Source organism: Equus przewalskii, chromosome 32 (assembly GCF_037783145.1).
Source record: "Equus przewalskii isolate Varuska chromosome 32, EquPr2, whole genome shotgun sequence".
NCBI classification, from domain to species: Eukaryota; Metazoa; Chordata; class Mammalia; order Perissodactyla; family Equidae; genus Equus; species Equus przewalskii.
Genome location: NC_091862.1, coordinates 20590934 through 20660127, shown reverse-complemented (window position 1 = coordinate 20660127; position 69194 = coordinate 20590934). Strand labels below are relative to the sequence as shown.

The 69194-nt window shown below is 38.5% G+C and overlaps 1 protein-coding gene across 2 annotated transcripts; it reads right to left on the bottom strand.

Annotated features, from left to right (window-relative positions):
- Positions 1–35670: 35670 nt before the first annotated feature.
- FBXO30 (F-box protein 30) lies at positions 35671–63917 on the bottom strand. Of its 2 annotated transcripts, none has more exons than XM_070602723.1 (3): positions 63754–63917; positions 53839–55894; positions 35671–39062 (listed from the first exon to the last, which is right to left on the bottom strand). In XM_070602723.1, the coding sequence occupies exons 2-3, from the start codon at positions 55876–55878 to the stop codon at positions 38985–38987; spliced, it is 2118 nt and encodes a 705-aa protein (XP_070458824.1). In that variant the 5' UTR covers positions 55879–55894; positions 63754–63917; the 3' UTR covers positions 35671–38984. The 2 variants fall into 2 exon arrangements, with proteins under 2 accessions (XP_070458824.1, XP_070458823.1); XM_070602722.1 differs by lacking the exon at positions 35671–39062 and adding an exon at positions 42345–49672.
- Between the last annotated feature and the right edge of the window lie 5277 nt (positions 63918–69194).

Here is a 69194-nt window from a genome sequence, read left to right as displayed (position 1 = left end):
CATGCTCACCGCACAACCTAGATAAGTAGACGCCTCTGTCTGGAATTTTGTGGGAGAAAAGAGAAAAATGGCTCTTACAGATGTTGCTTTGAAGTGACACAAGGCAATTCAATTCATATTTCATTGGCCAAAGCAAGCCACATGGCCAAGACTGCCATTCAGTGATCCAGGAAAATGTCAAGTCTCTCAGAAAAGGGCAGCAAATATTTGTGAATGGTAATACAGTAATCCCCACCAGGGAAACAAAAACAGTAGGAGGCAGTTTCAGATTCGCTAAGAAGCATGATGAAAGGTATTTATCTTTCTCAAGGTGGGAGTGAGGAAAGGACCTGGACACATGTTTAAGTGACCAGAGGAAGGCCACCAGAGGGTGGCAAGATAAATCTTTCTTTTTTTAAGCATAAAATTTACTAAGCACCCTTAGACTTACTGTAGATAAATAGAAAGACAGATGGATAAATGGGTTAGTAGAAAACATAGCTAGATAGATAGACAGATGGAAGATAGATAGATAGATAGGTATATAGATAAATGTAGAAATACATATTAATTTAAGGGTAAAGTATAAAACTCACTCTACATATTATGTTAGATTCAACTTTTTCATTTCATTTTTAACCAAAAATTCACAGACATTATGTTCTTAGGTTTGTATTTTAAAAAACAGAAGTTTTTATATAAAAGTTTTGTTTCCAGGGCCTGGCCTGGTGGCACAGCGGTTAAGTGTGCACGTTCCGCTTTGGTGGCTCGGGGTTCGCCAGTTCAGATCCCAGGTGTGGACATGGCCCCGCTTGGCACGCCATGCTGTGGTAGGCGTCCCACATATAAAGTAGAGGAAGATGGGCACGGATGTTAGCTCAGGGCCAGTCTTCCTCAGCAAAAAGAGAAGGATTGGCAGCAGTTAGCTCAGGGCTAATCTTCCTCAAAAAAATAATAATAATAACTTAAAAAAAATTTTGTTTCCATTATCCTCTTGAGTTGAACATATAAATGTAGACAATTTCCTATCCTTTTGGAACTGCTTTTTCCATTTCTCTAGAATCTACTTGGCTGCACATTCACAGTAAGATTTTTATAATGCTATTTCTTTTCCAGTGGTCATCTTTCCACTTTGGATCTATTTTTTTTCTTATATCCTGAGTGATTTCCTTTAGTTACTTGATTTGACATGGGTACAGACTGTAAATTTTCAGAAATATAAATTAATTTCTCTGAATCTTTTGCCCAATTTGATCCTTTTGAAACTCTGGCTGGTTTCACACCTTTGGGAGAACATAGAATTAGATATTTTTGTAAGTATGTTTGTGAAGTATGCACAAAAATAACGGTGGGAATCATAATAATTAAGTTTCCTTCAGTGTAGCTTCTGAAGGCCCTGCGGGTCACTCCAGAGATAGGAAGGTGAGGTGATAGGAAGTCATTTGGCTCTTGTCCAAAGATTGCAGGAAACAGGGAGGATTTCTATTCTTCCATTCCTTTGGAAAAAGCACAGAACTATTTCAATGTGTTTAACCATAATGAGGCACAAATGTGAAACAAGATAATCAGGAAACCAGTCCTAATTTTTCTTTAAAGTAATAAATCTTTCCAAACATGAAAAGGTTTAGGGCTAATAAGTGAATTCAGCAAATTTGCAGGATGTGAGATCAATATACAAAATCAATTGTGTTTCTATACAGTGAAAGTAAATTAACCAAGGAAGTGCAAGACTTGTACATTGAAAACTATAAAACAGTGTTGAAAGAAATGAAAGATTACATAAATGGAAAGACATCCAATGGTCAAGGATTGGAAGATTTACTCTTAAGATGTAATACTCCCCAAAGTGATTGACAGATTTAATGCAATCCCTATCAAGCCTTCAACTGCCTATTTTGCAGAAACGAGCAAGCTGATCCTAAAATTCATATGGAAATTCAAGGGGCCTAGGATAGCCAAAATAATCTTAAAAAAGAAGACTTCCCAATTTCAAAACTTAATAAAAAGCTACAATAATTAAGACAGGCATAAGGATAGATGTCTAGACCAATGGAACAGAATTGAAAGTCCAGAAATCAACCCATATATCTATGATCACTTGATTTTTGACAAGGGTGCCAGATCATTCACTGGAGAAATGGTGCTTCAAGCAGTGCACTCAACAAGTGGTACTGGAACAACTGGATATTCACATGTGAAAGAATGAAGTTGGACGCCTACCTCACACCGTATGCAAAAACTGACTCAAAACAGATCAGAGATCTAAATGTAAGAGCTAAAACTATAAAACTCTTAGAAGGAAAATAGCTATAAATCTGCATGATCTTGGATTAGGCAATAGTTTCTTAGATATGACACCAAAAGCACAAGGAACAAAATTAAAAACAGGTAAATTGGACTTCATCAAAATTAAAAAGGGCACCATCAAGAAAGTGGAAAGGCAACTCATAGAATGGGAGAAAATATTTGCCAGTCACATATCTGATAAAGATCTAGTATCCAGAATATATAAAGGACTCTTAAAACTCAACAATAAAAAGACAAATAACTAATTAAGATATGGGCAAATGATTTGAATAGACATTTTTCCAAAAAGATATACAAATGGCCAATTAGCACATGAAAAGGTGTTGATCATCATTAGTCATTAGAAATATGTATATCAAAACCACATTTAGATACCATTTCATAGTCTCTAGAATGACTGATTTTTTTTGCTTGGAAAGATTTGCCCTGAGCTAACATCGGTTGCCAATCTTCCTCTCTCTTTTTTTCCTCCCCTCCCCAAAGCCCCAGTACGTACTGGTATATTTTAGATTTAAGTCCCTCTAGTTCTTCTATGTGAGCCACTGTCATAGCATGGCTGCTGACAGGGAAGCGGTGTGGTTCTGTGCCCAGGAACCAAACCCGGGCCACTGAAGCAGAGAGTGCCAAACTTTAACCACTAGGCCATCAGGGCTGGCTCATAGAATGGCTATGATTTTTAAAAAATGGACAATAGCAAGTGTTGGTGAGGATGTAGATAAATTGCTGGTGGGAATATAAAATAATGCCGCTGCTGTGGAAAGAGTTTGGAAGTTTCTCAAAAAGTTAAACATAGAATTACCATATGATCCAGCAATTCCACTGCTGTGTATATACCAAAAGAATTGAAAACAAATATTCCCACCTAAATCTGTATGTAAATGTTTATCATAGCCCAAAATTGAAACAACCCAAATGTCTGTCAATAATAAACGGATAAATAAAACATGGTATATGCATTGCAATGCAATGAAATATTATTTAGTCATAAAAAGAAATAAAGTATGCTACATGCTAAAACATGGATGAACCTTGAAAACATCATGATAAGCAACAGAAACCAGACACAACAGCCACATACTGTACGATTCGATTTGCATGACATTTCCAGAATAGGCAAATCCATAGAGACAGGAAGGTGAATAGGAGTTGCCAGAAGACAGAGGAAGAAGGAAATTGAGACTGACCATGAATATGCATGGGATTTCTTATTGGAGTGATGGAAATATTCTCAAATTAGATTTTTGTGATGGTTGCACAACATAATGAATATATTAAAAACCACTGAATTGTACACTTTAAAATTATGAATTTTATGTTGTTAGTTATATCTCAATAAAAAATAAAATAGTACATCTTTGTATGTATTTTTGATTATTCCCATCTGTCATTGACATAGCTATTTTATATAAAAGTTTCTACAAGTCGAAGCCTGCATCTGTTTAACTCACCGATTCTCAGTGTAGAGGGAAGAGACACAATTAGGTTAACTCAGCTAATGAGAGCTCCGTGAGAAACAGAGACAGCTACAGAGCCAGGGCTCGTGAAGAACTAAAACACTGTTTAAAATGTAATAGTTGCTCTATTAGATCTGAAAGTGGTTCTGGTGTCTCAAAAACAACCCTAATGATTGTCCTCTGGGAAGCTGTCAACCTTCGATCTCCACTCTGGTGTTGTGACATTAGTGAAACACCTATTCTTTCTTTCTGCTTGTACTGTTCTTGCTATGCTTAACTTTTTCTGGAATGTCTCTAATTCAGATTCCTGCATAACAAGCCTGTGATTGGCTCAGCTGTCGGAATCCAGCGAAATTATGCTTGGTCAACAGAGCTCTCGTTCCACGCTTCCTTATACAACATTAGCTATTCCACAGATAACCATCTATGGCCTGGGCAGGGGTGCAGGGTCATGTGATATAAAGTAAGGAGAACTTTATACAGTGCTTCTCCCCAAAGTGCATGATCTGAAGTTTTTCATGAGGAAGTATCAGACAAACCTAAATTGAGAGACCTCCAATTAACTAACCTATGCTTTTCAAAAACGTCAATACCACGAGAGACAAAAAAAAGGCTGAGGAACTCTTTCAGCTTAACAGAGACACAAAAGAGATAGATCACTAAATGAAATTCATGATCCTAGATTGGACCCTGGACCTGGGGAAAAAAAACGCCATGCAGGACATTATTGGGACTACTGGCCAAAATGGAAGGGGACTGTAGATAGATAACAGTATTGTACCAATGTTAATTTTCCTAATTTTGATGATTGCACAATGGTCATGTAAGAGAATGCCCTTTTTCTTTTTAGGAAATGCTCACTGAGATATTTGGGGTGAGGTATGATGTCTGCACTTATTCCCAAGTAGTTTTTTCAAAGATAACAAAATATATGTGTACATTATATATGTCATATATAATATGTATTTGTGATACTAATATAACATGTAAATCATATTTATATGATTTATCTCATATTCATATAGAATATATGAATATATATGTATATATTAGACATACTATGTGCATGTGTATATATGTATTTAATATCAGAACTATATCTTTAATATATATACATGAAAGAAAAAGAAAGATATTAAGAGGAAGAAAAGAATTGTACAGCCAATGTGCAAAGTGTTGATGGCTACGGACCTAGGTAAAGGGTGTACATAAGTTCTTTAAGTGATTCTTGCAACTTCTCTCTAAGTTTAAAATTATTTCAAATTTTAAAAAAATAAGAAACTAAAAAATAACACATGATGAGTTAAGTATAAGGAAGCTCAAAAAAAGGGGAGCATGGATATGACTAAATTGTGGTCCAATCTGTGTGTAATTGGAGTCCCAAAGGGAGAAGAGAGAAAGAATGGAATAGAAATAGTACATAAACATGGTCAAAACTTTTCCAAATTTTATGAAAGACAGAGACATGAGGGGCTCAACCAACACCATGCAGCATAAACACAAAGAAGCCCATGCTGAGTTGTACAGAGCCTGAGATGGCCTATTCTAAATCTGGAGCGTCCAGCAGAATACCACAAGTAGACATGCTTTTGACAACATCAATTGTATTAGTTTCCTAGGGCTTCCGTAATAAGGTACCGCAAACTGCATGACTTAAAACAATGGAAATTTTTCCTCTCTCAGTTCTGGAGGCTGCAAGTCCAAGATCAATTTTCAGCAGGGCCATGCTCCCTCTGAAGGCCCTGGGGAAGAATGCTTTCTTGCCTCTTTCTGCTTCCGGTGGCTCCTGGCAATCTTTGGCGTTCCTTGGCCTGTAGCTACATCACTCGGATCTCTGCCTCCATCCCTGCACATGGCCTTCCTCTCTTTACGTGTCTCTGTGTCTCCTATCCTTTTCTTAAAAGGACAACAGTCTTCACCTTGGGAGCCCACCCTAGGCCTGTATGACCTTATTTTAACTTGACTAATTTCATCTCCAAAGATCTATTTCCAAATAACATCACATTCTGAAGTCCTGGGTAAACATGAATTTCAAGGGACACCATGCAACCACTACACTAATAAAAATGCCAAACACAATTAATATTCATATTTATGTAAATATTTTATAATCACATGGCCGCTACACCATAGTCACATATCATTAATCCTTCTTTTACTTCTCTTACTCATTGTTCTTGAAAATTAGCAACCCAAATCAAATAGCATGCGTCATCAAAAATTTAATTTGACATTACTTGTCTAATACTTATATAACTTTAGATCATAAAATAAATATTTCAATGTATACCAGATTGTTCTATACATAGGTGTTCTAAGATTTATGTCTTAATTCTCTTCTGTTACTTAAGTCCTCTTATAAACTGAAAATAAAACTTTTCCCTGCCAGATGTTTTCTCCATTTGATACATATCGATTTTAGTAAGTTGGAAAACTACTAAAATTAACACATTTCATGAAATCTAAGATGCTATTCGTCATAAAATGAGCCATTGTTTTGTGTACCACTAATAAAGAAAAACACTGCCAATTAAACTATGGCATGATGATTTCCTGTCACTTAGACTTACTTTATACTTTTTGAACCACTTCTTTTAGACTTATTTTAACTTTTTTTTGTTACTACATGTCATGTATCCTTGAAATAAAAAGGAAAAATATGAGAACGGAATTGGTAAAGGAATTCTTACAAGTTTACGTTCAGAATTTAACCTAACTGAATCAATTTTTGGATTGATTACTCACAGTCATCAAAACCCTGTTTCCACACAATGTCGTCCTCTGGGCTGCCAAGAGCGCGGGCAATGCAGCATTTCTTAAATGTTCACTGCTGTTTCTGAAATGTCTTCACAGGCCACTGACATCCAGGCTACAAGCTTTGATGCTGGTACTTTCCTTTTTGACTAAACTTACAGTTGCCTTGTTTTCTCTCAGTTGAATCACATGCCACTTCCTGTTTAAAAGCAGCAGACGGTTTCTGAAAATTTGAAGTTTGATACCTTAGTGAGTTGTTCACATCAGCCTGTCATTCTTTTGGATATTGTGTAATTATTCTAAGAGCTATTACTTTTTCTCCTGCCTTTATTTGCCTCACTCGGCATGTGATAAACGAGCCTTTTCCCCATACCTTAGTAACAAAACAACTCTGCTTCGTCTACATGTGGCAGTCTTTCTCAGGTCCCACAAAGCTCTTGGATATTGCTTTGCAAGACAGTACAGAACTGTGGTCTTTTCACCAATAAATATTTGCTTCCATAGTATAAAGTTACACTTTGTCAGTTCCTTGCCTTTCTTGCACACAGGAAGTTATCAGATTCAAGACTGGATCACGCTGTAATCTTTTTGAAAATGTTTTGGAGGACAAACTTAACACGTGTAGTAACGACCAAGCACGCGATTCAAATGAAGTGGCAATAATTTGAAGAGCTATGTCAAGTCGTGAAGTGATGGATCGAAGGCAGGGTCAGCAAATGTTTTCTGTAAAGGGCCAGAGAGTAAATATTTTAGGCTTTGTGAGCTACATTGTTTCTGTCGCAAGAACTCAACTCAGCCTTTGTAGCACAAATGCAGCCATGGACAATATGCAAGAGAATGAGCATGGTTGTGCTCTGAGAACACTTTACTACAAAGATAGGTGCAGGTTGTAGTTGACTGACCCTTGATCAAAGGGATGGGCACATGACCTAAGTCGGTCCAATAAGATTTGTTCCCCAACTGAAGAAGGGAAGTTCTTTGAACATCAGACTCTACTGAGAGCTACCTGCAGCCAAGGTGCCTGCCTCATGGGGATAGTTGGACTGAAAGAACGGAGCTGACACACTAAGACAAGCAAAGACAAGAGACAGAATCACGTCAGTATTCAAAGCTGTGAATTTATTTTTTCTTGAGGTCAACACTTCCCCTGCCTTTCTGTGCTTTGGTCACATGTACCTACATAGTCCCTTTTGGGGCATAAGCGGATGCTACCTGTGTTTCTGTTGCTTATGACCCTTGGCTATGGAATCTTGTTCAAGTTACTGAAACTTTCCGTGTCTCACTTTCTTCACTTGTAAAATGGGAACCAAAATGAACCCACTTCACTGGGTTGATGTGGAGATTAAATGAGATACCATATGGGAAACTGCTTAGAACAGTGCCTGGCAGATAATAAACACTATGCAAATATTATCTTCTTCACTGTCATCATCACCATTGTTAAGAATTTGGCTGCTTTCAAAAATATAAGATATATCTAGAAAGTTACATTTTCATTAACAGAGAGAACAGTTGGTTCACACAGGCAAACCTTCCTGGCAAATAGAGCTCATTAATTTTTCCCTTCATTATGAGAGTTCTGACGGTAATAGAAGGAAAGACCTGTCAATAATATGGATTGTAAGATAGCTATTTTCAGAATTCAAGAACAAATGTGCTAAATTAGACAGAGGCATGGCCATCAGAAGAAGCAGAGAAGGCTGTTTACAACACGAGGGCTTAAAAGTCAGATTCCTTTATTTCTTAGCTGAGTTGCCTAGAGTGCCTAGCTGGCATATGTTCATCAGTAAATTGGATATTCAAGATACGTTCCGTTAATCTTTAAAATATAACCAATGCTTCAATAGTTTGAGATGACAAGGTAAAAACTACTTGTGCAAACCCAGACTATTATTAGAGCTGGCTAAATAGTTCATACTATCTATTAAAGAACATTGAAAACACTCATTTTGTGGTAATCATGTCCTTACTCCTCCTTATAGTTTTATGTCCTACATGTACATCCATAATTCAGGTGGCAGAGGTTACTGGTGCCCTACCCATATCACTTTGTCCTTCCCACTTTAGTGCACACAAGCCGTCAGTGGCTAACTTCTTTACCTGAGAGGTTTCACTTCCTGTCAGAGCCCACTTTGCCGCACACAGTAGGCCAGAAGTGCTGGGGAAAATACCCCAGGAGCATCCTCAAACAGTTGCTGATGAGAATTGGTATCAATACACTCTCGCTCCATCATCCCTCCAGTGGGACAGCTTTGGGGAGGTGTTTTACACCGGCCCCCTGAATGTGTCTAGCGGGATTAAGGTCTGGTTATCCGGAGTGATATCTTGCTTCTTTATCTTCCTTATTCCCCTACCAGTGACTTGCCTTCACCTCCTAAATAAACTACATGTACTCAAGTCCTTATTTCATAGCCATTTTCTGGGGGAACCCTAACTAAACTGATTGATATCATAAGTTGTTCTAGGAAGCTGATCTTTAGCTTGGGATTCTGAAATTGGACAGCTCCCTGGGCAAGAGGCAACAAGAACCCCACTGCCGGTGGTACAGCATCAAATTTACAGAGTCTCACCTGTGGCAGTTTGGGTTCCCACACCAATGTAATAGCTCTATCAGTTGAAAGATATAGGGATAATAGTAATTATAAAATTATAAAGATAGAGGTATATATTAGCTTCCTAAGGCTTCCATTTTAGTACCACAAATTGGGTGGCTTAAATCAAGAGAAATTTATTCTCTTATAGTTCTGGAAGCTAGAAGGCCAAAATCAAAGTGTCAGTAGGTCCTTGCTCTGTCTGAAGGTTCTAGGGGAGGATCCTTCCTTGCCTCTTCCTAGCTTCTAGTGGTTGCCAGAAATCCCTAACTTGCATCCTTGGTTTGCGTCACTCCAATCTCTGCCTCCATTGTCACATGGGCTTCTTCCACTTTTATCTATCTGTGTCTCTAAATCTCCCTCTCCTTTCTCTCATAAAGATACTAGTCATTGAATTTAGGGACCACCTTAATCCAGTGTGACCTCATCTTTACTTGATTACATCTGCAAAGACTCTAATTCCAAATAAGGTCACATTCACGGATACTAGGGGTCAGCACTTGAACATATCATTATAGGACACAATTCAACCCATTAAACACAATTCAACCCATTACAGAGTGTGAAAGTCAGAAGATTTCTATAACTTGAAACAGACCTTCATTGCCTACAGCCAGAAGACACACTCTGCTGAAAATCAGACACAAGGTCCAATTCTGAAAATACTTGAATTTTAAAGAATGCTGAATTCACAGCCCCAGCAATTATCCTCTGCTAAATATAGAGTCCTGAGAAAGAAGGAGTGGGACCTGGACACCTGGGATGTGAACATCTGGTTTTCTGTGCTTGAAAATCTAGAACCTCTAGATTACCCTGAATTCTCCAGGCTGCATAAATGGCCCACTCTCTCATGCTAGAGCACAGCAATCTCTCCTTGCTTGGAGGTCATGCTGAGACCTCATTTGAGGAAGATCAACATATGGATACCAAAGCCAGAATGGCACCTAAGAGCTCCATTCTCACAGGGAACTGTGGTGATGCCTAATTGGTCACAGTGTGAAAACAGATAAGACTGATAGGCATCCAATGAGGCTATTGTTTGACCTGTATCACTTACAAGATCAAGATCAGGTCAGCAGAAGACAGTCATCAATCACCACAACAGAAAATCATGATTCCTTACCCAATCCTTCCACCAAAGGGATATATAACTATTTACTAAAATAATACATGGGAGAAAGGAGCATATCCATATCTTCAAAATCTGTCCCCATGGCTTGTAGAGTGATTACTAGGGGTATGCCTCAACACAGTCTGATTGGAGATGAACTAGTCTTCTATGAGAGGAAAACTATTTACCAGATGTGCTGCAGGGCTGGCTAATATGTACAAGCAGGAACTGAGAGGATATGCCTGAAAATAGGGGGTGAATATAAGCTGGATAAGGTATTAGCTTATTAACATGAAGGCATTTTCCTGTGACTCAAGATGTAACATCTCAGCAAGGACTCCTGAAGTCAGTCCTAATACATTGTTAGAATGGCTCCTTCAAATTTGGGGAAAAAGATGGCCTACGGTGAATGATGTGAGATGTTGAAATTGGCTTGGCAGAGTATTGAGAAAGGGATAAAGACTTAATGGGGTGAGCATGCTAGAACGTATTTAGAATATATGGTCAAAGAAGCCACCAGCTGACCAGGGGATGCTCTTTTTACTAAAGCAATAAGGAATGCACCACTCAGAGAGGCACAAGCATTTTTGAGAATTTCTGTGGCTGCTCTTCTTTGACACTGTGATGGAACTGAACTTCCCATTGTCATGGGAAAAGGAAGATTCTGGAAGAGAAGATGCCAGGTGGCTGGTCATTGGCATCAGAAGGAAAATGGATATATAATCAATTGAAGAGAAGGTATGTTCCCTCAAGGAAGAACTTTTCAATGCCACAGCAAGTACTTACATAATGATTTCTAAATTCTTCCACCAAAAGGACATACATGAGTGATTTTCCACTGCAGAAAGGAGAATATCTCTATCTTTTAAGGACTCCTAGACACAGGATCTGACTTGAAACAATCAGGAACCCAAAATATCATGGACAGACCGTCAGAAGAGGGGCATTCAGAGGTCAGTTGACCATTAGAGTCCTGGTCCGTGTGCATTTCACAAGGGATCCAATGGGTCTATCAAATGATCATTTCCTTAGTCCTTGAGTATATGATCAGAATGGATGTGCTTAGCAGCTAGTAGAACTGGTAAAACTTAAATTGGCTCCTTGACTTGTAGAGTGTGATAGTTAATTTTATGTGTCAACTTGACTGAGTACATGGAGCCCAGATTAAACATTATTTCTGGGTGTGTCCGTGAGGGTGTTTCCAGAGGAGATTAGCCTTTGAATGAGTGGACTCAGTAAAGTAGATGGTCCTCCCCAGTGTGGATGGCGTCATCCAATCCGTTGAGGGCCTGAATAGAACAAAAGGTAGAGGGAGGAGGACTGCTCTCCTTCCTGCTGATTGTTTGAGCTGGGGCATCCTGCCCTCGGTGCTCCTGGGTCTCCAGCTTGCAGATGGTAGATTGTGGGACTTAACCTCCATAACTGTGTGAGCCAACTCCTTATAAAAAATCTCTTCCTCTCTCTATATATATATCCTTTTGGTTCTGTTTCTCTGCAGAACCCTAACTAATACACAAAGCAAACTCATAATGGTACAAAAGTTGGATGTCCTTTAATGCCTTCACTTCAGGCAAGACAGACTCTTAACTTGGATGGAATGGCAGAGATTAGTGTCTCCCTCGAAAGTTTAAAGGATGTGAGGACACATCTCTATCTTATCTTCATCTAATTCACAAATCTAGCCTTTGTAAAAACCGTACGGATCATGATGGATGATGCAGGCTACATCACGGTCTTCCCAGGACGATGTTAAGTCTCCTGATCTTGAGCACAACATAGCTCAAGGGAACCTCAGTCATCCGGACATTTCTCAGAACATCACACCAAGCCACTATACTTGATGGCATAATAATTGAAACTGAGGATCCAGAAGTTGCAATACTCCAGCTGCCTTGGTAAGGCAAATGCACACAAGAGGGTTGGAAACAATCCCTTCAAAGATTCAGGGGCCAGGGCAGCCTGGTGACATAATAGCTGGGTTTGTGCACTCTGCTTCAGAGGCCCATGGTTCACAGGTTTGGATCCCAGGCACGGACGGAGCACTACTCCTCCAACCATGCTGTGGCAGCATCCCGTGTAAAATGGAGGAAGATCGGCACAGATGTTAGCTCAGCGACAATCTTCCTCAAGCGAAAAGAGGAAGATTGGCAGCAGGTGTTAACTCAGGGCCAATCATCCTCAAAAAAAAAAAAAAAAAGATTCAGGAGCCTGCAACACCAATAGAGAGTTTAAAGTTTCAGTGGTCTAGGGTATGCCAGCATATCCTCTTGAGTAAAGGATTGTACCTTGCAATTCCTATAAAGAAGAAAGAGGCACGGACATTAGTAAGCATCGTTGGAATTTGCAGAACATGTACCACACTTGGAAATATTGCCTCAACCCTTTCATTGGGTAACTTGGAAGCTTATCAGTTGCAGTTGAGCCCAGAACAAAAAAGGGCTCAGTAGCAGTTCCAATCCGTGGTACAAGTGACAATGTCTTTGGGAACATATGTCCCAGCTGATCCTATTAAGCTAGAGATATTCAAGGAGATAGCAGAGCTGGGTGAAGTCTCTGCAAACCCTGAAGCAGCTTTCCAAAAAAAATTAACAGGACATGGTGTATAATAAACATCTCAACTTCTTTGCCCTTAAATACATTAATTCTGGTGCATGTTTTCCACTGGCTTCCTTGAGTTTACCTAATGGAATTAAGCTCGTCATCCACGGTGATAACTGGCTTGGAAATGCACACTATCTCGTCTGCTTCCACTCCTTGTCTATTTCCTCACTTCTACTGCTATTTTTCTTTCCTTCCCAAATAAACTATTTGATTGAACCATATTTGCCATTTTTGTAGGTCAGAAATGATTGAGTATCGGTAGTTTCATATGTTTCAACTTGAACTTGAATCCCTCCTTTAGGATCATCTTCTTCTAGGGCACTCATACTAAGCAATTGTTTCACCTATTTTTTGAATTTTGTATAAATGAAACCACACAGCATCTATTCTTTTGTAACAAGTCTTTTGCTCAACATTATGTTTTTAAAATACGTTCATATTGTGGCATGAAACTATAGTTTGATTATTTTTGTTTATGAACAACATGTTTCACTGTTTGAGTATCCCATACTTTATACATTTTACTGTTAATGGATAGATGAGTTATTTTCAGTATGGTCCTATTGCAAACAGTGAAGGTATTAACAGCCTAGTACGTACATCCTGATGTACACTTCCACAAGTTTCTCTAGGGTATACAACTAGAGGGAGAATTGCTAAACCATAGAGTATGTTCTTATTCTATTTGTTCTTTAAAGAATGTTCAAAATAGAAAACAATAATCTTTACTGGGGGTGAAATTCAGTATGTCCCACATCTTTCTAACCTCTACTTTCTACACAACATTTCTCTGATGTGAGAATTTTAATTCTATGCTCTCCTGGGTGGGAAAAAAGGCACAGGCTTTTGATTCCTCTTAGAGCAACTCCTATATTTTCTGCTTGAAGTGTAATCTTCTGATTTTTTCTCTTCTTCAATGAATAAATAAATCCAACTTAGTCATTTCTTCATAGAGGCTATTTTCCATGCCTCTAATTATTTCCATTACTCTTTTGTGGACTGCCTCCAAATTTTTCAAATCTAGGGTAACCACGTAATTTATTGTCCAAAGCAGGTCAATTCTGAGAATGAAAAGAGGTGTTAAAATAATTAACAGCGTTAATTGATTCACGACAGATGTAAACTAGACCCACCCCAGGCAAACCAAAATGTACCTCATATCACACTTTAGGTGTGTGTTCTCAAAGCAAATAAGGAACGCTTCTGGAGGACTGGCTCATATGAAGGATTAAAGAGGGCTAGTTGGCTACATGACACATTCCTATTTAAATCTGAGTCTCAGAGTCTTTATTATGAATTTATTACGCATAAGTAACAGCACATAACGATATTCCTAAACAGGAATGGCAAAACATTGGTCTCTTGGTGGCAATGAGGTAACGTTAGCTAGGTTTCAACTACATCCTTTAGGGAAATTGTGACTGCGCGTTTGATCTTGAAGTTAGCCATAGACACAAATCTCAGTGGTAATTTAGCATTCGAAGGAGGTTTTTCAAAAGTATTAGCTGGTCGCTAAGTAACGATGGGAAAGAAGTGAACTGGGGAAAATTTTACCCCTTCCCTGGTATTTACTGGCTTCAGAAAACAGTTCTCTTTTACATAAGACCTGTTTGACAATTACTACTTGGAAAATTGAAAGTGTGACATTTTTCTACAAGCAGAAATATGCAAAACAAACTATTTTAGGCACAAAGACATTTCACAGGGTTGGAACTTGTTTATATGGAACAGTCTATAATTCATCTCATTGTTTAGATAAGAGAAATATCTGAATAAAAAAGCAAAATGTTTGGGAGGAAGTCTAATTGCCTCAGAAATACTTGGATTTTCTCAGATAGTTTGGTAATAACAATGGAAGTGATCATGTAATGGGGGCTACCTTGGGGCAGTCACTGAGCTTCAAACTTCGGTGACATTGTCTAATAAAATCCTCTTCAGGATTTCCTTAACTAGAAATTCGGATCCCATTTTGCTGGTTAAGATACTGAAGTTCAAGTGGTAGTGCAAATTCTTCCTCTGTCACAAGTTAATAAGTGGCTGAGCCAATATTTGAACCCAAGGCTTTTGGACTCCAAAGGCCTTATGCTTTTTATAAAATATTCAGAGGGTTTGATTTTATTTGCTGCCTCCCAAAAGATGCTACCTCAGTTTTTTTAAAAAAGATGCTACAGTTCAAATGACATTAAACTAATCAAAACAGAGGCCGGCCCAGTGGCATAGCAGTTAAGTTCATGCGCTCTGCTTCTGTGTCCTGGGGTTCGCCAGTTTGGATCCCAGACATGGACTTACGCACTGCTCATCAAGCCATGCTGTGGTAGGCGTCCCACATAAAAAGTAGAGGAAGATGGTCACGGATGTTAGCTCAGGGCCAGTCTTCCTCAGCAAAAACAGGAGGATTGGCAGCAGATGTTAGCTCAGAGCTAATCTTCCTCAAAAAAACAAAAAAAACTCAAACCAAAACAAAACAAATAATTGAAACAGCAAATATAGAACTGAGACTTAAGGATATTAGGTTATCAAAACAATTCAAAATGATGTAAGTAGAGATTTCAAGGCCCACTTTAAAAAACAGAAGTTATGCCTTCCTCAAAAATATATTTCTAAACTAAAAAAATTTTGAATTATTAATATTTAAACACTAAAGAGATTGACTTAATCTAAGAAGTAGAAAAAATAAATAAATATTATTTTAAAATAAACATTGAGTTCCACATTCTTGGGAAGTCAACTTAAACAATGTCAATTTATGAGAACATATGTATTAATTAGTACAATAATAGATAATTGAGTAGGAGGAATTTAACCCCCAAATCCACAGAGGTCAGGCATTTTTTCTGGTTGCCTCTCAAGTCTGTCCAATTTTTGTTATGACAAAAGTTTACTTTGGTGGATACATTTTTAGCTCAGCTTGTATGAGTTTGATATTACTCTGAAGCAGAAAACTTGAAATCACTGGAATAATGCTCCTGTGTAACCTAACATTTTCAAGACGCATTGAAAATAGAAGTTTTAAAAATTATTCATTTCAATTGTTCTTCTTCTCCTTGCCCATCATGTACAGGCATTTTTTTCTCTTCCATTTTATCCTTTCCTTCTAATTTCCATAAGTTAATCATCAGTCTTCTCTAATCTTTTTACCCTCTGGCCTACCTTCTTTTATTTATGTTAGCTTTTAACTCCTAGCAAATTCTTTTGAAATGCCTGAACCACATTAGCTTTCTTCTTCCACACTAGATTAAAAGTGATCCTTTATTAGAAAAAAAGGTCATACTTTAAAGATCTATATTTGTTATGAGCTTTAGCCTTACTGAAAATAAACACAAAATTAATTATATGGTATAAGGAAAAAAGTTTTCAATAGTCAAATTACATATAAGTTCCCAAATGTAATACAAGACACATCTTCAGTGGAAAATATTAAAAACGACAAGATAATTTTCCAATTCATTGTCCAGATATGATTCTTTTATTGTTAGCTAAGCTAAAGATAACATACAAAAAAAACTCTGAACAATATTATTATCTTAGTGTCTCAAAATTAAGAATAACAGATTTCTGAGAAACTTCTATGATTTTAAAAAGAGGTAAGTAGTATTTTTCTTGATTTCCGAAAATTTTAAAGTAATAAAGTAAATTTAATTGCATAGTCCTGCAAAAGGAATATCATTTCAATCCCTGATCGGTGAAGATTTGATTGTGAATGACTTACAGATTCCGTTAAATTATAATATCGTTAAGGTTCGGGACTGACAACTCCTAAAGAGACTTAGTGAGTCTTTTTTAACAAAATGGCAAAAACTTGCTCTGTTTAGTATGTGTGTGTGCTGATTAATAATATTAGAAGAAAAATAAACTATTAGAAGAGTAATGAGGTAGATAATAATGATCTTCAACGTAGTGTGGCTCTGTGTGTGTGTGTGTGTGTGTGTGTATTTAAGAGCACTAATGAACCTGGGGATGGAGGAGAGAGATCACGCTAATTGTGGGAATGAGCAGAGGTGAGGATCCCCAAATCACAAGGATGTGAACAGTGGCTTCTAGGAGATCACCTCAGGGAAAAAAGTGACAGGAAGATATTTAACATTTGAAATAAAAAGATAGATGACGTACTGACTTACAATTATTTAAGTCTGGGTTAAAAGTATTCACCAAGCACCAAGTAGGTACACAGCCAACATATCAAAGCACCAATATTCATCAGGAATGCCGAGGATTTAATCATGGTTAACACCTATGATTAGTCCAAACTACTTCTATTTCTTGGGTATTTGCAGAAAAAGTTTAAAGGACTCCTCTAGATCAGGGGTCAGCAAATGGATCGATGGGCCACCCACCTGCTTTTGTCGATGGAGTTGATCTGAACACAGGCAGATCCACTTATTTGTGCATTGTCTCTGGCTGCTTTCACACTACACTGGTGGAGTTGAGCAGATGCAACAGAAATCAAACGGCCTCCAGGCCTAAAATGGTTACCACCTTACCCTTTCAGAAAAGCTTCGCTCACCACTGCTGTAGATCAGGATTTCTCAGCCTCAGCACTATTGACATTTTGGGCCACATAATTCTTTACTTTGTGGGGCTTTCCTGTGCATTGGAGGATGTTTAGCAGCACCTGTGGGCTCTACTCACTAGATGCCAGTAACACTTCTGCAGCTGTGCCAACCAAAATGTCTCCAGATGTCATCAAATGTCTCCTGGTGGATAATATCACCCCTGATTGAGAACCACTGCTCTAGACAAGTATCACTTTTCTAAACTCCCTACAAATTTCTGACACACATTGCTATTTCATATTGATCTACATAGCAACATAGGAAGAAGTCAACTTAAAGAAATTTTTATTGAAAATATAGAAATAATCCAAAAAGAACTTCTCCAAGCTCTCACCTCTACCTCTACCCAAGAAACACGCCTGGACTCACACGCTCTGCCTTCCCTCTCTCATAGTACGTCAGTCCTGTCTAAGGCTAACTCTCCTTTCTCTGCTTGATCTCACCCACTCTCGTCTACTCAAGCTTCATGGCAGCGATTGTCCCCTCTCCCCACTGTGTCACCAATTTTTCTTTCTTTTCTGGATCAGACACATTAGTAACATTTATGTTACTATTTCTCTCATCTTAAACTAACTAAACCTCTCTCTTATTTCTTTCTATTTACCCTTCACATTTCTTTGATATCACTTACAGCATATCTTCCTGAAAGAGATGAATCTTCAGATTCAACAATTATGATGAATCCCAAACAAGACGAATAAGAAATTCAGATTTAGCATAATGAAAACAAAGAGCACCAATGACGAAGAGTTTACCTTCAGAGCAGGCAGAGAGAATACGAAGGTAATTTGCAAAGGAAAGATAACTAGACTGACAGCTGATTTCTCATAGCAAAAATGGAAGCCAGAAGATGGTTGAATATCTTTGAAGTACTTTGGGGACTACTGCCTCCTCACGAGGCCTCCTACTGACGAATTCTCACCTTCTGTGCTGTGGACTCAGTTGCATCATCTTTAAAATGGCGACAATGACTGTAGCACAGTCCTTCCCTGCTTACCTTACAGCACAATGAATAGACATTAATTCTCAGCATTCAACATCATAAGGCTAATTTTGTTCCGGATTGATCTTGACTTCCTAACCACATAACCACTTTTTGCATTATTATAAATATATTTGACATCAAATAAATGTGGTCATGTTACCAATCTTTTAATCTTTAACACTTTGATAGTTTAGTATCAAAGCAAAAAGCCAGTGAATAAACAAAAATGTTGTAATTAGTAAAATATTGTCAGACCAATGATATATTTGAACTAGTCAACGTACAAACCTATAATTTGCAAACAAATTGATTTTTTACTTAAACATGTAAGTGTAAAAGCTTTGGAAATATTAGTATTAAACCAGTGGCTATTTATAATCAGTATCTGGGGCAATTCTAGATGAGCAGACAGGCCAATGACACTCAGCTGAATATGTTTTAGAAAATAAAATTATTTAGCAGCTGTCAGTTGTCAGGAGCTAGCAATGTGATTGTAACATAAACTTATTACATTTGTGCTAGATAAGTTTTAAAATATTTTGATGCTCAGTCTCTACTGGTATCTCTAGATAAATAGAAAGATATTTTTAAAGGTACTTATTTTTGTGTTACATTTGTGGCAAAATGGAAATTTTTCTCTCCTCACTTCTTAATTTTTTCACTTAATGGTGCTCACAAACACACGCATAACACACACACACACACACACACACACACACACACACTCCTTTCCTATTGATCCCTTCGGGCTCTGGTCCATCCCAAGCTAGAACAGTCAAAGAGGAGACCTTAGGCTTTGGCAGAGCAGAGAAAGTATTCAGAGACCCATCAAGCTTATGTTATAAAAAGAATCAGTCTATTAGAAAGAAAAAGGTTTGTCTGTCTCATAAATGTTTCTCTTTGAGAACTAAAGGAACCCAAGCACCCCCACCCGGGGAGCAGCTACATGGGAGCAGAGGCAGTCTGGCCTCAGCATCTATGCAGCTAACAAGTGATCAATACTCTTGTAGATATAAAAGAGTACTTTTGAAAGGAAAGATGAGGAAAGCTTTGTCCATGCTAAACTGTGGTACTTGCAGGCCATCCAGGACATGTTAACTGGAAGACAATTGGGTCAATCACTAGAGTTTAGAGGAGGTTTAGATTTGTAAGTCACCAAATCTGGTGTGTCTGAAGGAGAAAAGCAAACGTGAGTATCCAGTTAAATGGTCAGATTGACTGAAGAAGAGGGCCAAGGATGAAGCTCTGGTATGCCCGGATGCTAAAGAAGAGCCCTAAGACTGAGAAGGAGCATTTATTCATTCACTTGGCAAATATTTGTGTGTCTGCTCTATGTTATGCACTGAATTTGGTAATGGGAAGACAAATAAGATGTGGTCCATGCCCTTGAGAAGTTCAGTTAAGAGCAGCCAAAATAAATTAAAGGAAAAGCAGGAGGAATTAGTATAGGGAAGACACGGGAAGCAAGTATTTCAAGTGTCACAAAGATTTGAGTAAGAGAAGGACAAAAATGGTGTTAATGGAACTGGCAATTCCAAAGGTCTGCTAAGAATGCTTTCTTTGCCATTGTTGCAGGGGAAATCAAATTGCTCAAGGTGGCTGCTGAAGGAGACAGGAACTAATACAGATGAGAGTAAATTACTCTTTGAAGAGGCTGGACGTGAAGAGCCAAGGAATACGATGGGATGGAAGGAAGCGGGGAGAGCAGTGAAGCACATATGGAGGTTTTGGTTTATTTTAAGATGGAGAAGATAATCATATTTACATGCTGAGAGAAAGTTAGTATGGAAACAGAATTTGACTGTACTGAGCAATAAATGCTGATTGATGGAGGATATTTCCCTGAAGGGGTAGGAGAGAAAGATGGTATCCAGAGCTTGGTACAAGGGATTAATTTTGCAATCAAGTAGAAATAAGTATTTTAAGGAGAAAAAAGGAAGAGGACTAAAGATGAGTACACACGCAGAAAAAGTTGGAATAAATATGGGTTAGGAAAATGCTGGGTTGCCTTACTGAGTCTTCAGTTTTCTGTGATGTTAGAAGCGAGTTTCCCTGCTGAGAATAAAGGGATGAAGATGCTGTAGACACTTAGGGAACACAGAGGGGTGGAGTAACTCTCCATCCCATTTAATGTTTTGTCCAGAAAATATGTTTTTGGCATTCAATCTTATCAGTGCCCTGACAGCACTCAAGGAAAACATTGAGCTAAAGGTTGCTGCATGGCCTTTGACACCAGGAATCCCTGGGGCCCACAGTATACATCCTTAAGGTGGCACCCGCAACTCCCAGAACGCGTTGATTAAAGGTGAAGGCAGAGCTGAGTAACAGCTGCGAGTGGCAATTTGAATGCAATGCTACAATAAGAAGGTACAACTGTTAGGAAGTTATTTCAGGAGGTAAAAATTTCAGTAACCTAAGCTGCACTGTCCTTAAGTTCTCGGCTCTCTTGTCTCTTATAACTAATTTGCTATTAGTGCCAAAGATCCAAAGTTTAACAATAATGCCCTGTTCAAAGTTCATCCTATACAAACATCATTTCCGCTCACTGGCTTTCCAGAAATGTTTGGTTGAGTGGCAAAGAAGGAATGGTAAAGCCAACATGAAAGGGATGGTAAATGACCCCCGTCCATTTCCGTGCCACATTCGTTAGTGGGTGACTATCACTGTTGAACCATTTACCATTGCAGGTTTATGAATTATTGAAAGTGCTTATGAGCTGCAATGTTGTAATCAGTTTTATTTTATTTTTAATTTTACATATAGATAAATTTTTAATGCAGAAGAAAGCAAAGATAAATGAGGAAATTACGAGTGGTAGATCTACTCTGCAGCACGCAAATGAGATCAATGCTCTGAACTTTTCTGTTTGTACCAACACACAGTATTAATGATCGAATTGAGAAGCAGACAAAAGAAAGCACAGGTGAAAATTTTGAAACCCTATTTAGGCTAATGATATTGAAAACTGTAAAGTTTACATATTGGATATTTTAAATTGATATATAAATTTTGCCATAAAACTCACCCTTTTAAAGTATAAAACTCACTGGTTTTTAGTATATTTGCAAAACATTTTCATCATCCCAAAAAGGAACCCCCATACATATAAGTAGTAACTCTCATAGCCCTCTACCTCAGCTGTTAGCAACCACTCATCGTCTTCTTTCTCTATAGATTTGCTTATTCTGGACACTTCATACAAATGGAATAATACACCACGGGGCCTTTTGTGTGTGGCTTCTTTCACACAGCACAATGTTTTCAAGGTTCATCCAAGTCACAGCATGTATCAGTACTTCTTTCCTTCTTATTGCCAAATAAGATTCCATCGTATGGCTATACCACATTTGTTTATCCTTTCGTCATTGACAGACATTTGTGCTGTTTCCAGTTTTTGGCAAATGTGAATTTAAGCTCCTATGAACATTTATGTACAAGTTTTTGCGTAACCATGTGTTTGCAATTCTCTCAGGTATACGTTTAGGAGTGACATTGCTGCATCATACAGTAATTCTATTTTTAACTGTTTAAAATTAAAAACTTTGAAAAATTAAAACAAATTTCCAAACTATTTCTGAAGTGGCTGCAGCATTTTACATTCTCATCAACAAGGTATGAGGGTTGCAATTTCACCACATCCTTGCTAACACTGATTTTTCTACTTTTTAATCATAGCTGTCCTAGTGGGTGTGAAGTGCTATCTCTTTGTGGTTTTGATTTGCATTCCTCTAATGACTAATGACGTTGAACATCTTTTCATGTGATAATTGGCCATTTGCATGCCATCTTTGGAGAAACGTCTATTCCAATTATTTGCTCAAATTTTCTTTGGGTTATTTGTCTTTTTATTGTTGAGTTTTGAGTTCTTTACATATTCTTTCCACTGCACATATCAGATATATCACTTGCAAATATTTTCTCCCATTCTGTAGGTTGTCTTTTTCCTCTCTTGCTAGTATACTTAGACATGCAAAGCTTTTAATTTTAATAGGGTCCAATTTATCTGTTTTTAATACTTTTGTTTGTGCTTTTGTCATATGTAAGAAAGCATTGTCTAATCCAAGATCACAAATATTTATGCCTATGTTATTTTTTCTTCTAAAAGTTTTATAGTTTAGCTCTTACATTTAGCTCTTACATCTATTTTGAGTGAATTTTTGTATATAATGTGAGGAAGGGATCTAACTCCCATCCTTTCTCTGTGGATATCCAATTGTCCCAACACCATTTGTCGAAAAGAATATCCTACCCCGACCCTTACTCTCTATTGAATTATCTCGTCTCCCTTGTTGAAAATCCATAAATGTAAGGATTGGTTTCTGGACTCTCAATTCTATTCCATTGGTCTATATGTCTAACCTTATGCCAGTACCATATTGTCATGATTACGGTAGCTTTGTACTAAGTTTTCAAAATTGGGAAGAATGAGTCCTCTAACTTTGTTCTTCTCTTTCAAGATCAATTTGGCTATTCTGGGCCTCTTGCATTCCCATATGAATTTTAGGATTAGCTTGTCCATTTCTGCAAAAAAGACATTTTGGAGATTTGATAGGACTTACATTGAATCTGTAGATCAATTTGGGGAGTATTGCCATCTTAATAATAGTAAGTCTTCATAGGATGTCTTTCTTATTTATTTAGATCTTCAATTTCTTTTAACAATGTTTTGCAGCTTTCAGCATGCAAGTCTTGAACTTCTTCAGTTAAATTTATTCCTACGTATTTTATTACTTTGATGCTACTGTAAATGAAGTTGATTTCTTAATTTTATTTTCAGATTGTTCATTGATGGCATATAGAAATGCAATTGATTTTTTTATCTTGATCTTGTATCCTGCAAAGTTGATGAACTCATTCATTAGTTCTAACAGTTCTGCAGTAGAGGCCTTATACGATACCATGTCATCAGCAGATAGAGAGAGTTTTACTTCTTCCTTTCAAATTGGGATGCTTTTTAAAAATTTCTTTTTGCCTAATTGCCCTAGTTAGAACCTCTAGTACAACGTTGAATAAAAATGGTGAGAAAGATCATCCTTGTCTTGTTCCTGAACCTAGGGGGAAAGCTTTCAGTCTTTACTATTGTTTGATGGTAGATGTGGATTTTTTGTATACACTCTCTATCAGGTTGAGAAATTTCCCTTCTATTCTTAGCTTGATGAGTGGTTTTATCACGCAAGAGTGTTGGATTTTGTCAAATGCTTTCTCTGTGACTATTGAGTTAATGTGATTTCTGTCCTTATTCTATTAATATACTGTATTACAAAAAATGATTTTCTTATGCTAAACCAACCTTGCATTCTTGAGATAAAATTCATATGGTTATGGTGTATAATTTTTTTAGATGTTGCTGGAATTGCTTAGCTAATACTTTCATAAGGATTTTTGCCTCTATATTCACAAGGCATATTGGTCTGTAGTTTTCTTTTCTTATGATGTCTTCATCTGTTTTTTGTGTTAGGGTAATGTGGTATTCATAGTGTTCTCCCTTCTATTTTTTGCAAGAGTTTGTGAAAGATTAGTGTCAATTCTTCTCCATACATTTAGAAGAATTTACCATAAAGCCATCTAGGACTGAGCTTTTCTTTGTGGGAAGTTTTAAAATAACTAATTCAATCTCTTTACTCACTATTGGTGTACTTCATTATCTTACTTCTTCTTGAGTCAGTTTTGTTAAGTTTTGTATTTTTAGGAATTTGTCCATTTCATTTGGGTTATCTAATTCATTGGCATAAAATTGTTCACAGTGTTCCCAATATAATTGCTTTTATTTCTGCAAGATAGGTAGCAATTTCCTCTCTTTCATTCCTTGTTTTGGTAATTTGAGTATTCTCTCTTATTTGCTTGCTCATTCTAGCTAAAGATTTGTCGGTTTTGTTGATCTTTTCAAAGAACTAATTTTTGGTTTGGTTGATATTTTCTTTTTCCTCCATTTCATATATTTCCCTCTAGTCTCTATTAGTTCCTCCTTTCTGTTTGCTTTGAGTTTAGTTTTCTCTTTTTTTCAAGTTGTGTAACATAGAAGATTAGGTTATTGATTTGAGATTTTGTTCTTTTTTAATGTAGGCATTTACAGCTATAAATCTCCTTGTAGCACTGCTTTAGCTGTATCCTATGTTTTGTGTTTTCATTTTCATTCATCTCGAAGCGTTTCTAATTTCTCTTGTGATTTCTTCTTTGATCCATTGATTATTTACTAGTGTGATGCTCGATTTCCACATATTTGTGATTTCCTCAAATTTCCTTCTATTATTGATTTCTGATTTCATTCCCCATTGTCAAAGAACATATTGTGTATGATTTCAATCCTTTGAAATGTATTGCTTTATGTGTAAAACATGATCTATGTTGGAGAATGCTCTATGTGCACTCAAGAAGAATAGGTATTCTGCTATTGTTAGATGGAACGTTCTATAGGTGTCTTAGGTCTAGTTGATTACTAGTGTTAATCAAATCTTCTATATCCTTGATGATTTTCTGGATACTTGTTCTATCCATTATTGAAAGTGGATTATAGAAGCTTTTAATGATTATTGTTGAATTGTCTATTTCTCCTTTTAGTTCTGACAGTTTTTGCTGCATGTATTTTGTGTTTCTCCTGTTAGATGCATATATGTTTATAACTGTTATATTTTCTTGATGGATTACCATTTTTATCATTAAAAGTATTCTTCTTTGTATCTAGTAACAATTTTTGATTAAAGTCCCTTTTGTCTGATAGTATAGCCACACAGCTCTCTTTTGGGTACTGTTTGCATGGTATTTTTTTGCATCTTTTTACCTTTTTTTTTGAGGAAGATTAGCCCTGAACTAACATCTGTTACCAATCTTCCTCTTTTTTTCTTTGCTTGAGGAAGATTAGCCCTGAGCTAGCATCTGTGCTAATCTTCCTCCACTTCCTCCACAGCATGACTACAAGTGGTGTAGGTCCACACCTGGGATTCGAACCCATGAACCTGGGCTGCCAAAGCAGAACATGATGAACTTAACCACTACACAATGCGGCCAGCCTCACATCTTTTTGCTTTTAATCTATGTGTGTCTTTGAATATAAAGGTGTCTCTTGTAAAGAGCATATCATTGTATCAATGTTTTCTTTTGTCAATTTCTTCTTTTTGATTGAAGTCTTTATGTCTGCTATTTATCCATTTTTTTCTAAATGTCTTTTATGTTCCTCTATTCCTCCATTACTGCCTTCATTTATGTTAAATACTCTCTACTATATTGTTTTTATTCCATTTTTGTCTCTTTTATTATTTTTTTAGTGACTTCTTTAATGGTTACTCTCCGGATTACAGTTAACATTGGGTTGAATAGTGTCCCCTCCAAATTCATGTCTACCCAGAAACTCAGAATGTCACCTTATTTGGAAATGAGATCTTTGCAGATATAATCAGATAAGATTATGTCATAGTAGATTAAGGTGGCCTCAAATTCCATGATTGGTATCTTTATAAGAAGAGGAAAGGACACACAGACATAGATACTAGGAAGAAGACCATGTATGTGATGACAGAGGTAGAGATTAAAGTGATGCAGCTACCAGTCAAGGAATTCCAAGGAATCTTGGAAGCCACCAGAAATTATGGAGAAGCAAGTAAAGATTCTTCCCTAGAGCCTTTAGAGGGAGCATGGTCCTCCTGACACGTTGATTCCAGACGTCTTGATGGCAGAACTGTGAAAGAATAAATTTTTAAGCCAATTCAGCTTGTGGTAATTTGATATGAAAGCCCTAGGAAACTAGTACACGTCTTATTGATAACAATCTAGTTCAAATTAATAGCAACTTACTATCAAGGGTATCCAAAAACTGCTCCTATATAGCTCCTTTCCTTCTGCCTCCATCGTGCTGTTATTATTATATAAATTACATCTGTATGCATTGTATGCCCATGGACACAGATTTATAATTATTGCTTTATACAGTTGTCACTTAGGAGGAAAAGAGCTCCAAACAAGAATTACATTTATACTGTCTTTTATACTTACCTATATAATTACCTTTACTGGTGATCTTTATTTCCTCATGTTGATTTGATTTACTGACTAGGTTCTCTCATTCCAGTCTGAAGGACTTCCTTTGAGATTTCTCCCCATGATTGCAGGTTGTTGGTTTTTAAGATTTCCCTGGAGCTTGGAAGAGGGAGATGAGTTTGTTTGGGGTAAATTAAGATGCCACAAAGATAGTTGTTTTTACTAAGACGCAAAAATTTTTCTTGAATAGACGTTCCCTGGATTGTTGCAAGTCTTTGATTAATTTCCTTAGTTCTGAAAAAGTGGATCTTGATGGTTTTTGCCAGTGTTCTTATTGCTTTTATGGAGGAGAGGATATTTGAAGTCCTTACTCTGACATTCTCAATAATTTCACCCCCATATTCTTGAAATTTTAAATAATGAAACAAGTGTATTTGTGCTTATTACTCTAATAGTACATATTACTTGGGGGCTGTAGCTAATTTGTGGATGACAAGGTCCCTTGCTTTTCTTCTCTCTTATTGATGCTCTTCAATTTTCCCATTTCATTGCTCATGTGCTCCTCTGCTAGAGAGAGGAAAAAGAAAAGCAAATGATATAAAACTCAAATTGACCTTTCACTTTTCCTGAGTTGCTGTGGTAAAAAGTTCATGAAGAATGAGCTACGTCTGATGACTAACTGAGAGCTTTGAATTATCTGGAAGTATAATTTTTCATGTTATTTTTATCTTCTGTCATAATATGTTTTTAAAAAGTATTAAAGGTATGGTAAGTACAATATCTGCTAAGATGTAATCTAGTCAAAAATGGTTAACTCGATTTAACTTTTAGGTTACAGGTAATACGAGGGTACAAGAAAAAGCTAATTCAGGAAATGGTTCTAACGGAAATCTGGCCTAGACTTTTCAATATAAGTCAGTGTCATAAGAAAGGATTAGATACTGGACTGGACAAACCATCTGTAAAGAACATTTTGCAGAATAATTGGAAAAAGTTGAATATGGCCTGGGCAATAGGTGGGATAAAAATTTACTGAAATGGAAAATAGAAATCATTGACTGAAAAAGTAACTCATAAAACAATACTTATAGTATGGTATCATTTTGGTAAACTACATATGTTTAGAAAAAAATCTAGAAATATAAAAACTAAAGTATTAAGCGGGATTACCATTGGGTGATAGAAATTTGATGCTAATATTTTTCATTTTATCTCTACTTTCAACTTTCCTATATTTAACATGTACTGTCTTTTTAAAACATTTTCAAGCTCCTGCTTCTTAGAACAGCATTCTTATCTCATGTTCCCGCTTAACAATACATCTTAGATGATGTTCACTTCCAAACCTTCCCACAAGGACATCCAGGTTACGCATGGTGGATCTTCTCTACAGCACGTCAGCGAGACTGACTCTTATAAATTCCATTATCCTTTTTGGTAGTATAATCTATATGAATTTTAAAACAATATTTCTAATAATATCAGACATCTTAGTTACTAACTAAAGCATTCACTTAATTTGTAAGCAATTCTGGCATCCTTCGCCCACCTCATAAAATGCTTTGTTTAAGGCGTGCCTCCCGTGCTTCTATCCCATTTGACCAAGGACTCACATAGTGTCCTTTCCTGGCTGAAAGCCACAGACACAGCCCTAGAAACAGCCATTCTCAACAGAGGCCTCACTAAATCTTAACTTGCCTGTTGCCCATTATCTGGGGAGCTGCTAATGAACTGAACTAGCTCTTAGCTTCCTATTTAAAAAATGAGGATAAAAGTTCTACTTATTCATTCCAAAAAAAACCCTGAAGACATCCTTGACTCCTCTTTTTTGATTATACTTCATCTTCGCTGCCAACACCCTGGCCCTAACCATTCTCTTCTTCTGCCTGGATTACTGCAATGGGCTGCAAAGAGGTCTCCTTGCTTCTAGCCCTCGTTCCACTATCAGTCATACTCAACACGGTAGCCAGACAATGCCTTTAGCATGCAAGTCACAGCACGGAGCAAGTCATACTCAAAGCCATGTAATGACTCCCCGTTTCATTAAAAGGAAAAGGCAAAGTCTTACAAAAGCCTTCAAGGCCCCACATGATCTGGCTCCCATTACCTCTCTCGTCGTCTCTCCTATTTTCCCCATTACTCACTTTTCTCCAGCCACACTGGCTTTCTTGCTATTCCTTAAAAATATTCAGCACACTGTCATCTGGGGCATCTGTACTTGCTGCTACCCCGTCGGGAGACCTCTTCCCCTACACTGGCCACTTTACTAACTTCTTCAAGTCTTTGCTCAAATGTTATCTTCTTAAGGAGGCTTATTCTGATGACTTTTAAAAATTGCAAGCTGCCTCTCATCCCCTCCTTCCTGATTTTCTTTTCTGCTAGTTTTTCTTTATTTCCCATAGCATTTCATTTCCATAGTTATATCTTTTACCAGAGATAAAGAAGAACATTTCATAAAGATACAGGGTCAACTCACCAGAAAGACATACTAATAAAGGGTATACACATAATACAAGCTTCAAAATACCTGAAGAAAAACTCACTGAAGCGAAAACAGAAATAAATCCACAATCACAGCCGGAGATTCAAACACTCCCCTCCCAACCATTGATAAAGCAAGGGCAAAAGAAATCAGTAAGGATACATAGCATCTAAATGGCATTCAGTAAATGCTATAGCCGCAACTGCAGGATACTCATTCTGTGCAGGTGCATGTGGATTTTTCATCAAGTTTGGCTACATGCTGGGCCATAAAATACAAGGCAGGATAAATTTCAAAAGTTTGAAATCATACAGAGTATATTATCTGGACACCATGGAATTAGAAATCAGTAATGATTACTATCTATAAAATTCCTCCAATTTGGAAATTTGATAACATACTTCTAATAAATAAAATAGGGAATCAGAGGAGGAATCAGAAAATTTTTTGAACTGAATGATAACAAAATATATCAAAATTTGTGGGATGCAACTGATGCAATGATTAGAGGGAAATTTATGTCTTTAAATACCAATATTATAAAAGAAGACAGGCTTAAAGTCAATGATGTAAGTTTCTACAATAAGATTCTGGTAAGCAAAGAGCAAATTAAACACAAGGTAGAAACAAAAGAAATAATAAAGAGAGGAGATAAAAATTAACAGGGAGAAAATTAACAGTGTCACAAGTTGGTTCTTTGAAAAAATTAATAAATTCATAAACCCTTATCAAACATAGTAAAGTAAAACAAAAAAGAATATATGAATTACTAATATTAGCAATGAAAGATGGGTCATAACTACAGATCCTGTAAACATCAAAAGCATAATAAGGGGGGCCGGGCCGGTGGTGTGGTGGTTAAGTTTGTATGCTCCTCTTCAGTGGCCCGGGGTTCATGGGTTTGGATCCTGGGAGCAGACCCACACATTGCTCATCAGGCCATGCTGTGGTGATGTCCCACATATAAAACATAGAGGAAGATTGGCACAGATATTAGATTAGGGACAATCTTCCTCAAGCAAAAAGAGAAAGATCGGCAACAGATGTTAGCTCAGGAACAATCTTCCTCAAGCAAAACGAGGAAGATTGGTACCAGATGTTAGCTCAGGGCCAATCTTCCTCACAGACACAAAAAAAGTATAATAAGGGAATATTGTTAGCAATATAAAAATAAATATAAAATCAATAAATTTGAAATCTTGGATGAAATGGATAAATTTATTGAAATATACAAAATACCAAAACTGATTCAAAACAAAGGATATCTAAACACCTTAATCTATCTACTAAAGAAATTGATTTCCTAATCAAAACCTTCTCATAGAGAAAACTCTAGGCCCAAGTGGTTTCTCTGGTAAATTATATCAAACACATTAAAATTAAATAATACCAATTCACAAAAACTTTTAGAAAATATGTGAGAAAAAAACACTTCCCATTTCTTTTTATGAGGTCAGCATAACCCTAGTACCAAAACCTGACAAAAACACAGTAAGAAAGGAAAATTATAGACCATTATCTTTCATAAACTTTGCAAAAGTCCTCCACAGTTATTAGTCAATTGAATCATGTAATATACAAAAATGTTAGTGCAGAATGATGAAGTGTGGTTTACCTCAGAAATGCAAGGCTACTTTAGGAAATCAATCAGTGTAATTCACTGCAATAACAGAAAAGTAGAAAAATCACACAATCATCTTACCAGACACAGAAAAAGCATTTGAAAAAATTTAACAGCCACTTATGATAAAAACAAAATCTCTCAGTAAATTAGGAATAGGAGTGAACTTCCTCAATTTGATCAAGAGTATGTAAAACCTACTGCTAACACCAAATTTAGTGATGAAATGTAGAATACTTTCCCCTTAAGATCAGGAAGAAGGTGTTTTTACTCCATATTGGACTAGAGGACTTATTCAATACAAAAAGGCCAGGAAAAGACAGACATAAAGTTTGGGAAGAAGGTAATAAAACTGTGAAGCTGAGCGCTGTGACTCACCCATCACCCAAAGGCTCCACGCGACATCCCTGTCCACCACGACCCTTCAAGCACCCTCAGATCTGCTGGTTCGTATGGCCCAACGGGTGCGGCATCTTACACGGCAGCTTGGACGATTGTAGGCCTTCTCCTGCTCTCAACTAAAACTGGTATTGTTTAGGTCACACAGTAAATACATTGGAATAGCATGCCCAAACGAGATTTATTTTGCTAAATCCAAAAAGACCCACCATGCATTATACATCTTTCTCAGTATTCAGAGGGCCTAGATACAGCTATTTGTCCCTCACCTTGGATGCAATATCCCGACATGTCCCACATCACTGGACTCCTAGGAATTTTATCAAAGTTACAGACCCCCAATTTTTGTGGACTTTCCTTTCTACACATTGGCAAGCAAGTGTCTCACCAGTGTGTCTAGCTAAGTCTCTCATTCTTGCTCACCAGTTCCAATCAGCATGTAATGGATCAAAGTATGTTCTCCCAAAATTCATATATTGAAGTTCTAACTTCCAGTGCCTCACAATATGACCTTATTTGGAAACAGAGTTCTTGCTGATATAATTAGTTAAGATGAGGTCATACTAGAGTAGGGTGGACTCAATCCAATATGACTGGTGTCCTTATAACATCATGTGAAGATGAAGGCAGAGGTCAGGGTGATGCAGCAGAAGCCAAGGAGTGCCAAAGATTGCCAGTAAACCACCAGAAACTAGGAGAAAGGCATGGAACAGATTCTTCCTCCCAACCGTCAGAAGGAACTAACCCTGCCAACACCTTCAGCACAGACTTGTAGCCTCTAGGATTGTCAGACAATAAATTTCTGCTGCTTAAGCCACCCAGTTTGTGGTCCTTTGTCACGCAGTTATAGCAAACTAATACATAGCAATAATATCATAAACGTAATGGACAAGTCTGGTGATTTGTGGAGTGGAAAGCCAATCAAGGCCTCTGCAGACTGGAGTAAAACATAAATGTAGAGAGTTGATATAGCCCCAAGGAAGGGCAGTGAAAGTGTATTTCTGTCATTTCCAAATGCAAACAAATTTATGCTGCTTCTGGTCAGAATTGTAGGTGTAGAGGAAAAAGCATTTTTCAGCTACACACGAAGTACTAGTGTTTAGGTTGATTTAGTCCAGCAGTGAAAACACACTTGAAACAGCATCTCCAATCGAATTCACCCCCTGATTTAGTTTAAAATAACCCACTGACATTCCTCAGGATCCCTCTGTCTTCAACACAGGCCAAATTAAGTGAAGTGAATGGGAATATAGAAGGAATCACCATCCCTTTGAAGTCCTTGATGGTGGCAGTAATTGCTGCAATCCCTCCAGGAATATGGTATTCTTTTGATTTAATACTTTCCTAGATAGAGGCAGCTCTAGGCTTCCATTTGGCCTTACCTACCATAACAGCCCTCATACCATCGGTCAAGTAATGGAAGTAGAAATTCTGCCAATTGTTGAAATACGTCTATTCCGATTATGCATTCCAGAACCAGGGGAACAACCAGAGGGTAAGTTCTGTCAAGGACCCACTGGGCCCCCTGTGAGATGGACCTGAGACAAATCTTCATTTATTCATCACCTCCTCATCTCCTTTAGCTCCCACACTGAATGGTGGGCCAGGGTGATATTTTGTACCTTCAGGTGTTAGTGGAAAAAGAAAAATGGCTGTTGCTTAACTTCTGTCCTCCAGATTGCTTGTAAAAGTACCTCTTGTGGCCCGTCCTAACCGGAAACATTCAGGGAAAAGAATTCCGGGAAATATAGTTCAGACTAGCCAAGTCGACACATTACAAAACTGCCACAAGCAGTATCTTAAAAAACCTCTCACTATGATGGTAGATTTGCAAATTCCCACTTGTAATTCTGTCAATGCTTGTTTTGTATATGTCAAAGCTATATTATTAGGTGAATTCAATTGTAAAATTGTGGAATTGTTATAACTTCCATGTAAATTGGATCTGCAATAATTTTTGTTTTAAAATCTATTTTGTCCAATATTAGTATTGTTAAATCAATTTCCTTCTAATTAGCATTTGTACAATGTATCTTCTCCCATCCCTTTATTTTCAATCTTTCTGTTTTCTATTTATTTATTTATTTATTTTTTGGTGAGGAAGACTGGCCCTGAGCTAACATCTGTGCTCATCTTTCCCTATTTTGTATGTGGGACACTGCCATACCATGGCTTGATGAGCAGTGTGTAGGTCCACACCTGGGATCCGAACCAGTGAGCCCTGGGCTACTGAAATGGAGCGCACAAACTTAACCACTATATCACCTGGCTGGCTCCTCTGTTGTATTTTTTAAACCAATTTTATTCAGGTTAAAACTTCAAAAAATAGCATGCACCTATCTTAAATACACGTTTCAATGAACTTTGAAAAATGTGTATTCCTCATGTAACTGCCATCACAGCAGAGATACAGAACATTCCGGTCACTCCCAAGATTTCACAGTCAACCCACAGCCACTCGCCCTTAGTCCTGGAAAACCACTGACCGCTTACTGTCACTATAGCTCTTTTGCTATTCTAAGATTTCATAAAAATGAAACAATGCAGCGTGTAGCATTTTGTGCCTGGCTCTTTCGCTCAGGCTGTTTCAGAGACATTGTTTTGTGTTTGCTCCATTTTATTGCCAAGCAGCATTTCACTGTCTGACTATATCACAGTTTGTTCATCCATTTGCTTATTAATAGACATTTGAGGTTTTTTTCAGTTTTATTAAGAATAAAGCTGCTATGAACATTTGTATAGTCTTTTTATGGACAAGTTTTCATTTCTCCTGGGCAAATACCTAGGATTAGAATTTCTGGGTTATATGGTACGTATACAATTATTTTGAGAGGAAGATTATGAAAATCGTAGACATTCATTAGAATTTGACTGACGTAATAACATTTATGTGTAAATATCCAGTCAGCAGTTTGAGAAAAATACCAAGTTACAGATTGTTTCTAGAGCTACAGACTGATATGTCTTCCTACTGAATAGGATCAATACTGGAAAACAGTACAAAGTAATAAGCTTGGATATTGACGGACGTTCATAAATGGGAGGGGGTCAGGAAAAGGAAATCAGAATAGGAATTCCAGGAAAATATGGAGTCATGGAAGTCAGGTAAATTAGGAAAAGAGCATAACCAAAGTTTCACAGATCAAGGGGAATGGGGCTTTATCTGCACAATTAGTGATATTTTCACCATTCTTATAAATTACTGTCTTTCATCCTGATGAAATTATCATATCTTGATATGGTGAATTACATTTACAGATTTCCAAAGGTTAAACTAACCTTGCATTCCTGGGATAATCCCACTGTTTTAAAACAGTATGTGTTGGATATGCTATTGTAAAATCAGTGTGGCCACAGAAGTATCAAGATTGAGACTTGGACAGAAAAAGTTTATATACTCACAGGTCCCAGAAAGGGGGTCAACATACGTGATGCAGGGTCATACGGGAACACACTAGGATGGTCAGCAGGCAGAAGACAGAAGCAAGGGGAGAGCTTAAGCCATGGCCTCTACTGGGGTTTCTTCGAGAAAGGCAAGGCAGAGCAGGGTAAACAGTTTAGGACTGGCAGTTTGAATAACCCCAGCAGGCTCTAAGCTATGCAGTTGGTCCCCAGCTGCCTAGTCCCTGGCCCTGGAATGATTAAGGCAGAAGAATATCGCCTCCTGGGGTGTACGGGCCAGAATGAGGAGGTGCGACTCTGGACGGGTTAGCTTGCATATCAGAGACATGTTCCCAGGCGGGCCCTCTGCTATCTCTAAGAATTGGCTAGCCCCTGGAGGAACAATCTCTTCTCTGACAGAAAGGTTGTTTGAAGATGTCAAAACATCATAATACATAGAAAATTTTAAAAATATATACAAAACATCCTCTTAGTCATGATGTAATCCAGTTTTAATATATCGTTGGATTCGATTTGCTAAAATTGTGCTAAGAACGTTGCATCTGTTTCACGATGGCTATTGGTCTGTAGTTCTCTCCTCTTGTATTGGTCTTGTAGCTCTCCCTTTCTTGATTTGGTCTCAGAGTAATGTTGCCTCATACAGTGAGTTGGGAATTGTTTCCTAATTTTCCAACTTTTTGGGAAGACTTTATGTAGAATTGGCATCATTTCTTCCTTAAAAGTTTGGTAGATTTTCCCAGTGAAGTCATCTAAGCCTAAAGTTTTCTATGTGGTGAGCCAATTTTTTGTTTGTTTGTTTACCACAAATTCAATTTCTTTCAAAGATATAGGGATTTTCAGTGTATCTGTTTCTTTCTGAGTGAGCTTTGGTAGTTTGTGTTTCAAATGCTTTTATGATTTAATCTAAACTCTCAATTTTGTTAACCTAAAGTTGTTTATATTATTCCCTTATTTTCTTTTTAACATCTAGGATCTGTAGACAGGTTCCCTCTCTCATTTCTGATACTGGTAATTTGTGCTCTCTCTTTCCTGATCAGTCTGACTAAATGTTTGCCAATTTTATTGACCTTCTCAAAGAACCAGATTTTTGTCTCACTGATTTTCTTTTTAAAATTTCATTGTTTTCTGATCTTTATCACTTCATTCTTCTGCTTAGTTTGTGTTTATTTTTCTCTTTTACTCATTTCTTAAAGTAGAAGCTTAGGCCATTGATTTCAAACCTTTATTTTTTTTCTACTATAGAAATTTAATGCTATAAATTTACCTATAAGCAGTTTTATCTTTATCCCATATATTTTGACACGTGTTTTCAATTTTATTCATTTCAAAACACTTTCAAATTTTTCTTTTGATTTCTTCTTTGACCATGGATTATTTATAAGTATGTTATTAAGTTTCCAACATTTTTGTGTTTTCCAGAGTTCTTTCTGTTATTAATTTCTTATTCTGGAGAGAATATATTTTGTATGATATGAATACTTTTAAATTCATTAAGACTTGTTTTTATGGCACAGAATATAGTCTATCTTGGTTAACGTTTTCTGTGCACTTAAAAAATGTGTATTATTCTGTTGGGTGTAAATAACAATTAGATCCAGTTAGTTGACAGTGTTGTTCAAGCCCTCTGTCCTTACAGATTTCCTGTCTCACTGTTTTATCAATCATTGAGAGAGGGGTGCTGAATCTCTTGTAATAATTGTGGATTTCTACATTTCTCCCCTCAGTTCTGTTTTGTTTCACATATTTTGAAACTCTATCATTAGCCTCATAAATTTTGGTAAATTGATCCTGTTACCACTCCTTATTGCTGGTTGTATTCTTTGCCCTGAAATCTAATTTGTTTTATATTTATAAAGGTACTTCAGCTTTGTTTTTATCAGTCTTAACATAGTATAACTTTAGCATTCTTTCACTTTTCATCTATTTATGTCTGAATGTTTAAAGTTGGTTTCTTTCTGGCAATACATAGTTAGCTCTTCCTTTTTTATCTAATCTGAAAATCTCTGCTTTTGAATTGGGGTGTTTTGGGCAGTGAATTCCTGTAACTGTTGAATGGTTGTTCACATCTAAATCTCCCATCGTCTTATTTGGTATTTGCCCCCAGCTCTTCTTTCTTCCCTCTTTCCTTTTACGTCTTCTTATGGACTGAGCATCATTTAAGACTTTACTTTATCTGCTTTGTTGGCGACATCTATTTGTTCTCTTTTCTTTGTTTTTTTTCTCTAGTGGTTGAGGAAGATTCAAACTTGTATTGGTTTTCTATTGCTCCATAACAAATGACCATAAACTCAGTGGCTTAAAAACAAAAACAAATTTATGATCTCACAGTTTCTTTAGTTAAAAATCCAGGCACTGTGTGGCTGAACTCTCTGCCGGAGGTTTTATCAGACTGAACGCGAGATGTCAGCCAGGCTGCAGTACTCACCTGGGGCTCTGGGCCTTTTCCAAGCTCACTGGTTGTTGGCAGGATTCACAACAGCCAGTTGTAGGATGGAGATCCCAGTCTCCCTGCAGCTGTCAGTCAGGGACCACTCTCAGCAACTAGAGGCCACTAGCAATCCTTTCCCACATGGTCCCACGGATGTTTACTCTCCTTTCTGCCCAGTCAGAGTACATCTCTCTGACTTTCTCTTTTGTAACCAGCCAGAGAAATCTTTGCTTTTCAAGGCTCACATGATTAGGTCAGTTGCACCTAAAGAAACTCTCTATCTTAAGGTCACTTGGTTTGGGACTTTAATTACATTTATAAATTCGCTTCACAACGGAACCTAGATTAATGATTCACTGAATAACTGGTAGAAGAATTGTGTGTAGCAGGAACCAGAAATTTTACCAAAGCCACGTCAGAATTCCGCCTAGCATGGAATTTATCACAATTTACATTTAAGTAATATTATATCACTTCATGTGTACTGTAAGAATTACGCAAAAGTTATACTTAGATTTCCTCTCTGCAGCCTTTGTGCTCTTGTCATACATTCTACTTCTACATATATAATTTTGTTGTATACGTATCCTGCAATACATTATTATTATCTTTATTTTAAACAGAGTATTATCTTTAAAGAGATAAGAAAAAAATTTAATATTTATCTGGATGTTTACCATTTCTACTACTCTTCATTGCTTAATGCACATGTTATACAGATTATACACATTATACAAGATAGTATATATCCTATATATTATAGAATGTATAGGTGTAATAGAATTTTTATCCATATATGGATATAAAATATATATATAAAGGGATTTATTACGAGGAATTCGTTCACACAATTATGGAGGCTGTGCAGTCCCACAGTCTGCCGTCTGGAAGCCGGAGGCATAGTGAAGCCAGTGGTGTAATCCAGTTTGAGCCTAAGAGCCTGAGCATCAGCACAGTTGATGGTGTCAACCCCAGTCTAAGGGCAGAAGACTGATGTCCCAGCTAAGCCAGCAGGCGGGAAGCAGGAAGGGCAGATTGCTCCTTCCTCTGCCTTTTGTTCTGTTCGGGCCCTCATCAACTGGGTGAGACCCGCTCACACTGAGGAGGGCAATCTACTTTGCTGAGGCCACCAATTCAAACGCTCATGTCATCCAGAAACCCTCGCAGACAACCCAGAAATGTGTGTGATCTGGGCAATTCATGACCAATCAAGTGACACATAAAATTCACCACCACAGATTCTTTTATCCCTAGCTCTCCTATACATGATGACTAACATCCTTTTTTGTTCAAAAATAGAAATAAGAAAATTAACTGCCACTTTTCAGAATTTTCTTCAAAATAAGTTTTAATTCAATATTCAACCACAAGAAGGAAAGGAGCTTTGGTGTAGAGCTGGACAGAACTTAAAATTTGGCATCTAGAGCCCTAGTTTTCAGAGCTTCATTTTCTTATATGTAAAATGGAATCAATAATCTACCTCTGAAAGCTGTGTAGGTGTAATTGGGAATACCGTGAGAAAGCCTGGCCTGGACAATGGGACAAATGATGTACTTATTAAATGTTACTTTGTGTTCCCCCTCTATCTTTTACTAAATTAACCTTGATTAAAATTGTATTTAATACTTGTTGAGAAAAGTACCTGCTCATTGTACAAATTTTTTAAACTCTCAAAATAAATGATAAACTACTTTCCCCATAATCTTGATTTTGAGGGATCACCTCTATTAATGATTACTTGGAATATACTATTTTTTTTAATGATTTCCCCACATATTCTCATTACTCTTTAGTCTCAAAACTACTTGATCAACCTTGTTTTTCACCAAATCTCAATATTTTGGACTTCTTCACCTTGGAACTTTCCTCTCTGTGGGCTGCAGTGGCCTATTTCACTTTTGCAGGACTTCTATGCCACTGTAATTACAGAAAGAAAAAATTATTCTGTCTTCCCTATGTCACCTTCCTGCTGGGCTCCAGAAGGAACCATTTCTTCCAGTCTAGATCAGTTTTCTGATCACCCATATCTCCTGTAACTTTCACTTCAAACTCACAGAAGCAGAATGAAAAATAAAAGGAAAGTTCTGCCTATTTTTATACCGAACATTAGACACTAAAACTTGGCACACACCTATTCAAACAAAATTTTATGCTGAAGCTCAATCTACAAAGGCAGATCTGGTGAACGGTGAGTTTGGAGAAGCACCTGCCTGGAGCTCCTCCTCAGCAGCCCCCCATCTCCTTGTTCCTTGAAGCGGCCCCTGACATGCCCCAGATATCACAGAGGAGCATCCTCGTACTGTCTTCTTCCAGTCGCGGGAAACGTTTTCTCTGCATGCTTACCTCTCAGTATTTGTTCTTTGGCTTCTTTGCATCACGTAGTGGATTCTTGCTTTCTATAATAGAGCCTTTCTGATGAAGGATCTGCAACCAGAAGAGTATTCTACACAATACAGTAACATCTAAAAACACATTTAAATAAAATATAAGGTGGCTTTTACGCAAATTATAAAGTGATTTCTTCAGGCATATGTAATATGTATAATGTGGGGAAAGCCTTGTGTCCAGTACAATTTCTAGTTTCATGTTCAATGAAATAGGAGTTTGACAGAAATCCAAAACTTTACTTAATCTCTTGAGAAAATGGCAAACTGGAGACTACAGTTTGTGTACAAATCCTTAAAGATACAGTTTGAACATCCCTCTTCTCTCAACCCCTCTCCCATGCCATCTGCTGCCTTCCAAACTCTCACCTCCCTATTTCTACTCCCGTCAAATCTTCTCCAACTTCCAACCAGACAAGATCCTTAGCTGTCTCCCTCATACAGTCTTCTACCCCAGTGCTCCCCTCTGCTGCTGCCTCTCTGCCCTACACAGCTCCTCCCCGCGGTCCTTACAATGCATCATGTTCCCCACCACGTGCGGCTGCCGAAGCAGCCCCCAGGGAAGAAGTCCTCTCCCCTCCACTCCTCTGCTACTGAGAAGTAGCCCCACACGTGAATTTTGGTTATAAAATTATCCACCTCATTACATACCTCCAAAGTCTTCTAATTTATCAATGTTATATCTTCAGAGCTACTATTCTAATTTTGTAAACTGAATGTAATTGGAATTCTATGTGACTCAGCGACTACACTGAGTTGCATTCAAGGAAGCATGGTTCATGAGCCAAAGCAGTTTTAGAACAATTCTAAGCTTGACTTGTCTCTCCCAAAGAACGCCAAAGGATTCCACATCATAAGCTACCTCAACATTTCTCAAAACAACCTTTTCTCTCCTCTCCAGTTCTCCTACCTTTCAGATATCCTGGACCCCAAACTTTTCTCCACTGTCCAGCTCTGATATCTTCTCTCCATGCCCTAGATTTGTACACTGTTCTACTCAATCAAGCAGGCTTGAGAGAAAACCTCACCACCATTTCTGCATCATACCATACAACTACAGGAAGAGTACAGGATCTGAGAACTTCCTGGTCCTCCCTTGAGCCTAAAGGAGTTAAACTTAGAGGTCTTTCAAGTGTAATTCTTTTATTCTGACTCCATTTCTCTCCAGAAATTCTTATGAGAATCTTTTGGAAAACAAAATTCATTACTTTCTTACTCTATTTCCAGTTTGAAAAAAAGAAAGAAAAAAGAAGATAATTCTGATTTTGAATTGTCCCTAGTTTTTAACATTCAGGGGTGTCTTTTAGAAAGATCTAAAAAGAGGAGGAGGGACTACCCAACTTGGAAATGTTCTAGGCATTTGTGGCAGATTTAAATGGAACGATTCTCCCCATTCCTATATACACTCTCATTTCATTTGCAACATGACTTTGCTGCTCCTCCCATCAAGAGATAGCATCTATTTCTCCACCCCTTGAATTAGGCTCAGCCACGTACCTGCTTTGGAAAATGGGACATTAAGAAATGTGATAAGCAGCGGCTTGCAAAGGGCTTGCACACTGGGGCTTCCTCTCAATGTTCTTGCTCCTGCTGTGTAAATAAGCCTGGGCTAGCCTGATGGATGATGAGAGACATGCGGCCTAAGCATCCCCATCACCCCAGCCAACAGCTGCCAACTGCTAGACATGTCAGGAGGGCTGTCTTAGATCACCTAACCTCCAGCTGACCCGTCAGCTGACCATGGTTGTGTGAGCCAACCAGACAGGGATCAGCCAAACCAGACCAGACCAGAACAGCCCAGCCAACTAATCATGAGCGAATTAAATTCGTTTCAAGCTACAAAGTTCTGGGGTGGCATGCTATGTAGCAAAAGCTAACTGAAACAGCATTAAAAATTATTCAATCATTTCTCATGATTAGTTCCACAGACATCTGCTGAATGCCTCTGTGTGTAAGGCTTTCTGCTAGGCACAGGGATCCAAAGCCGAGTAAGACACGGTTTCTACCTAGAGGGGTCCACAATGTAGAGCAGCAAATACATAATGGCAGTGCAGGGTGCTGAATAGTGAAAAAAGGAATTATCAAAAAAAAAAAAATAGGGACATAGACAAGGGTGACTCATTGGCTTGGGGTGGTCTAGGAAAAAAATAGGTGGCAGCAGAACTGGATCCTCACCAATAAACTGAAATTTACAAGGCAAAGAAGTTGGAGGAGGGGATTCTAGGCAAAGGAAACACAGAGTTCAAGGCTCAGAGACATCAGAGAATACAAAGGGTTTGGGAAATGGTGCAGAAATGTAGCCTGCAAGGGGATGGAATAAGAAGAGATGATTAAAGAGATCCGGGTCAACTAACCTATGCGGTAAGAAGTCTCAACTATTAAAGAAATATCACAAAATTAACTAAATAAGAAATCACTAAAATGAAAAAATTACAACAGGCTTGTTAGAGTATGAATTACTATAATTGTTTTCCTTCCCCCCATTCTCTTTACTTTGGACCCTGTTGCACTGTGTGAGTAAAGCTATCATAGTGCAAGTCTCTTCTTGTCTACCTAATGTCCTGATAGCTTAGTCCACACTAACTAAAGTTATCAACCTCATTCTGTTAAGCTTATTTAATTTTACCTATTGTTGTTCAAGTTGAAGTATACACACATACCTTAATTGGCAGATATATACCCAATTATGAGAGGCATAGTTATTCATAGAGCAATTTAACTTTTTTTTTACACTGATTTAAATCAACAATTTTGTAAAGTCAGCTCCTTAGAATACAGAGGAAACAAACTGGTTTAAAGTAATTTGAAAACACCTCTTCTCCAAAGTCATGAAGGTAAACTTAATTGTTAATAAATGCATTCCTTGAGTAATAGACTATTTCTGATAATGGGTGTTTTACTTTACTAAAGAACATCTCTTTAAAGTGTTTGGAGAAGAGTTATAGCAAGAACCATTTAAAGTGAATCTCTGCCTAAAGCCTTTCTTTCTCTTGAACTTGTCCATTAGTCCAGGGATCTGGTAGAGTTACCAGAAATATAGAAGGAGGAGGAGATGGGGGAGGGGGGAGGGAAAGAGGAAGAAAAGGGAGTAGTAGCAGCAGTAATTCTGTGTGTAATTGTCGGCATGTCACAAGCTTCCAGAATCAAGCCTAGACAGTGTCTGGCATAAGTGCTTAATAAATGCTTGTGGAATGAACACACACTGACAAAACTCGGCTTTGATTTCCCCAAACACAAAATGAGAAACTAAACGATCATTAAAGGACCCACCAATCCCAAGATTCAAATATTTTGCCCATGAGACAATACAAAATACAAAATGTATACATCACTTCAATTTATTAATTTAGTTTTACCTAATACAGCATTGTATTTGCTCTTTAAAAGGAACACAAAGTATAAAACTATAAAAAATAATCCTGAAAATTATACAAATTTTTTTTCAAAGCATGATTTTAAATAGGACCTTTAAAAAGTATGATTCAGATGTGCCACAAGGAATCATAATAAAATGTAAAAGGTGAAAAATAAACATTGACAAGGAAGCCAATTACTCACTGTCACAGTTGTATTAAGTATAAGGAAATCGTGATGAGTAACAACTTTATTTCTGCTGCTGTCAGCAGTACTTATGGGACGGGGTTCATAAATTTCATTAGACCTTTAAACTGAATAAATCTGTCACATTACTAATGCTATAAATTACTTCTAAATCATAGCTTATTTCACAAACCTTGAGAACACTGTACTTTTTGGCTTTGATAATGACTGCAAATACCCCCTTTTTTTGTGGTAAAATACACATAACAAAATTTATCATGATAACCATTTTAAAGTGTATAATTCAGTGGCATTTAGTACATTCACAATGTTGTGCAATCATCACCACTATCTTCTTCTAGAACGTTTTCATCACTCCAAAAGGAAACCAGTACCCATTGAACAGCCACTTCCCACTCTCCCCTCCCCCCAGCACCTAGCAAGCATTAATCTGATTTGTCTCTGAATCTGTCTATTCTGGATATTTCATATAAATGGAATCATACAAGACATGGCCTGTTGTGTCTAGTTTCTTTCACTTAGTATGTTTTTCAAGAAATACCATATGCTTTTGCATTTAAGGAAAAGCCAACTATTAATGTAAATTGTGAGAAAAGGAAGCTACACTGGAAACTAAATGACATCTGAGGTAAGTGAACAAGTGTGTGCAATCACTTCCAGAGTGCAATTCAAGTGTTCAGGACTGACTGGTGCTTAAACACCAATCAAATGAACAATACAACTTTAACACTTTCAAGGCAGCATAAAAATCTTCAGAATTCATGTCCACCCAATTATTAACCATTCAACACAATTTATTTCATATGTCAGAGTTTTTATCATAAAGCTATTGGAATACTGTAGGGGATCAATACCATTCTCTACTTTATTTCAAATCTCTAATACAGGTAACGCTTTTTAAAGTTATCAATTGATATAAAAGACATCCAGTTGACGCAATTAAATATTCGCTGCATAATTTTCCTCTTGAACGATGTAGTACCCTGTTAGTATTTCCATTTCTATGGTTTGATTTCTTTTAATCATATAATGTGGTTAAAACTGAATACTGATACTTCAATTTTTCAATACTACAAATTATTTGTACCTGAGAGACTTTAAAAGAAGCTGAATAAGTTACTTAATCAAATCTAAACTTACTGACCAAAACTACTAAACATAGGCTAATTGGCAGAATCAGTGTTTTAAAACTCTATGTTCTATTATCTAGGTTTTTTGATTGCCTAGTCAGAAAAAGGAAGCCATGGGATTAAACAAGAAATAACAATTAATATGGAAAGGAGGACTTCCATGAAAAACAACGAGGAGGACAGCAAACGGCAGGATCTCTTTTTTTCACCTTCAATGTTGTGAGCAATAACAAATTATTGTTACTGTTCTTATATTATTAGACCCCTGAACAATAGCATAATTAATGCTACTCTTTGACAGGAAGGGGTATAGAAAGCTAACTAGCCAGTTCCTCTGCCAAAGAACGAATCAACACATATATCAATGTATTCATCTGTTTAAGAATCTTGTCTGAGAAAAAAGTCCTAGCAATTTATATTAGAAAAAAGTGAAAATTAAACCTGATGAATTTGCTTTTAATAGGAAAGGACAACTTGACCTGATCCGTTGATCGGTCTTTACGAGTTCAACAGAAATGCAGTTTTATTACTTTCAAACACATACACTATTACTACCACTAGAACCAGCTATGTGTTGAAGAATCATTTTCTATCATAATACTGGCATGCAAATAGGTTAATAAAAAGATATGGGGGATGCTAAAAATGTTATTGGTGTTAGTGAGAAAGAAACTGATTTCCCTTGTTTATGTCGTCAGTTTGCTTCAGAAATGCTTTTCTTCATAGTAAAGAATAGAAACTTCAGTCCAGCATGTCAAAAAGATAAAAAATTATAAAATAGATTTATATCAATGAGTTTTTACTGTATTTCCATAGAGCGTGTTTATGAATCATCCTTATAACCCATTTCTTTGTGGTTTATTAGATTAACGAAAAGTTACTCTCCACATAATACACTGGAACGTCAAACATTCTGAATACAAAATATCAATTTCAAAAAATTCTAAGGGAAAAAGGCACCTCAAGATGCATCTCCATTAATACATCTCAAGTGTATCAACATCTACTTGGCCAATTCATGGAGATTATACATGCAAATCTATGTATAAACAATGAATTTATAGAATTTTACCAATCACAGATGCAACAAAACACTTGTAAAAATCCAGCAAGACCCTAGTTTTTGCACAGGACTTTGAGAGCGACATACCATACTTAGTTAATTTCTACTTTGTTTCCTTTTGGTATTACCCAATAATTCTTTCCAAAACACTTATTAGGAATCAAACACTCTAGGCAACAATATTTTCCAAAGTAATTTCCTTACATCTAAACGTCCGTTCTCTTTCTGCATTTATAAAGTAGAAGAGTGAGCGCGTCAGGACACACTCCTCTCAGATACCCCAAGACACTCATCAGTACCTCAACTTTGAGTATTTGTTTCTTCACCCATAAAATGGAAACTTGAAAGGTCTTATCTTTTGAACTTACTTTGATCTTTTAAATAAAAACAAATAATTGTGGAAAAGGCGACTAAAAAATCCCCCGTCTTCCCTTAGTTTATTTAGAAAGGAGTTTACTAGAGTCGGCCTTTATTTATACATCTCAAACTTTTTCATTTGGAAATCAAATTTAGATCAAATCCTAACAAAACCCATCACTGAATTATTTCAAACACAATGGACAAGTCACTGATAAGGCGATTGTCTTTAAAGGCATAAATAATATTCTCCTGCATCCCATGCCTCAAGAGCATGTTAAGAAGACTACTTACTTAGACAACCAGCCAAACACCTATCAGACATATTTTTTCCATCACAAGGCTTTTTCTGGCCTTTTGAGAGAATGAAGGCCAACTGCCCTCTTTCTACTGAAATTCCAACACCATCTCTGCAGGTTCCAATCACATCCCCTTTCAATGTGGTGAGCCATGCACGAAACAAATACATTTTTCAATGTGTGCACAGCTATTCCTTAGAACATTTTTCAAAATGAATAAACCCCATGTCTTTCCAGGTTGGGATGCAAAACACGAAGAAAACTGTTTTGCTTCTAAATGCCAAAAACTGCTTTCAAATAGCCAGAAGTAAAAATCTGTTGTCGATACACCATACACCATATCTTCTGGGGATACGGAAGTTGTGTTGAAAAGCCCATTATCTTCAATGTTACTAAGATCCCAATATCTAATGTTAAGGGACAGTTAATAATAACAACATTGATGGGATATGTAGCACAGGGTCAAAGACCAAAAAAGGTTCTATACTACTGGTAAAACAGAAACCCAATCTTTAATATCTCTTACTGATAGGGTTGACAGGATTTCTACAAATATTTTTGTAGGATTTAATCCAGTATTTGTCTACTTCTACTCTCTTCACTTATCCTAGAAATCTAAAACGTTCACATGACTCGGCAACTACTAAACAAGAGAATGAATAAAGACTAGGCTAAATGTTAGTGCTTAATGAACTAGAAGTTGCACTGCAATTTACCTTGAACAGAAGAAACACTAGTGAAATACTAGTAATAACAGTACATTTAAAATACCAGTAAATACTATTTTTTAAAAAAATGTCCACCAACCATGGCACCCAATGTATTTTGTCATATGTCTGCAAGATTGAGACAACACACATCATTTAACTATTAACTAATATTAATAAATTACCATTACTCTTAATTTTGGATTCTACCATGTACGTAAATACACACATATACCTGCTCCAAGAAGACATCATTCACGAGAAGAGCTAGCATATCTCAAGCTTTCCTCTAAATTCTCATACTTTACTGTGCACCAGAACCACCTGGAGACCTTTGTTAAAACAGATAGATGGTTCCCACCCCAGAGTTTCTAATTCATTAAGTCTACAAGAGAGACCTAAGAATTTGCATTTCTAACAAATTCCCAGATGATGCTGATGCTACTGGTCCAGGGACCACACTTTGGGAACCACTACTGTAAGGGATCTGTGAGTCTCAAAAGCCAATGGGGGGGCGGGGAGATTAAGCCAACAGGCAGTTCTAGGGAAGGAGGCAGAGGAGGGAAGGAGGAAGAAGATAAAAGCGAATCAGATATTTCCCTCCATCCTGATACTTGCCCTTTATCTTGCTGGTTAGCAAAGACTAAGGAATTAACAAAGACTTCTCAAATAATTTACTTGGCTTACATAGAAACCTTTTCATGCTTAAAAGGCTAGATTGTTCCCATTACAAGTTTTAGAAAAATAATACTGCCTGAAACCCTTCAGCCTTTCAATACCCTTAGGTGGGACTACTTTCAAGAAGATACTGAAAGGGCTCAAAAAACTACCTCATGAGTTTTCCACAATAAAAAAAAAATTTAACGCTCACCAGTAAAAGACAGGTGAGCAGTGATAATCAACAAGAAACTCCTAGAACATGCAGAAAATCCACACTATAGAAACAATATGATGGTCTGGAATTTGTCAAACAAGTATTAAAATTTTATTTACGTGAAAGCTTTTCTTTTTAAGTTACTGAGCCATATAAATGGAAAATATTAATTTTATTAGAATTTGAACAAATGTTGCACAAAGAAAACATTTTAACAAAATAGTATGGTGGCATAACAAACAAAAAAGAAAATAGCCAAAGATGTGTAAAAGAAATAGAATGTGGAAAAATGTTAAATATTGCATGATCCAGTGTGGAAACAAGTCTAAACTTAAACACCAAGGATTTTAAAAAGCACAACCATAAAACAGAAAGTTAATGTTTGTGCTATCCTAACCAGACACATTCTTCAGCAAAACTTTAAAAGGCAAAGTTACATTTTACAGTATTTGATATCTTATTTCTGACATTTTCAGAAATGGAGAACTGTTTATGGAACTCAATCTCACAGCTGAAAAAGAAACTTTAAGTACTGAGAAATAAATATTCTACCAGTTAAAGTATTCTACCACTAAAATGACAGGTGAGGCAAAACAACTGATTAGTCTTTAGTGCTACATTTTTCAATTGTAATAAGGACTTGATCCAAACAAAACAAGTCTTAAGCAATTCAGAATTCTCTTTTAATGCCCAAGGAACGCCTCTGCCCAGCCTGACTGCCATATATGGGAATCAAGAAGCTAGTAACAACAGAGCACTGTCAGGGACAAATGTAGGAAGAGAAGACACAACCGGGCTTTGATATTTTATAACAAGGTAACTTGTCACCATTTCAGACTACCAAATGCCAGAAGTTACTTAAACAAATTTAAATGCATGTCCCCATCTCTGCAATTGGTTTCTAAATACAGTATATTCAGTTTTTTTTACTGCCCACATCAGATTAATAATAATATAAACCGATTTGAAAACTACAATAAATATTTCAAGACTAGGTCTTTGAATATTTTGCTGTTATACCTTGATCTTTACGCAAAGATGCAATTCTTACTTTTTTGGTAGAGAAGTCTATGAGAAATTAACCTGGAAATGTTTTAAAGAGATTGTCAACCAAGACAGGTTTCCACATTTCATGATTGTCATCTTACAAAGATACCAAATTTCACATTTTTAAATGTCTTAAAACAACATAATTGTGATTTTTATAAACATCAAAAGGCAAAAATTTAAAATGCATATGAAAAAAGTTAAGCCCTTTGTATTCTATCTGAAATTTATTCATACAATACGTCCAATTCAAACTTAAAATGAGGTATATTTTCTTCTCTCCAAATACCAAATACCTAGCAAATATATAATACCATGAAGTTTCAAATTAAAGTCAAGTCACAGGCTTTTTGTTCATTTTTTGCTTCAACCTGTCACAGAACGCACAGCTGTGGGTCTTTGGATGCGGCATCTAACAATAAAGAAGGCTGCACATGGTCACTGCCTGTAGAGTTGGAAATATCTAAGGTGAAAAGATTTTTGTGGATTATTTTTAAAACATGATAAATGGCATTACCAAACATTAGTCATGATTTTAAATATCGTGGAAGTACATACAGAGGTCCCTCGGTATCCATGGGGGCTTGGTTCCAGGCCCCCTCAGATACCAATATCCACAGATGTTCAAGTCCCTTATACTTGTATATAACCTATGCACATCTTCCTGTATATTTTAAATCACCTCCAGATTACTTATAATACCTAATACAATGTAAACGCAATGTCAGTAGTTTTATACTGTATTATTTAAGGAATAATGACAAGAAAAAAAGTCCGTACTTTTTTCAGTACTGTACTGTGTTCACTACAGACACAACCATCATAGGCCTTTCCATCCACAGTTGGTTGAATCTGCTTATGTGGAACCCATGGATACGGAGGGCCGACTATATTAGAGATCATCCATGTATCAACTGTATAAGGGGAGCAGTGGAAAATAAAAACCGTATAATGATCTTATGGAAGTATTTAAGTAAGTGAATGTTTTTATCTGAAAAACCTATGCCACAAAAGTTTGAATCAAAGTTTTGCTTTTTGAATGCATGGGTTGCAACCCACAGAAAACATGAGGAATAAATTGTTTGGTCAGGATCTTGTTAGTTTAAGAAGCAAAAAATTTAAGAACCAAAATATGCACACCATTAAAAATACTACTTCTGAAAATTATGTAGCTAAAAATTAAATCACCCTGTCCAGCAAGTTCCAAAAATTTCACACATTTCAAACATTAAGGCAACTTTTTTCCAACTAAACAGTACTTTATAAAAATATATGTCACTTCAAAACATTATATACATAGTGACAATAAATTTAGCTAGTTGTAACTTTACTACATTAATAAAGTGTCACACATTACAAAGAAATTATACTAGGTGCTTGCATGTATGTGCAAGTGGAGTTACAGTTTTTAAAGGACAGGTTTTAAAACTGAGCGAAGTGAACGTCCTTCTTTAGTGAGCTCTCGTGTCACACACATACACGGCAATGGGATGGCTTCCTCTCGTTTCTCTACAATATTGTAACTGCATTTCTTCAAGTGGTCAGCCATGCTTAGGATGTCAGCAAATTTCCATTCATTAACAGAACAAAATGCAGTACTGAATCGCCATACCTAAAAGAAAATTCTACTTCAGATTTAAACAAGTCAATTTACAAGAATCAAAACACACTTCTCGCTCTAACTGCACACATTCTGAGTGTCAGAGAAACATCCAACATGTATAGAGTTCCAAGCAGTTAGCTACAAAACTGAAAAGTAGTAGCTCCATTTGGATACAAATCTGCTTATCAAATATTTACAGGACAATTCATTTCTATGACATTATGACTTCAAGAAATGTAATAATCAAAAAGAAAATATGCAGCATTAAAAAATCACATCCAACCTGGCTTAAGCAATTTTTTGAAACTCATAACCTCATGAATTCAGAGCTACTTCCTGAAATAATACATATTGCACACTCTTCCTTCATCCCATCCAACTGGCCAGAAGGAACTATCCATAGTCTGGAGATACTGACAGTGCAAGTGTAATTTTTTCTCCAAGTCTTTCTCTCGTTCCTGTTACACTAGATAATATAGCGTATTAGTGTATTAATATAGTATGGTACACTATGAAGCATAGTAAAAAATACACTATAGTACTGTGCCAAGGTACCTTATCTTTCCACAATTTTAAGTACTAAAGATACCTAGTAATATTCAGGAATACAACTGCATCAATTTGTTCAAAATGTTTCTGAATATTTATATAAAAAGAGCTTTTATAAAATGAATCTTACTTTACTCCATAACATCGTACATGCATTTCTAGGCAAAATATTCACTTGCCATCCCTGTTCATGTGTCTGCTGGTAAAAATATGGGCTACTTCCCCTTTTGCCCATACAGCAGCTCCCAGTCCTGAAGCACTGTCATCTTATTAGTCAAGCAACAACTGTTGTGGCCCCCTCTCATCTTTACAACTCAAAGTATAAAGCTACCTGGACACAGGTAACAAGCATGAATGGAGCAGGACAGGTCTAGGCACCCTACTGAAGCTCATCAACAGGCAGAGGTCTTGAGAAGACTAACGGTTAGAGAAGACTGAACACATGGTAAACAGCAGATGCTCTAGAAAGTGGAAGTGGATCTGAGTGCAGTACTCATCAGAGCTTCTGAGGCAAGGAGGGGAATGCCTTCCAGGGGGGCCGGATGCCTTCAAATTCTGTGGAAGCATGATTTCTCAGCTGACAATAGAAGTCACCACTGTTCAGCATGAACAGTATTTACTTGCTGTTCTGTCAATTTCCCTGCACGGAGTCAACCCCAAAAGTCAGTGAAGGCCTAGAGAGAGGCTACCAACAGACATCAGAGATGTCACTAGCCTCCCTTACAGTTCTCCATATTCACGAAACTACAAGAAGAATTGGGAGTTTTTGTTAAGCTTCAGTAGAACGAATTAGCTGAAAGATTCAATGGTGGCAGACAGCTTCCCTACTTCCCTTCTTTTTTTAAAGACTGGCACCTGAGCTAACATCTGTTGCCAATCTTCTTTTTTTCCCTTCTTCTCCCCAAAGCCCCCCAGTACATAGTTGTATATTCTAGTTGTGGGTCCTTCTGGTTATGCTATGTGCGATGCCACCTCAGCATGGCTTGATGAGTGGTACCATGTCCACGCCCAGGATCCGAACTGGCGAAACCCTGGGCTGCCAAAGTGGAGCACCCAAACTTAACCACTCAGCCATGGGGCCGGTCCCATCCTACTTCCCTTCTTAATCCCTACACAATTACGAGTCTAGTGGAACAACCTAAATGGATGGCTCCTACCTCCTGATAGTAACCATTTCTTAGTAATGGGCCAATTTTTCAATCAAAGGATCCATCAAGTACGTAATTAGTGTCTGCCATATGGCAGGTGCTGGGCTAGGCAGTACACATTTTGGTTCCCAGAGAGTCTCACTTCTCAAGGACTTAGTGCAGTCTAATGAAAGAAACTGACAATTCATCAGTGAATTTCACAACAGCATGGTGAGCGCTTTAGCCGGAGTCTAGAGAAGGGGTATATAATGGGGCACCACACCAACACTGAGTAGTGCGCCTCCCTGAAGGCTTCAGGGTGGGGCTCCAGAAAGCTTTCCTGAGGAAGTAAGTCTGAAGAGTAAGCAGGATCTAGCAAAGAGGTGAAGATCACAAGCTCCAGAGATGGTTCCCTAGGTCTGAGCCATCAACTAGTTGGACAAGTTACTTAACCTCTCCAACTTCAGTTTCTTCATCCATAAAATAGTGACAGTACATTAGATAAGTTAACAAAAGTAAAATGCTTATTAGCACGCTGTCTAGCATGTTACAAGTGCTCAAATGTAGGTATTAGAGACAGCACACTAAAGGCCGTAAGGTAAGAAAAAAACATCAGGCAACTAAGTAAATTAGCATGGCTGGAATATAAAGTGACAAGAGGAAATTGAAGGGTGAGTAGGACAAAATTATAAAAAGTCTCCAATGTTCCTTAAGAAGTCTGTCTGTATCCCATGGCAATGGATAAACATTTAAAGTTTTTAACCACTGCAGTGTAAGAACTCTATTTAAGAAAATATTTACCACTCTAGCTCTTCTGCAGAGAACATGTGGAGAGGGACCCAACTGGAAACAGAAACCCAGTAAGGAGGAGGCTATGGTGGTGATCCAGGAGAGAATGCAACGTGGGACAAGCTAGGGACAGGGCAGAGGACACAGCAAAGCAAACCTGAGAGGTGGGAAGGAGGGAGACTCCAAAGGACTCTGTAATTGTCTAGATACGGAAATAAAGGGGGAAACGGGACAACTCTAACTCCCAAATTCCCAGTTTAGGCAATCTGACAGATGATAATGCCACTTTCAGAGATTAAGAGAGGTAGAGAAATAGAGTAGGTTGGACACGTCAAGTTTAATGACGCTGTGAAATAATCAAGTAGAGACGTCCAGTAGATGCTTGTATATAATGGTTTGGAGTTCAGAGGAGAAAATGGCCAGGATACAGATGTATGAGTAATTTGCACGAATGATGGCAACTTAAATTCCAAGAGTAGATGAAATTTCCTGCAGGAAAGAGAATCCCCAGAAAATATTTCACCTCATTGCTCAATATGAGTGGTCAAGGACAAAAGAGGCCACACTCAGTGTCCCATCCCAAATGGGAGAAAGACACCAAATCATCCAGAAAACAAAAATACACACATATATGCAGCAAGAAGCAAAGCTTCTGCCACTGGAATTCCCTTTTGGAAAAAAAAATCATAAATAATTTTAGTGTGTTCATTTATTGGTCAAAGCCTCAGAGAACACAGAAGTAGATGTAGAATTCTGAAAAACAATGAGTAAAAGAAAGGGAAAATCTAATGGTGGTAAGAACAAAGTAGCCAGAAACTTGAACCCTGTACAACCAATGTAAAGTGTATCACATTTTTTTACACTTTATAAAATGCAAAGTTTCATATTATAAATGTTCTAAGGTGAAAAACATCTTCAATCAAAGATATCTGTAATGCCCTCTAGTTTCTACTGGACGATGCCTCAACTAGAAGGTGGGCAAAAGTGGGTATCACAGGAGAAATGGTGGAGCCAGGATTTGTTCCCAGATCTGCCTAAATCTCCAGCTCAGCTTCCAGTATGCAGTGCCCCCTTGTACTGTACCAATGCCAGAGTCCCCCCGACAACATTAAATCCTACTGCCCTCCTATGTTTCACTTCAGCCCGATGCATTTCTACATCCACCATTTATGTTCTCTATCTCCCAAACACTCCACTGGTCACTTACTGGTAGTAGTAGTCACAACTTTTTCTCATCTCTCCCTACTTAAGTTCTACCTGAAACAACCAAGTTCTAAGAAAGAAAGTGCTAAAAATGGAGAGAAACTGCCAATTGTAAGCAGTAAAAAACCTTCTCCTGGCTTCCTCCATTGCCCTATGGTGGAAATGTTTCAGACGGAGCCCAAATTCAGTGGTTAACATGGACTTGGACAAAGGAGTTGTTACAGAAGAACTGAATGCATACAGGACTACTCAACTGAAGAAATAGCAGTGGCCTCTGCCATATTAAATTAGAATCCAGTTCTAGGATGTCTGCAGTAAATATGAAATTATGACAAACAATTCTAACTATCTTAGTTTTTCATTAATTATCATTATTTTAAAAAATGGGTCATATCAAGTTTTAAGGATGGTCGATTTTTCAACATATTAATTTCATTAACTCAGCAACATTATTAAGCGCCTATTATATGTCAAATAAGGGGTTGATACAGTTAAGATTCAACTAACCTTTTCTTTAATCTGCCATGATGAATTTCCTTCTGGATACTTCCTTTTCCCCCACTGCAGTATGACCATTCCACGAGACTGAAGCAGACTGCCACACACATCCCTCATTAACCTGGATACACACGAGAGCTGGCATAAACTGAAGCCATCGAGAAAGCTTGCAATATGTTGTAGGACCTCAAAAGGAAGACTACTTAGATGGTCACTATGTAATCCCAACACACAGTTTCTAGCAGGCTCTACTAACACTGTAGACACACATGGCTGAACTCCAAATGACCTCAAATGGTGGTCATGTATAATCTTTGCTCCTTGTGTTGATGGACAAAATCTACGCTGAGAGTAGGTACAACCATAGTATGCTAAAGGGCACCTCTGTTCCATCCAGCCATTGAGTCCAGCATGAATGTCACCATGCACGTTCTTAAAATGTGAAGAAAATTCTTTCCTTCTAAACAATTGTCCACAAACAAATGTAAACATCGAACGCTGTTTGGGTTGGTACCTAGCGACACATTCCAATACTAAATCCAGCCCAAGTGTCTGAAAAGGACTTGGATTTGAAAGCTGTGGGTTGGCATGATCACAAGCTGAAGCTGAAGCAATTTCCCCAACCATTGTATTTGTAGCTAATATTGCAGATGGAAGGGAAAAAGTCTGAGTCCCAAAGTCAATGTGATAAACATCAACCATGCGACTATCAGATATACCCCTCCCCCCTGGAGAATCTCCCAGACAAAACAGCAACGCTGCTGTGATCAGGTCTATTCCTTGGAGGCCCATTGGATCTTCTGCAACTTCCAAATCTGATGTATCTACTGCTTTATCTTCCTTTGGTTTAGCCCAACTTGAATTAGAAAGAAATTTGAATGAAGGAGGATGACTGAAAGATAAGACATCCGCATTCCTCAAGTCCCCCAAGTCTGCTTTTCTCCCACACAGCTCTCCTTCATGCTCATCATCTGGCACGAGGCTGTGCTGGACTGTGCCATTAGGCAAAGCATTAGACGGTATTACTTCCCTAAATTGTGCTGCTACTGAAAGTGAACTGGAAGGTTTTGAAGTGCCATCTGATGCTACACATTCTCCATTTGTTAAGTTACTTTGTTCTGAATCACCATGTAAATTCTGGTTCTGGTCTAAGACCTGTGTACATATATTTTCCAGAGGAAAGCCATTACAAAGAGCAGAAGTGCCATAAGAACTAGTATTCAAGTCACATAATAAATCACTTGAACCATTTTGTTCAGACTGGGCATTCTGACTGATGTCGTTATGGTCAATTCCACCTACTGCTCCTATCTCATCCTCATAAAGGTGGTCCTGGTCTTTCAAGTTTCTATTCTGTAAGCTTTCTCTGGCATTTTGTTCTTCATTCATGTCATTTGGGGAAGCACAAAGACTCGAACTTAACATGCCAATGTCTCTTGTGGCGGTATTCAGGATATCTAAAGCAGCAGCCAAACTTCTGGTTGTTTCTACAGTAGCTTGATAAAGTGCACCATAAGATTCTTCATCAACAGACACCAAACCATTAGCATGTGGTATTTCTGGGATACTTGATTTAACTGAGATTTGTTCTCTAGGTTCTGATACTTTATCAGTCGCTTTTGACATCATGGTGGCTACTTTGAGAGATTCTAAAAGCATCCTTTGGTCTTGAAGGGCCAAGGCCATATCTAATTGCGCCACTTCATCGACATCTCTGCTTAGATTTTCATACGACTTCCGGTCTGCATAACTAACTGGCCACCGGTTCCACTCCATAGTACAGCACACCACACTTGCAGGACACGTTTCCAGATGTTCAGCAACTTTATTTCGAGCCATTGTAAATGGACATCCAAAGTCACTATTTAAGCAAGGCACTCGTTCAAAAGGACATAAAAGTCGATGTTCATCAGCTTTACAAGAATGGAAAACTGCTCCACAAACCAGTGGACAACCAATCAAGTCACAGGAAACCCCAGGCTCTGGTCGGGTCATACACCGTCTACTGACACAATTCACACAGTGCGAATGCTGCAGCTCCTCCTCCATAATGACGAGTCTGGCTCTAGTTGTTGAGATGGAAAAAAGATAAGAAGTTAGGCAAAAAGTGGTCGATTTTTAAAAACTGTTTCACAACACATTTCACAAGTTTATTTTACATATAATCAATCCATCTTGAAACAACTTAAGCATTTTAATTCAAGTAACAATTCAAAAGTTCATTTTTACATACCATATAGCAAAACACCTAAAAGGCCAAATGCTTCAAAATATGATACTTAAATTCTAGTACGTTGTGTAGTATACAAATTAATGCCTAAACAAGTCAATGCATATTTAACTTTTAGATTTCAGAGAATGCTTTAGCTTTTACCTTTTTAATTTCAACTAAACTGATTTTTTTTTTTTTGGAGGAAGATTAGCCCTAAGCTAACACCTGCCGCCAACCCTCCTTTTTTGCTGAGGAAGACTGGCCCTGAGCTCACATCCATGCCCATCTTCCTCTACTTTATATGTGGGACACCTACCACAGCATGGTTTGCCAAGCAGTGCCATGTCCACACCCAGGATCCCAACCAGCGAACACCAGGCCACCGAAGCAGAACATGCAAACTTAATCGCTGTGCCACCAGGCTGGGGCTCAACTAAACTGATTTTGATGTACCCTACATTGCAGAGATCTCATCATATTCCTAAGAGAATATTCTGAATTTCATGAATATACTAAACTAAAACTTCATTAGTTTTCTTTTTATTCCCTCTAAATATATGAATTCATTAACAATTTTGTCTATTGATCTCTCCTTCTACATATTCCTTAATAAATTCTACAAAAAAATCAACAGAGTAAGCCTTAATTAAAACATATAGGGAATTCACCCTAAAAATATAAGTTCTAGCTCCATTTCTGTGGCTGTGGGCAAATCACTTATGTTGGGGGCCACAGTTTCCACTCACTAAATACCTATTTATTAACTGCTACATACGAGGCACTGCGTCTGGTGTGGCAACATAAAGATTAGTAAGACATGGTGCCCCTCCCTCAAGGAGCTACAGCAGGAGGTCAGAGACAACAGTAAAAATCACGTCACATTATGTGATCAATGACAGAAGTAAAATGCGAACACAGAGAAGATAATGATCAGTATGGGTAGGGGCTAGAGAAGAACTCACAGGAGTCTTGAAACACGAGAAGTCTTAAGTCTAGGAAGGTAGGGACTGGAAAGGAAAAGAGGCATTCAATGCTGAAGTAACAGCAAATGCAAATGCAGAGAAGGAAGAACTGGCAAAACATGCTCAGGGAACCTCAAGTTTCCTAATAATGCGGGATCACAGGGTGAAATGCAAGGGAGCTGTGAGAGATGAGGCCCGACAGGAATCAGGCAAATCATGAAGACTGTGCTATCTGCCCCTCTAAGGAGTTCAGACTTCAGTTGGAAGTCACTGAGGATTTTAAGTAGAGAAATAGCATCCACATAGCTACATACAAATTCCATGAGGGGATTACAGACATCTAATGGTCTTTCCTGCTTTGATCAAGAAAAGTTTTATACAAAAATAAGAGAAAGCATCACCACATGTTGGTTTAATTAGAATCACTTGAGCCTATTCAGTGTCTTTTTTCCGTAATGTTTAACTGCTTTACTAGCTTGCTCCTATTAGCAGGGGAAGCTGACAGGACTATTTCATCTTTAAAAACCTAGAGAATAGAACAATATCCCCTTTTTGGTACTGTTCTTTTTTCCTGTTCAGTCAAGCTTTCAGAAGAAAAACAAAAAGCCCCTCTAACCTCGCCTACTCTCCAGCCCTCTAATCTGGCTTGTTTTCACCATCCCTCACTAAATCTGCTCTCCCGAGACCCTCAGTGCTAAATCCAACGGCACTCTTCCCAGACCTCATCTTCCACAGCCGAAACATCATCATGTTGACTCCTCTTTGAACTATTCTCTTTCCTTACTTTTCATGATGTCACATTTCCCCGGGTGTCCCCCTAACTCTCCTGTTATTCCTTCATCTTTTCTTCTATAATATTGCTCTTCGGGGATCCACGTGATTTCTTGCTCATTCTATACATTCTCCCTGAGTGTTCTCAATTTCTCATAAGCTTCAACGAGACCCATAGGCTGAAAACTCATCCACACCTCCTGCCCAGATCTCTCTTCCAGATTTCAGATCTCTGCAGCTACTTACTTACCATATATATCTCTACCTGTATATGGCACAGGCAACTCACCTCAACATTTCCTCAATTAAATAACATTATAGCAGATAATCACTGTCTGGATAAGAAGCCAATTCTTAGCCTATTTTCTCCACTTCAGTGCATAAAAGATTGCCAGCTGACATATTTTTTCCATAAATTCTATCTTGGTTCCAAGCGGCTAACGTAACCTAATTACTCCCCAAATTACTATTTCTTTTTCTCCAGTCCAGGCTTGATTTCTCTCAAACTAGAATAACAAAAGTCTATCTATTACTGACAGAGCTTTCGTTGATTAGAGAGGTTCTGGGTTGGTATTACAGTGCTTAACGGGGGGGGGAAAACTCACACATTTAACAACAAAACTCTATTTTTAAATTATGTTTAAAAAATTATGAGTTAATATTTTTGAGTGTTTAATCCCACAAATTTTATAGGTAAGGACAGAACATATGAATTAAAAGTAAACATGTTAAACGAGTCATAAGAGAAGAAATGGCAGACTAATGATGACAAACATTTGTAAATTAAGTAGATATTCAAAGAGAAACTTTAATAAGAATAGAGACAAATTTCACTGAGTGATTAGATTGTACAAACAGCTGTAGCTTTCTTATTTTGCAACAACCAGACTCACATACTGAAGGTTATAAGCTTGACTGTTACTAAGAGAGAAACCTAAAAATACAAGCAGTCCGACAGCAGTGACCACTGCCCTCAGAACTTGTAGGGAGACTTTATGTTACGTGCACATCACATGACCACACAAGGCAGAACACATCTCAAAAACATTACTTAATTCAAAAGCGTTTAAAATAGCAACTGTGACAAACAACTGAGTTAAATGCAAAACAGCAACAACTTTGAAAGGTAGAAGCAGAGGGCTCTCAAGCTTCAAAATAAGTAGCTTCTTTCACTTTATTCTGCTCTGAATAAGAAAAATATTTAAAAAAATAAAAATAAAAGCATCCACAGCAATGAGTCCCCAATATTACTCATTGAAGTCGACTAGAGCTAAGGAAAAGGGAACACTAATCATGGGCCTATTTTACCCTTCTTTACCTATTTCACGCCACTTAATCCTCACAACCCAGAGGACCTAGGTTCAGAGAGGCTAAGTGACTTACCCAAGGTCAGGTACCTAGTAAGTGGCAGAGCCAGGATTTAAATGTGTATCTGATCAATGCACACGGACAATAACAAACATGTTTACTTATAAAAGTTTAAGAAAATAAGGCAGCACTTCAGTGCCCGGTGATCCAATTTTAAGATGTTATTTGAGGAATGGAGATTACACAACTTTGCTTGTAGTTTATTCCAACACTTAATCACCCCTGTGGTCAAGAAACATTTTTTGGTCCTTTCTAGTTATAACAGCACATTACTTTGCTTTGAATATAAGTGTTTTAAATTATTTCAAAAATAATTTACATCTATAATGCTCAGTATAAATGTATGGAACAATATAAATTTAGCAATTCTCAAAACAGCTACACAAGGAAGCTTAATTCCATTTTATAACTAAATATATTAAGAAATAAGTTAAGAGAATGCACTAGACAATACCCAACGAGTATTCTAGGGAGAGAATCCTCAGCTTCAGAATTTACAACTTCCAAGTTCTAATCAAGATCGCTACTATCAAATATGCCTCACAAAGCATTTCACAATTGCTCATAAATCCTGTGAAACGGGTTGAAAACATCAATCCCCGATTTATCAGTTGCACAGTGACACAGCAGGCCCAGCAGAAAACATGTCGCTAAAACTGAGGCTTCAAATTCAAGATGAGCTTAATTTAAAACTCCTTAATATTAAGTTTTTTAAAAACTCTCTTGAGAAAGAACCTTAACATTCCAAATAACATCTCTATTAATTTACACTTCAAGTTGAGTGCCTGGAAAAGTTTCACTAGACTAGAAAATATCTGTAAATGATTAAATGCTTTACAGTATTTACACATAAAAATACAGTTGCAATTTTCTCTAACAGAAATTTACAGCCAACACATACCCTGTGGCTGACTAGCAATCCATAAAAATAATTTTAAGACATGACATTTCCTGATACAATGAAATAAGGGTTGTCATTTAGGCTATGTCTAGACATAAAGATACTGCCCTCAGAAAAGCATTTATTTTTCCAAATTCATTGCAATACATAAGGAGATAAATAAACAAAGCATTGCAAATTAGCACAACTTTAAAATATGTTAAGTCAAGTCGCCCAAAGTACTCAACACAGCTTGCTACCCCTGGCTGTTCTTAACGTCTGCCTCAGCCTCTGAGACACATACATATACATATATACACACACACACACACACGCACATGCATACAGGCATGCACGCGCACGTGTCCCTCTCTCTCCCTCCCCAACTGCTGCCTCAAATTTTTACGTCTCAGTTTAAGTGTTACTTCTCCACATACTCAAAGGCAAGGTGTGGATCCCATGTTATATTATGTGCTCATTACACACTGCATTTTTCCTTGGTAATACTAGTCACAAGTGTAAGTAAATTATCCTGTTTAATATCTACTTCCACAGGAAAATTATAAGCTCCATGAAGAAGGCAGGATGATCTTTGTTTCATTCATTCTCCTATTCTCTGTATTCAAAACTGTGCCTCAATTAGAGCCTCCTTTATTTTAAAAACATGAAGAAATGAAAGACTTATAATACAAGAAGCAACCCAATGAATCCCAAAGCAAGATTCTTGATTTCATAGAAAACTACATACTTCACAAAAAGATACCACCTTATAGATCTAGCAGGTACCAGACAATCAGATTGAGTCAAAATTACCTCCCTGTACCAGCTATAAAAAGTCAATAATGCTCAAATATTTACTGAGCAGCTAGGTCTTAAGTTCTAGGTATTATATATGAAGTAAGACAAATAGTCTATCAAAAAGCAAATCAAAGAAAATTAATTTCAATCTTCTACTGCTTTAAAATCTTTTTCTTCTTTTTTGAGGAAGATTAGCCCTGAGCTAACATCCCCCACCAATCCTCCTCTTTTTGCTGAGGAAGACTGGCCCCGAGATAACATCTGTACCCATCCTCCTCTGCTTTATATGTGGGATGCCTGCCACAGCATGGCTTGATAAGTGGTGTGTAGGTCCACGCCCAGGATCCCAAGTGGCAAACCCCAGGCACTTGAAGCAGAGTGTACAACCACCCACTACACCACTGGGCTGGCCCTTTAAAATCTTTAAAGTCGGAGGTACATAAATACACACACCTGCTGGCTACTGTGCTGATCAGGTGCACCCAATTTTAAAGACCACAATAAATCGACCACCTCAGTTGCTCATCTTATTTCACTGGTTTAAAAAGTGAAATGGGGAGTGGAAATCCACTGTCATTAAACCCTCAAGTCAAAGCACATGCCCTCCTAATGAGTCCAAAATGGCCAAATGGGTTACACTGTATACAGGCTTTATTAAATTCCGGTTCTTTTTATTTATAGAATGATAACCTAATTATACCGAAAATTTTTTCAAGTTTTTACCCCTTCCAGTTATGATACAATGAATACATCTTCCATTTCTAAATATGGTCATGAATAGCTTCTTCAAAGTGAAAGTCTAATTACCTGCAGTGTTCTCCACTAAAGAAGCAAATGAAATTATTATAGACTTACATCCAAAATTGAAATAACTATTAATAAATATTTACGACTCAGACCAGAACCTATTTGAATTGATAACTTAGATAAAAATAATCCACCCAAATGGCGGAACTCAGCTTATTAAGATGCACAGCATGGCATGGGGTAACGGGCTTCCAAGAAATCTCAGCTTTGTGACCTTGAGGCAATTACTCTGCTGTGAAAATAACCCAGAACTCTACAAAGCTTGGTTATAATTACGTGTGTGCCCAATAGGATACAAACATGTACTCCTCAGGAAACAGATGTATTTCACTCTACATGACAGCCACATTTACAGACACAAAGCTTTACATATAATTATTTTAATACCAGGTTATTTATACTCATAAAGATTATTAAAAGCAATCATATGAGGAACTATCTAATGGTAATATTACCTACCCCCCATCCCCCAAAAAGACACACTTTTTATAAAAGATTTTCAGACTGGGTTTTAATTGAGGTATTTATCTAGATACAATATAAAACTAGTTCAAGTCCAATCTCACTTATTTCATCAAACTGAACTTGAAATTACATTTTTATTAGCCTTTTGATTGAAGAATTTAACATCAAAGAATTCTACTAACACAATGTCATTCCACAGCATGTACTAACTCCTTTTAATGAAACAGGCTGTCACAGGAATTCAGTTGAAAGACTTATCCAAAACTATACAGAATAGCATAGATAGGGCTTATCTCATTAAAAGTTACATTTTAGTAACACTATATCAAACAGTAAACACATATTAACCAATGCCTATTTTGGTGACCTTAAAGAACCTAACTATATACATTATCTCCAAGTAGTATATTTTATTAGGATATTTTGTATTTTTTTCTTAAAAGTCTCCAATGCTAGACATGGAGAAATACTGGACTGAAATTAAACATCTAGTACACTTGGAATGCATCAAAGTTTGCCTATATCGGAAAGTCCAGTTCTCTGATAACACTCACAAGGCTCCACCCACTAACATTTCCACAATCACAAAAAAAGCTATGTCACTGCATCAAAGTACCAGATAAAAACAAATCCATTTAAAGTTAGCAAAACACCACGTTATCCCCAATTAAACCTCGGTAGTAAGAAACAGTGACTAAGCGTAATGAACAGTGATTCAGCGAAAACTGCATAGTGAAGAGCCGAACCCTTAGAAAAATCCTAAACGTACATGTTACTCTTGTCCTTTTGCGGCGTCCACAATTGGGCTGCTGCGGAAGACCTTAACGAACATGAGCAAATGCAAAATTTGTTAATGTAAATTTACTAGGTCTCTAAAGGGCACAACGCAGCACTGAAATGTAGCAAACGGAAATTAACATTTAGAAAGTTTGGGGTTTTGCATTTAAAGAGTCTTAAGTTAATCTACACTGATATCAGAATGGTCATAAAAAACTTCATCTTGGATCTGACTCAACAAAGTAATTACGGAATAAAAGGTCAAGTGCTTCCCAGGCATCTTTTATCTGGGACTGACGACACGGCTCAGCAAGACAAACAGGGAGACGAGGGACCGGGAACGGGGTACGAGAGCCACGGCGAACGCACACCGTTCCGTCGTCTGTCTATTCTCCCAACACTGACGTTAAAAACAGACGCAAAGGAGGTTCCCCGGAATTCAACGTCCAGCCGCGGCCCCTTCCGAGCGATGCGCTTCCACGGGACAGGACACGGTAACTCGGAACCGGGCATGCCCCCCAGGTCCGGAAAATCCCGACGCACCCCTTGAACAGGCCCGAGGCGGCCACGAAGATCCCGACTTCCATGAATGGACAAGTCGCCAGCTCGCCCGTCCGAGGGGCCGGCTGAGGATGCCTCCAGCCCCACTCGACCCGTGGTCCCCAACAACGCCGGCTTCCAAAGGCAAAGGGAAGGGCGGCCGGGCTCTCGAGGCTCCCCCAAGTCCAACTCCTGCCTCGCCCTCCCCGCACACACCCGCCAGCCGGGGCGCCATTTGCTGACCGCCCGGCCGGAGCCCCGGCGCGGACGCCCTCCCGGCGCCGCAGGCCCGCGGGCCCGGTCCGCTGCGCCCCGGCCGCCGCCCCGCGGGCGCCCACACTCACCGGCCGGCGCGGCCGGACCGCGGCCCAGGCCCTGGCTGCCGTGGCCGCCGTGCCCGGCTGCCCGCGCTGTCCGCCGCCGGCGCCCTGCACCCCGCGCAGTCGGCCGCTGTCCGGCGCCGCCGCCTTTTCTCTCCTCCGCCTCCGCCTCCAGCTCTCCGGCCTCCGCCCCGGGCAGCCGCCCTCCTCGCGCCGCCCCGCCCCGCCCCGCTCGGCGCCGCCCCGCCCACCCGGCCCGCCTGGCCTCGCCTCGCCTCGCCTCGCCTCTCCTCGCTGGCGGCGGTAAGCACGGCGGGGGCGCGCACGCCGAGCCCGACGGAGACGCGCACGCCGAGCCCGACGGAGACGCGCACGCCGAGTCCGGCGGGCACGCGCACGCCGCTCACGGGCCCCAGAAGTGACGTGGCTGAGAGTCCGGCGTGCGGTGCTCTGTGCTCCGTGCGTCCTGCGAGGTGGCTTCCCCTGGGCTCTCGGTGGCCGTCCCACGGCCGCGCCGCCGAATCCTGTTGGGTTTTAGAAGCGTGTATTCGGAGAGGAATCCGAGACCCGTAGCTTTGGCACTGAGGAAACAGGCCCAGGTCGAGCGACTTGTCTGCGCCCTGGATTGGAGGAGGCGCAGCGCTCGTCCCGTTCGGTCCTATTTAGGAGGAAGCCCGGTGACTCCCGCTGGGGCTTTGATGGGCGCCGCCGCCCCTCCGTCCCCGCTGACTCCGTGCGCCCGAGTCCCGCGATTGGCGCCCGCACCCGGTGGGTCCGCCTCGGGGGACCGAGCTCAGCCCGGGATGCGGGCGGCGGGGAGCCCCCGAGCTCCGCTCCTGGGAGGCGCTGGAGCCTTCACACAGCCCGCGCCAGCCCCTCAGTCTAGCCGAAAGGTGGCTTGAAGCCGCTTTTGCAGGATACTTTACATAGGACGAGGATTGAAGAAATGTCCCACGGCAATTTCAAAGAATTGGGACCCCGATGCTACCACCAAGCCTTGGTCTAAGGCCGAGGACAGAAGGGACAGATTCAAAGTGCTGGGTGGTGGGTGGCCCTCCTCTCACCCCACCCCAATGTCCATCCTGCGGGCTCCTGTCCAGTCCTAGCTCACAAGACAACTGTGATAATGAGAAGATACCTGTAATCCTGGCCTTGAGGGCGGAGACAGGAAAACACTGTTGTCATCTTTTTTTGTGGCTAAATTTTTGCCCTCAACTCGTGTCTTGGGAAAGACAAATCACATATAGCTTGCCATCCTGCAGAGAAATCACTCTCAGGCTTTAGATTTTTAAAGACCAGTTGAAAAAAAAAAAGCTGAAGAAGGAACTTACATTACTAGTTTTTTATTGTGCTAAGGCAGTAAAAATTTCATCACTCATATTAGTGCCTCATTTCGTAAATCAAAGGAGAGTTTAACACCAATTATTAGCAAGGACATAATCACAGAGTAAAGATCAGTTCTTTATTTTGGTGAGGAAGGGTGGTCCTGAGCTAACAGCTGTTGCCAATCTTCCTCTTTTAGCTGAGGAAGATTTTCGCTGAGCTAACATCTGTGCCGATCTTCCTCTCCCTTGTGTGGGATGCCGCCACAGCGAAGAGGTGCAGGATTCGAGCGTGTGAACTTAACCACCATGCCTCCGGGCCAGCCCCAAAGGGTCAGTTCTTTAAATGAGTAAGTTAAGCTTTGAAAAATTCACTCTGTTTTTCTTATTTTGTTTAATTTGGCTGCAACTGGACCCTGGTCCTCAGTCCAGAGTTTGAAAGCCACTGTCCAGAAAACTAGTTAGAAGGGATAGTGAGGCAGGCAGGATGAGCTGGTGGGACGGAACGTGGCTGCTGCTGCACTCTTGTCCTACTCTGCTCACTGTCCTGGACTGTCACAGGTCTTCCCTTGCCTCAGTTGCCCTCCTGAAAAATGAAGGGGCTGGAAGAGATGCTCTCTGTAGCCCCTGCAGCTTTAAAATCTCATTATTCCACAGTTGGACTTATTGAAATCTGGGGCTTTCCTCTTCACTAAGTCACATAGCTGGCCCTAGGTCACTCCCACTCCCTCAAGCTGAGTCATTCAGGCTGTAAACCTCACAGTTGTCTTTGCCCTCTGCATCTCCATAATTTTCCATGCCCTGGCAATCAAAAAAAAAAAAAAAAAAAGCCTTTCTTCCTGTCTTCCACATTCTTTCCATCCTAGCTACCATCCTAGGCAAATTTGGATTTCCGCGGTTGCCTTATCGGTCTTTTCTCCTTGAGTGCTTCCCACCTCAAACCCACCACCAACACAGCTCTTCCTAAGACATCCATTTCAGGTATCTTTTGACGGCTGTCTAATACCCATTAGGTCAAGTCTCAACTGTCTTCAATTGCTCCAAGTAAATCTTTCACTCTGGCCTGATTAGTTTCCTTCTTTTCTCCACCAAATATTATACACGGTCCAATTGCAAGTCTCCTGTGCTCGTAAAATGATAATGCCTGAAGCTCCTCCCTCTTAACTGTGCAGCTCTAACTCCACGTCCACCGTGAGGGGCTCCTCTAGCACGTGCTGTCTGTTTTCAGCTCTTTGACGTCACCTTATGACATGTCACCTGTCTCACAAATCCACATCACCTTGCGGATTACCTCCAAGCCCACGGGAGCATGCTTTGCAGTGCGTTTGTGTCTTCCCCTTGGTACCTAGTACACCTCTGTGTATATTGTAGATGCTTAGTGAATATTTGTCACTTCAAAAATAGGGTGAATAATTCTCTCACTTCATCCCAGCCCCATTTTCATTTTCTGTCCTATATTCTAACTCCTCAGAGAACCTTCTCTTGGTGCCTTTTCAAGGAAATGTATCTAAAACTTCAGTGGCAAGCAGAGAGAATGCCAGGAATCATGTTTCCTCAAACATGATGTCCTCTCTAGTATACAAGTATTGGACACAAATTTCTAGAGCAAAGCTATCATCTGTGTGGCTTAACCACCCAGAGGAGTGACAGGGACCCTGGGAATTTAAAAGAAAAAGGGAAGAAAGGGCTGTTTGCCCTACCTACTGCCTTAAAAAAGAGGGCCTTGCATCTCCTCCAATGACACTTTGCAGGCCGCCTCACACAGGCGTAGACAGGACATAGCTCCTAGTGGCTTTTTCTAGAAGCCATTTTCAATTTGGGGAAGGTGTAAGAGCCCTATTACCACAAACAGAAGTACAAAGCGTAGACACAGGACTAGATTGTAGGAGAGAGAAATTGTCAGAGAAAGCAAATGCAGTTAATAAAGCTAATTCTACAACCAGACAAATTGCTCTTTCCTTTGTTCAATGTCAGGGCAAATAGCATCAGGGTACAAGCAGGTTTTCTTTCCCAATTAGATCAGCCTACACTCAGGTAGCCCAGGGACCCAGGCAACAGATAAGTTAGGACTAAAGTTTAAGTCATGGGCTAATTAAGGAAAGCATCATTGGCCAGAAACCAGTGTGAGAGAGTGGGGGCTGATTTGCAGCTGTGAAATCATGGGGCTATCGGAATTACCAGCTGGGATGCGGTGGGAAATACCATTCCTCTTTTATAATAGGCTCCTAGGGAATTACAAGAGAGAAAGCGTCAGTTTGAATCACCTAATTGCCTGGGTTTAGAATCTAATAGCTGTTATTATATTGCCTATATATGTTTATTTGAAGTATGAAGAATATGACAATTAACATACAATTATATGGTAATTTAGAAACAACCCGCAAAGGATAATGTTCATAACCCCAAATCAACCTTGCAATTTTATATAAATAATCAAGGGAATTTGAACCAAGGCAGCTTGGAATGTTGGGAAAAGTAGAAGACCTAGATTTGTTCCTGTACACCACAGACTTGCTCTAGGACATTGTTGAAATTATCTATCGTGTGCATTTCAGTGTTTCACAATTTGAGTTATTATAATTAGATGTATTAATATGGTTCTTAGCATACCAGATATATGTCCGTTGACCAAATAAAGGAACAAATGAATAATTTTATTCCCAAAAAGGCTGTTGAGAGCCGCCAAGGCATTGTATTTCTATTTCAGGTAGCTACCATTAGGTGGAACTAGTGTGCGCGTGAGCAGATAAGCAGGCAGCTTCCCTCAGGTGGGAGTCATACAGATGTAGTCTTAATTGCCTACAAATGTGTATGTAACTTTGTTAAGCTAGCAGCCCTTTTGGGGAGTAATACTTAATTTCTGTGTATAAATTTTACACTTTTCAAAGAAATTTGATATAGATTAGATACCTGGGAGAAACCACTTTTAGTTTATCCCATAAATGAGCTGACTGTTCAGTTCTCAGGCCTGCCGTACTCTCTGTTCAGTTGCGGTGATAGCAAAGTCGAATGCTTACAGCTGAATGCCACACTGGTAACAAGAAGTCGGCCCAAAGGGAGTTGCTGAAATCAGACAAGCACATTGTTACTAAATTGTCCCTTAGCTCTAGTCAATAGCTATTACCATCTTAAAATGGAGGGAATAGTGTTACCATACTTTCTGATTGTTTTTTTTAAAGCTCCTGGAAATCTAGATAACTGTGTTAAAGCCACATAACGTTGTTTTCAAATTTTTTGAAAACCTGTATGGGGAAAAAAATCAACAACCACAAAAAAGCCCACGTCTTCACCAACCCTTGTTTTAGTGTCTCATCCAAAAGGTAATAAAACAGACAGACATACTTGTTTCTATAGGTAGCCTGGTTTCCAAACCATTTGAGTCTCACTTTCCTCTTGAGCTAGATTTCCTGTGTTCACATGCCAGCTTAATTGTCTATGAGTTGTTAATCCTCAGTTAAATGCTATAGATTGAATGTTTGTGTCATCCCAAAATTCATATGTTGAAACCTAATCCCCAAGGTCATGGTATTAGGAGATGGGGCCCTTAAGTAGATGGTTAAGTCGTGAAGACAGAGCCCTTGTGAATGGGATTAGTTGTTCTTATAAAGGAGACCCCACAGGGATCCCTTGCCTCTTCTCCCATGTGAGATTATAGAGAAGCAAGCTCTCACCAGATGCTGAATCTGCCAGCGCCATGATCTTGTACTTCCCAGCCTCCAGAACTGTGAGAAATAAATGTTTGCTATTGGGGGCCATCCCCGTGGCCGAGTGGTTAAGTTCACACACTCTGCTTTGGCAGCCCAGGGTTTCACCAATTCAAATCCTGGGTGTGGACCTGGCACTGCTCACCAAGCCATGCTGGTGGCCTCCCACATGCCACAACTAGAAGGACCCACAACTGAAAATATACAATTATGTACTGAGGGGCTTTGGGGAGAAGAAAAAAAAATGTTTGTTATTTATAAGCCACTCGGTCTCTGGTATTTTATTATAGCAGCCCAAAAGGGCTAAGACAGTGTCACTTAACCTCTCGCTATGTGGCGCACACACTCCAAGATAGCCCCTAAGGACCCATGTCTCCTAGTATGCACACATTTGTGTTTTCTCCTCTCCTTGTAACTTGCTTCTAGCAAATAGAATATG

What these genes read in the sequence shown, in the direction of transcription:
- FBXO30 (XM_070602722.1), bottom strand. Translation starts at nt 55,878, where the DNA reads ATGGAGGAGGAGCTGCAGCATTCGCACTGTGTGAATTGTGTCAGTAGA. An exon ending in CATGGCAGATTAAAGAAAAG is followed by an intron (nt 49,673 to 53,838) that starts GTTAGTTGAATC and finishes ATTTTCTTTTAG; the next exon opens with GTATGGCGATTCAGTACTGC.